The 70735-nt window shown below is 39.5% G+C and overlaps 7 protein-coding genes and 1 pseudogene across 8 annotated transcripts in view; 2 read left to right on the forward strand and 6 right to left on the reverse strand.

Annotated features, from left to right (window-relative positions):
• Window positions 1-2688: 2688 nt before the first annotated feature.
• Window positions 2689-4091, reverse strand: LOC104455644 (chaperone protein dnaJ 10-like). Its single transcript, XM_039318213.1, has 3 exons — window positions 3931-4091; window positions 3663-3792; window positions 2689-2879 (listed from the first exon to the last, which is right to left on the reverse strand). The coding sequence occupies exons 1-3, from the start codon at window positions 4087-4089 to the stop codon at window positions 2704-2706; spliced, it is 465 nt and encodes a 154-aa protein (XP_039174147.1). The 5' UTR covers window positions 4090-4091; the 3' UTR covers window positions 2689-2703.
• Window positions 4092-11818: 7727 nt separating this feature from the next.
• LOC104455646 (glycine--tRNA ligase, mitochondrial 1) lies at window positions 11819-17477 on the reverse strand. Its single transcript, XM_039317851.1, is given in 11 exon segments — window positions 11819-12347; window positions 13006-13423; window positions 13520-13600; window positions 13704-13781; window positions 14293-14414; window positions 14417-14470; window positions 14473-14518; window positions 14612-14809; window positions 15060-15213; window positions 15303-15655; window positions 15853-17477. Coding segments are annotated over 11 exon segments (2169 nt in total). The 5' UTR covers window positions 16243-17477; the 3' UTR covers window positions 11819-12072.
• Window positions 17478-26470: 8993 nt separating this feature from the next.
• On the reverse strand, window positions 26471-28008 carry LOC104455647 (protein PLANT CADMIUM RESISTANCE 2). Its single transcript, XM_018876933.2, has 4 exons — window positions 27747-28008; window positions 27581-27652; window positions 26945-27157; window positions 26471-26827 (listed from the first exon to the last, which is right to left on the reverse strand). The coding sequence occupies exons 1-4, from the start codon at window positions 27826-27828 to the stop codon at window positions 26754-26756; spliced, it is 441 nt and encodes a 146-aa protein (XP_018732478.2). The 5' UTR covers window positions 27829-28008; the 3' UTR covers window positions 26471-26753.
• Window positions 28009-32081: 4073 nt separating this feature from the next.
• LOC120296172 (methylsterol monooxygenase 1-1-like) lies at window positions 32082-33837 on the forward strand. The gene is made up of 2 exons (XM_039317852.1): window positions 32082-32254; window positions 33486-33837. Exons 1-2 carry the CDS (start codon window positions 32082-32084, stop codon window positions 33835-33837), a joined length of 525 nt encoding a protein of 174 aa, XP_039173786.1.
• A 1446-nt stretch (window positions 33838-35283) lies between these two features.
• LOC104455641 (protein PLANT CADMIUM RESISTANCE 2) lies at window positions 35284-36679 on the reverse strand. 2 transcript variants are annotated; one of them, XM_010070401.3, is made up of 4 exons: window positions 36470-36679; window positions 36292-36363; window positions 35658-35888; window positions 35284-35544 (listed from the first exon to the last, which is right to left on the reverse strand). In XM_010070401.3, the coding sequence occupies exons 1-4, from the start codon at window positions 36549-36551 to the stop codon at window positions 35471-35473; spliced, it is 459 nt and encodes a 152-aa protein (XP_010068703.2). In that variant the 5' UTR covers window positions 36552-36679; the 3' UTR covers window positions 35284-35470. The 2 variants fall into 2 exon arrangements, with proteins under 2 accessions (XP_010068703.2, XP_039172689.1); XM_039316755.1 differs by having other exon boundaries at window positions 36292-36679.
• A 6181-nt stretch (window positions 36680-42860) lies between these two features.
• LOC120295265 (cell number regulator 2-like) lies at window positions 42861-44122 on the reverse strand. Its single transcript, XM_039316264.1, has 4 exons — window positions 43988-44122; window positions 43817-43888; window positions 43306-43518; window positions 42861-43196 (listed from the first exon to the last, which is right to left on the reverse strand). The coding sequence occupies exons 1-4, from the start codon at window positions 44067-44069 to the stop codon at window positions 43123-43125; spliced, it is 441 nt and encodes a 146-aa protein (XP_039172198.1). The 5' UTR covers window positions 44070-44122; the 3' UTR covers window positions 42861-43122.
• Window positions 44123-59781: 15659 nt separating this feature from the next.
• On the forward strand, window positions 59782-60524 carry LOC120295492 (annotated as a pseudogene).
• A 5331-nt stretch (window positions 60525-65855) lies between these two features.
• Window positions 65856-70735, reverse strand: part of LOC120296350 (phosphoglucomutase, cytoplasmic-like) — a 12536-nt gene continuing 7656 nt past the window's right edge. Inside the window, 12 exon segments of the mRNA XM_039318225.1 lie at window positions 65856-66213; window positions 66295-66409; window positions 67535-67669; window positions 68039-68115; window positions 68188-68304; window positions 68307-68365; window positions 68465-68489; window positions 68491-68547; window positions 68632-68695; window positions 70254-70349; window positions 70422-70579; window positions 70668-70735. The exon segment at window positions 70668-70735 is cut by the window's right edge and continues 32 nt beyond it. Coding sequence (XP_039174159.1) covers window positions 66142-66213; window positions 66295-66409; window positions 67535-67669; window positions 68039-68115; window positions 68188-68304; window positions 68307-68365; window positions 68465-68489; window positions 68491-68547; window positions 68632-68695; window positions 70254-70349; window positions 70422-70579; window positions 70668-70735 — 1043 coding nt within the window. The 3' untranslated portion in view covers window positions 65856-66141.

Genomic DNA, 70735 nt, shown 5'->3' on the forward strand with positions numbered 1-70735 from the left:
ATCCATTTACCTTTAACTACTTGGTTAACGTCATGAGCAGGGGCTGTTTTTTGCTGGCTCCACAATGCATGTGATGAATGTCTGCTTCTTTCTCCATTTATTACTACTGATTTTTCCGTGGATAATAGTTATCGGATTATTCATTGTAGATCATGGACTGACTCCCCTGACAATAATAGTCGAGCAACGTCCATCTTTGATTACAAAAACTGATCTATATCTGGACTGAATATGATAATTAATTTTTGTGAATGATTTCTTGATTTTACCTCATTTCCTCTTCCTTAAACAATAAGAGTAATTGGAACAATCCCACTCCAAATATACATTTTATTGATAAATATACCAGAGCTACCTAAAGTGAAATTGATTTTCTTCAAGTAAATCTGATTTAGTCCAATGGAAAAAATTATTTCACCACATAGATGAACCCATCGTGTTTCATAATATATACTAAGGGAAGTTAATTAGGTTTATACGTAATAGTACCTAATATCAACTTCATTCGATTTGAATACGTATGTGTACGCAATAATTAATACATTATTTTAATTTTTTTTCCTTAAATAAAGTGATTTTAAATTAACAGCTTTAAATACTGATTGTATGGATTAAAATTCATATAATTTGATTAAAAAAAAAGTAGACAGATGCTTCTACCTTTTATCTCGTGTTTTGTTGTGGAGGTTGGATGTCCCTATTCCGGGTCAAGCAAATCTGTATGGAAGCAAAAGCAACGTGAGATTAGCACAAGGCGCGCTATAGTAAGTTTGTATATTTTAGGATTAACCTTAGAGCATAGAGAGCAAAGAATTGCTAAGGAGCGAGATTTGTAATATTAAATGTCTCATCTATAATCGAACTTGAATTTTATCTCACTAGCAAGGTAATATTTTCTTTACATTATCATGATTAGTTTGACGAAAATAAAGTTCCACGTGATTTTCTTTTTCTTCCATGTGAAATAGAAGCAATTTGCATTTGAGCCTATCCATCTTATTTAGAACATTACTTGAGAGTTTCGTTTTAGTCGAACCAGCTAGGAATATGAGTTTTAAATGGTTAAAATATAATCCTCAACTTGCTGACCAGAAACCATTCGGCGATAAGCTTCATAGAATATTTCGTGAAATGGCTCCTTTAGTTAAATCGGAAAAGTTGTGGTGCGGTTTGATGCGGTTGGTGCATATGTTTTTCCGTTGCACAGATGCCCTCGTCGCGGATTGAGTAGAGGCGAAAGGGGTCTTTCTATTTCGAATTACTCCGTCAGGCTTTTCACTTGGCTATTATCATGCACATTCAACCGTAAAGTCACAATCAAAAGAAAAAATGACAGACAGAGAATAGGCAAATTGAATCGTAGAATTGAACTTAATGAGTTACTTGGCCTTAGTTTAGACAGAAGACCCCTATCAAGTGGGACCCAGAACTGCTCCATGTGGTGGCATAAATAGCTAAATTTGTCTCCAACCATGTGGCCTTGTAAAGCTCCAATCGATGTAGCCATGCGAAAAAGAGTACGAATTGCAATAAACTATCTGTACGAATTGCAATCAACTATCTGCAATTTGACCTTGACATTAAGAGGAATTTAGGTAGGTGCACTTGAGCTTGATGAACTTGAAGTGTTGCCTGCTTTAACGTCACCCACCTGTTGCAGGCTGTTCTCTCTCCTGTAGGCGGACTTAGTACCCTGAGGACGAAGGGAGAAATTTAATTCTATATTGAAACCGAAAATTTCTTCTCGTAAAAGTACACAGTTTTTCTTGAAAGTAAATGACACTCACTTGAAAGATTGTCCCAAGCTTCTTCAAAGCTTTAGCACGAAGCTTGAGAACATCCCCGGAAATAGTAGTGTCTTTAAGAACCTGAAACAACAAAAAGAACAATTAGATTATTTTCCTATTAAATGACACTAGTTTGAGTCAGCTTATGTTGTCCTACTGTTTATCATACTGGAAAGTCATTAAAATTTCATGTCTGCTTTTGGCCAAGCATGCCCTAGAAAGCATGTGACATATCACCATCACAATACAAGCATTCTGAGCCAGAACCACAACTTGTAATAAACATTGCAACTGACGTCTAGCTCGATTAAAATATATCAGAAACAAAAATATGTAAACTATCGAGCATATAAAACAAATTGGCAGGAAATAGGAAGAAAACAATCTGAAATTTCAACAGTGGTCCCTCCTCCACTGATTCAGCGGTCACCGAGGTACTGAGTGATGATCCACCTAAGCATACTCTGACCTTTTGTCCATATGTCGACTTGAGGTTCTTAAAATTTAGTTGACTTCTTAAGCAATGCAAGTTTAAAGTAAAAAAGTTCCAGCTTTTCACATATTGTCAGTCATGATTAGCTGGCCGAGGATGGTGTCGCAAGCTTATATAGTTGAGCTATTGAAGATCTAGTACTCACCTCTTGGCAAACATGTGATAAAGTTGACTCTATGTCAACCATGTTGATTTGCCAGAATGAATTGAGCACGGTATCTTTCTTGTCTTCAAGAGTTTTAGGGTGAACCTCCTTTTTGTTTTCCTTTTCCTTCAACTGCTTCATTCCATCCAGTTCATTAATCAAAGACGCAGCACCTACACATTCAAGAAGATATGAGTTTATCGACTGCAGTAGAAGTTCCACAAGAAAGGAAGGACCTTAAGGCCTAGAGATCATGGCGGCATGCATCATTTCCTAAGTTATTGAGAGAAAATACCAGCAGCTGCCATCACTTGCGATCTTATCCAATGCCCCTTATGTCGAACCCACTCTACCGCAAAAGGCAACATCAAATATTTTATGTCCTTCCCAAGTTCTCTAAGAGCTTTTCGCCTGTAGATATAACCAACCGTATGAAGCATGGCTTCTCCAAAAGCTGCAGAAGACAAACAGTCAATGTCAATGCAAATATCATGAGTGAATTAAAAAAAAAAAAAAGCGAGCCTTCAATTGGGCCGAGGAGAGATGTATTCTGTCCTGTGAAAATAGATAAAGCAACATGCATCCTACAGGGAGCTGCATCAGGAAAAAAATACTATAGTGTGTTGCTGTTTGGAATCATATCATGTTCTTCCTCCAGCTTTTCACATGTGTAAAAGATACCATCCAGTAGGACCTTCAGGAGTCTTCACTTTATTTTGGACTTGTTCTAGTCCCGGTAACAGAAGAAAAAATTGCTGCTTCTCACAAGTTAAACCTCGAACTAATAATACATGACGAAATTCAAAGGACACCGAGCCTAATCATTCTCTGACCTTCTCAGTAAACAAGATAAATCTATAGTAGCCAGGTGTTTGCTAGAGAGAGAGGCGAAGGGATAGATATGATATTACAAAATCTTCCTAGAAAGTTAAATTCCAGTGCTTGACCTAGTCTGTTTTATTTGCCTCTGCTCTTTCTCAGGGTGGACGTTAGATCCTATGACAATGTATAAGAGATGATTTTGAATATGTAGACGGTATCCGATGTCTTAAATTTTGAAATGGCGTTTCAGTGTTGCCCAATGCATTGTGAAACTCTTCTGCATGCAATCATTATCAGCATTTGGTCTATGCGTTTTGTTCAAAAATTGTATAAAGTGACCCATGCACGTATGCAACCAAAACGTTCATGAGAGGTAATTCGATATATAAGCACACCCTAGAAGAAGAAGAGTTACCTGCTCTAGAGAGGCGCATTGCTTCAGAATTTGCCCACTTCATAAACTCTTCTCTTCGACCTTCAACAAAAGGTTGAAGGCGATCCTTCAAAATATTTTTAAGTTTCTCTTCCCTTGCATTTTGCAGCGCCTGCACCATAGAAATGGAGAAATAGGTCGAATAAGTTGCATACACTGACAAGTACAGCGGGTGGGTGGACTTTTGGGAGCATTAAAAAATATATAAATGCAGTTTATCAGAGGAGTGTTTATGTAGCAGAAATAGTACCTTCTTTTTTTCCTCGACTTTCCGCGAACGGACTACGGGATCCTGGGAATCTTCTTCAGCTTCAATCCTTGCTGAAGAAACCAACTCTAGCTGCCCAACATAATCCTGGAACAAATCGCTCCCAAAAAGCATGGCAAACACAGCTGATGGGTCCAACATGTTGTCTCTGACAAACACAGCATAATTAAGAAATCTAACATTTGTTTTTCCTTTTCCTTATTGATTCTCAAGAGAAACAAATGAGGAAGAAATCATGATTCCTATAATCTGGTATAAACGAACATGGAAATCAAATGAATGTAGAGAAAAATTCTAGATTAAAAGGAATGGAAACAACTTTGCTCATCAGAGTTTATACACACAAGCAACATTATTTAACTTTTTGTATAGGCTGTCAACTTTTAGAGGCTAGTACTCAAAACAGCTAGGAGGCAAGCAATTTCAGCACTTTTACACCCAAAAGAGCTAAGAAATACAACAAACCCATTTGTGACCGCTATGCATTTCATTGAATATATTTGTATATCCAAAGAAGATCACTATCTCTGAAAATGCTGAATAGAACAGTTGAGTTTAGATATTTGATGGACTTCGGAATGTACTTGTTGTCCAATAAGAAGCATGTGTTAGAAAACGAGGTGTCAAGAAAATTAAGTGACAGCACTTGTATGCATGGCGAAAAGGGTCTGTCTCAGAATTGGTCAGGAGAATAACTTACCAAGTAACTCCTGGCTTTCCCCCCTTGAGGTACGCCTCACGCTCCTCAGGATCACTCAAGACTTGATAACAAATTTTCTGGCGCGTTCATATGATTCTGTTCTTTTATTACTATATTCTGTTTGGTGAATTGTTTGCGAGCGTTATTTTTCTGGAATCGACGTGTGATTTCGTAACAACTGGTATCAGAGCCTGGGTTGGCTAATCGAGAACATCGAGGGTTTTTCGGTGATGTTCGATTGAAAGCAAACATGATAGCGAAAGATAAAATCAGAATCAATAAGTTCGATGGGGAGGATTTCGGATGGTGGAAACTACAAATAGAGGATTATCTTTATCAAAAAGTTCTCTATGCACCACTTGAGGGTTGGAAACCCGAGATGGCGGAAGTGGATCCAACAGCAGAAGCCGGATCGAAAATTCTTGATCGAAAAGCATTAGGAGCGATTCGTCTAGGGTTGACGAAAAAGACAGGGTATCACACCGTGAAAGCAAAAACTGCAAAAGAAGCCATGGATATTTTAACGAATATTTATGAGAAGCCGTCCACATCAAATCAGGTATTTTTGTTGAAGAAACTGGTTAATATGAAGTTATCTGATAGAGGTTCTATGGCAAAGCATATTAATAGTTTCACGCAGGTCACGAGTCAATTGGAATCCGCAGGCATAAATTTAGATATGAAGCTTCAAGCTTTATTATTTTTATGTTCTCTTCCAGAAAACTACAATACCGCAGTGTAGGGAATTTCGAGCACTATGAAGGATGATTTAACTCTTGATGATTCTGTGAGTAGTATCATGGATGAAGAGATGCGAAGGAAAGTCTCAGGTGGAGATAATTTTATGCATCTACATCTTCAACGGCACTTGCAGTGGAGAACCATGGAAGAAGTAAAAGTAGAGGAAATTTCAGCGGGCGTGGCAGATCACAATCAAGGGGTAAGAGACAGGTTGCAAAGATGAGTGTTGGTTTTGTCACAAAACCGGACATCGAAGTTTCGTGTGAAGCCTACAAAAAGAAGCAGCAAGATGAGAATCAAGGTGCTAATGTAGTTAGCGATAAATCTTTGCTAGATAACTTGTGTTCGCCTGCAGGGTTTGACTTGACAACAGATAAATGGTTTATTGATTCTGGCACTTCTTTTCATTGCACCTCGCAAAGAGACATATTTGATAATTATGTCAGTGGAGACTTTGGACATGTGGTTGTGGGAAACGGCCACATGTGTCCAATTGTTGGGAAAGGAACCGTGACTATGAACATCTCAGGTGGAGGACGTCTAGTTTTGCGTGAAACTAGGCATATTCCGGAATTAAAGAAAAATCCGATTTCAATCAGTAAACTTGACTAAGAAGGTTTGATAATAACCTTTGGATGCGGAGAGTGGAAGATAACCTCGGGGGTAAGAGTAATAGCAAAGGGAAAGCGTATGGGTACACTTTACCTTCTCCAAGGAGACAATATCAGTGATATGGTTACAACTACAATGGTTATAGATAATTTATCTACTCTTTGGCATTATCGTTTGGGACATCTTGGTGAAAAAGGTGTAAAGCAGTTACACTCCAGGAAATTGCTTTCGGGTTTACAAAAAGGTGTAAGGACACCCCCATCATAAGAGTAAGAAATGGCAGACATTGACGATCCAGCACATTGACGATCCAGCACAGTCTTCCCCCGCTGCAGATCCAATCCACAGGGAAGAGATTCCTCCAAACTGACGCCATTGATGAATAATTGACGGCTATACTATTTGAGGAAATCGAATGTATTTGACACCTTTACGCTTACAAAAGTAGAAAGTTTTCCTAGGCTGAAATGTATTATCATTCTACCTCCAAATAAACATTGACAGTTAAGAATGGGATAAAAAATTTTGAGTTCCATCTTATCGGCCATCATTTCTTCGTAGAATTGGATATGACATGTTTCGCCCATATGACCAAATTCAAACAGAAGCAGATCCCTCATTTTCAACTGCTTCGATGGGCAGAATCGTTTTCAAAATACTCTTTAGAGATCAAACACATAACTGGAAAAAAGAACGTGCTTACTGGTTTTCTATCTAGACCAAAGCACCCGCGGAGCTAAACATGTACATTATGAGGCATGCTTTTCATACTCTCCATTGACCAGGAGAAGTACAAGATTGAAAGAATGCGAAAATGACCAAGTCTAGATTACCTCAGGAGATCATCAAACAAATCCAAAATGATAGCCTCACCACAAATCTAGATAACCTCATGTGCCAATGCCACACAGATCTATTCAAACTTCATGAAAGTTCCATTCTCTATGCTTTTGGATTAAACTCCAGTTATCCATTCATACATCCTCTAATCTAACAAGAATATGACTTCCCTGACAAACTCAGATGATTATTATGGTACTTAACCAATAAGCACTTAACAACTATTGAGTAAAGTTCATTGCAAACCCGACTAGAAATTTTTCACTTGGTCCAAATGTCAAAAAGGAAAGCGATAGGAACCTCTAGCTGTACATAACTAGTTCTATCCTCCAACTTATTGGAATCACCTCTCCCAACAAGAATTAAGATCTGTCCAAGTAGACCCCGAGACGTATACTATTGCGTTCTTCCGATGATCGTGTACTTTTGTTCGAAATATTGGTACCCCCACCGATGCTCCAATCCCGGGAGGAACTATAACCTACAGTCCTCAATCACATCTTCGGCAAGCTCGTGTCTACAGATCACTCCCTGGCTACATTGGATCTATCGAATACAACTACAGGGAACTCAAAAGAGTCTTGTGTCAAGAAAATCATATCATTCTTGAAGAAGTATGGGAGTACTCAACACTTGTCCCATGGGACCACTGCGGCCTTGCACCTGAAGCTAGACAAGCACTCCAAGAATTCGATCAAGCACAAAACCAAGTAAGGACACCCCCATCATAAGAGTAAGAAATGGCAGACATTGACGATCCAGCACAGTCTTCCCAAGAATCCTATACTCAGGCATCCTATGTCGAATGGAGAGGCCCTCTTTCTCAAGACCCCTATGATCAAGGACTTTTATCCTTATCCCTTGAACAAGACCCCAGCTCGGTCTCCTATTATGCTCAAACTTCTAATTGGCCCCAGCCAGTAATGCTTGCCGAAACTCTAGGACCCTCCAGAACTATGAAGAAAGACCCCCCTCGGGCGAAATAAGCATGCGGAATGCTATCATGACATCACATAGAAGATCCACTCCAACTCACATCAGCAACACCCGCAGTCCTTCTAACGTTAGGCTTTCAGAGCTTGAATAACGCTACGAGGAAGAACATATTGGAAGGCATAGCTCTGATGATTCAGAATATGACTACAATTGCTAGGACGAGAGATAGACTTGTAGCAAATCACTGTAGTAATGTACTGTAGCATTAGGCTAAGAAAATCACTGTTCACGGTCACTGTTCATATCACCTAAAATAATTCCCGATCAAATTTTCCGGAACCATTGTCTATTTTAAGACCCGTGAATATGGTCTTTATTTCTTGTTACCTCTCAGCGCCTATAAATGGCGAGAATGATGTAATATGTTTGGTAGAATCTCTTGAAATGAAGTAGGTGTTCGTGAAAAATCCTCTCCATGCTCTTCTAAACACTTACTCTTCTTTAGCTTGGTAGGATCCTCTCTAAGGAATGCAGCTTGGCTGGTTAGAAATGTTACCATCTTGGGATCATTGAGTGTCTTTATACTTTGAACCAAATTCCTGGATAATTGCTGGCTAAAAGGCAGTCCCTAGAAGGCTTGAACAAAGGTTGGCCTGTTGTGGGATAGCATACTTGCTGCAATTGATCTGGTTATCCCTAATTCATATACTACCAGAACATCTTCGTGAGCGGTCTACGCTCGATAGACCTGACTCAGATCAAACCGCGATAGACCTTACTCCTCCTTCGGTCGAAGTCGGTGCCATGATACCCGATTTTTAGACGACGCATCGTAAAAGGTAAAACCTCAATATTAAGGTATCCGATCGCGACGGAACCCATTTCTCGAGAAAAAAAAAGTGTCATTTTATTTCTTTTTCATTGGCCCTTCATTTGTGATTAATTTTCTAGTCATTTTCATCAAAAACCCAAAAAGTGAGAGAGTTGATTTTTTACTCGACTTTTTGGTTAACCTATTGACCAAAAAACCAACCCCAGCAAAGGTTCCTAATTGGTCCCAATTTCACTTAGGCCATAACAAGTTTGCAAAAAAAAAAAAAAAAAAAAAAAAAGCAATGTTTTGATCATTAAATCAATCTTTTAATGATTAGTCGCCAAAGGGTTTGACCAAAACAATTGAAAATTATAAAAATCCACACGTCACCAGTTTTTTTGTCACTTAGGCCATAACGAGTTGTGCATAAATCAATTAAGAATCTCATTTTTTTTTTCAGTTTTATATTCAAAATCGGTCAAAAAAAATTACTTTCATATTTTTGTGCGGTTTCCTCTATAACATTTGATTTCACATGCACTCATTCGACCGATTTTGTGATTTAGTATGCCAAAGGGGTTCCAATCAATTATTCATGATTTAAGTGGTTTCACCCAAGATTAATTCATTTCCTTAATAATAATCTAAATTCGGGGTCAATTTTGGCAAATTGACATGGGAACTTTCCAATTTGATGAATATGGCAAACCCGAAGATGGCGAAATCAAGTTTACGTTTTCCAATCGAGCCGATTCGACTTGGCCCATTCTAGACTAGCATCCAATTGAAGTAATTAAGCTTCAATTTCACCAAACAATTTCAATTACAAATGTTAGCTTAGCTTGCGGCATCATTTTAATGGAAATTAACCCGATCAAGGCATTTTGCGCAAAATTATTCGCCCTAAGGTAATCCAATTGCATTCAACTTGATGCAATTCACATAAGAAAATTTCAATTTCATTTTAATTGGACAAATTCAGAAAATTAGAACAAAAATTAGGACTATGATTGAATTGGTTTAACTCGGGTCAACCTAATCCAACTAGGTCAAGCCGATTTTGACCGACGTTGACCAGCTGGTGGCCAAGTGTCATTTTCCAACCTTTTCATTAAGGACTTCATCTTGGCTATTGGATGTCACAACTCAACAGTCCATGCGACATAAATCCTAACCAATCACAATATTACCTAGCTTCTAAGCTTCTTTGATCTCATCTTGGGAGATCAAATCCTAGCCACTGATGAATTCAATGACTAGGATTCAACCTTGGCCCATGTATATAAGCTTTTCCCTCTAAAATTTGATAGGGCTCTCTCTCTCTCTCTCTCTCTCTCACGCACGCACGCACACACTTAGTGACAAAAGGGCCAAAGCCTACTTGGCTGCCCACCAGTTGATTGTCACCCCTTGCCACCCCACTCCAGGCGATCTCCGGTGTCCCCCTTCGCTGGTCGCATCCTTCGCCATTGGTGATCTTCGAAAGAAAGCCTTGGATCGGCGACCCAATTTTCTTCGGCTTCATCCCGTGCTCCGGATGATAGAGCAAACCACTAGCTTCCGATCCTCATCCAATGGTCGGTTGCGATTCCTTGGCGTTCCGGAGCTTGCGACGTCACTTGTTGACCTATCTTTGAGCTGTCCTTGGCCAAAGCTCATCCGATTCTAGCCGAATCATCATTGGCCACTCTCAACTTCTTTTGATCCTCATTCGTTGATTATTATAAGTTTGATTCGACTACCATCTCACTTTAGACATTGTGATTTGATCTGAATTGTTGCCGACCTATTCTAAGCAATCTCGAGTAGCTCATGGTGGCCGATTAAGTCAATCGAGCTTGGTGTTCGTCATAATCAATGTATAGTTCTCTAACACTCGAATTCGATGAAGCGAGATCACCTAAGGTGATCGAGGCTAGGATTCACTCTATAGATGATTATGCGTGCTTAGAAATAATTGTTAGATGAGTTGAATCGATTAAGGATTGATCGATTATTTGATGATGTATAATCATGTGTTTTGGAAATTCATAGGCATCTCTGGACTGTTCTGTTTCGAGTGATGATAGGAGCTCGAAAACGTCTTCATCTTCCAAAGATGTGCGCTAGACTTTTGAAGCATGCAAGTTGAGCTTCAAGTTGATATATTATGGCTCTAATGGGACATTGCTTTTTGAGTGGAACTTGCCTCGAAATATATGTCATGAATCTGAACAATTGTTGGCTTCCTCGTTTTTGAGCGACATTTGCAGATTCCCCATTTTTTTATAAATTTTTGTGACAAGAATTTAGAGTTGGTGCCTTCATGACTTTTACTCATCACATCTTGATCTATTTCGTGTAAAATTTTCAGAAAAAAATGAAAGTATTCCTGTAGGGAAAAAATGAAAGTATTCCTGTAGGTACGATTGACCTCAAAGTGAGTACTTTTGCTTGTGAAAATCGTTTTCCAGACCGACCTTCATGCGTTGCTCGATTTTTATAAAATCATACGTTTGAAATCTACAAACACATCCTTCATCAGATTTACTCATCATATCTCGATCTATTTGGTGTAGAATTTTTCGTAAAAAGGGGGGCGCGGGCGGCTCATTTGATCGGTACCATCGGTCTCACATTGTGTGTTTTTTTCCCCTGAAAATTGACTTTCTAGGTTGACCTTCACTAGTTGTCTGATTTCTATAAAATCGTGTGATATTTGTAGATTGTTTGTGGATCATTCAGATCTGCAAATCCGAATGAGCTTGGAGTGCCCTTCGCCATATCTATCAATTCACAAGATGAACATTGCAGAGACGGGGACAGCACAGATCGAGTTTGTATAAGCATGGCGAGATACTATCTGTTAACAAGTCCCTAATATTTTTCCTACTCCCGACGAGAATTTTCCCGGAAACAAACTCATAGGTCTCCTCCTCTGCATTGATCAAACTATGACCTGGTATGTTGCTAATTCTCCTATCTTTCGTCTAAATTTCAATCCGAGTTGTGCGGTTCCATTTACCAACTCCATCAATGTTACCCCATCAATGTTACCACGAGCACAAATAGATAGGCCGAGTTAAATGTTACGTGCGGCTTGATATCCAAGAGAGAAGGAGAGGAGGGGGCGAGAGGCTGAGAATTGGCAACCGACGGATAGCGTTTGGCGGAGCAACAGCCATGATGGTTGTAGCGATACGCACATCGGAGTACCTAGGGTTGTGATGTGGCAGATCTTGATGACAGGTAACTCGAAGCAGAGAAGTTCATAGATAAATATTTTCACCTTCTCAAGAGGCAGAATTTCCATGAAAAGTGTGCGATACGAAATCAGGGGAACAGCCCAACGTACATCCGCAACTTCCTGTTTGTTTTACCTACGACACCGTCTAAAATATCAACAGAAAAATAATATGAAGTACACCGTTTGTTTCCTACCTTGGATACCCCAAAATATGATAAACCGACAGCAAAGTAAGCAATGATATCCGTAACCCAATTACTCATTTTCTTCGGTAGATGCGGAAACTCCACCGTACATCATCCGTACATTGGACCAGGTCCTGTGCCCGTCAATCAATTCCTTCACAATTGAGACCACTTCCCCCACTCCAACTCGAACCTGATCTCTGCTGTCCCTCTCTCGTATGATCACATCAACTTGAGAATCGACAGTGATCGTGAAAGGCACACCATACTCATCGCATACCGCATATCTCTTCCCTATGGTGTTGCCTGTAACGAATCTCGCATCTCTCCTCCATGTGGGGATGCCTGTAAACATAGCCAGGTCAAAGTAGCAGAATATCCTCCAATGTAACTTTGGTGCTTGCACCAAGGACAGTAAATCTCGATCCAAATATGCAGCTCAATGACAAAACAAGTTCTTATCTGAGTCATTCGTGTAACATTCAGATCTGCAAAGCTGACTCCAGCATTAGCAGTTTCAACAAACCATAGCTCATATTTTAACAATAAAAAAGGGAACGTGGGAAGAGACGATGCCAACAAATGGAGCCGATCCTAGCATTAGGAAAATAAATAAATAAATAACACAATCTTCGAAAAACAAGCATTCAAACTCCTCTAGAAAATCCCCTAACATTGTGAATAGGACAAAATAGAGCGATCGACCCATAGTATTCATGTAGCCACATATGGAAAGGAAAAGCTTCAGAAATCATAGCTCTGTTTAAGAAAGAATAAGCAAAGAGGATAAGGTTGTCTGTCAAACTTTGCAGCTGAGCATGAGAATAAATGAAAAGAGCTTCAAGGATGCAGGCATTCGCATTCGCCCCCCTCGATAAAATCCCCCTTCTATGGTGAGCAAAGAAAACAGAGTGACCAAGATATGAGCTTCATGCAAATATGCACAAGAGAAACTCATTTTACACAAAAAATTAAGAACCTAAATTCTATACTGGATAAGTACCTATGTCAATCTTGTGCGGAACACGAGCATCAGTCCGGTATTTGCCTGTCAGTGATTCGCTAATCAGTTGAGCAACTGACTCATACTCTGGCTTCTGTATCAATGGCAAAATGGTACATTTGATAGGTGCTACGAATGGAGGGAAGCGCAACACATTTAGTTGTTCATCTCCCGCTTTGCTGGGCCTTGTATAGAAAGAATGCTCAAATAGGCAGTATATTATGCGTCCCATGCCAAAAGACGATTTAATAACAGACGGCGTAAAAACCCTCCAATCTTCCTTTATCTTCTGCTTCGAAATATTGACCATGTTATCCTTGATTATTACACTCTTCCCCATCGTGCTTACCAGAAATTCCGCCTCTCCTTTGGATTCTAAAGCAGCCTTCAACCGCAAAGCTTCCTCTTCACCCATTGCCTGGTGTTAACGGGACAAATGCAAGCATAGAGTAAATCAAGAGATTCCTAATATACTCAGCAAAAGAGCAAAAACCGAGGAACCTCCAGCGTATACCTCCAGAACTTCAACCACCATCTTTTGGTTTCCCCTAAAGGCAAGACCTAGTTCCTTCTTGTTTGGAACAATTACCAGTTTCTGCATTGATACTTCGATTAGTTGAGTCACGATAAGAAACTCGAGGATTCACAAATGAAGGGCAGAAACCTGCCCCATGAAGCTAACTAGCCTGAAGAATTACCTCCACTTCTCTAGGTTCAGCAACTTTTTTACGGGCAACAAAAGCCGCTCCACATTTCTTCTGTGCTCCACAGTTCTTCTGTCAAACGATAACAATCATCACTCCGACTAGATGCCTCTTTAATTAACAGAACATGTACATCTCCAAACTTTCTCTCATCCAGTTTTCAACCCCCTCAAAATGTGCCGGATAATGTTTTGCTTCAAACGGTATATTAGACAAAAGAATATGATTGTGCGACAACGGATAACACGTGTCATCCATCAAATCGTTGCCACACAGGACAGGTTAAAAAGAGAACCTGTGCAATGTAACAAAACCACACCTTGCTATACAGAGATCAAAAGAAGTTATTTGGATAAAATAAAAATAATTATGACTCACATTCCATAACCTCGCTTCTGCTACCTATAAATTAGAAACAGGATGAAGAGTTCTAGAAGGATTTCAAAAGACTCGAGAGGACCTCATGATAAATCATTTCAATTATCGAGATCACACGAGATGCAGCTGTTTCTTTCAGTATTCCGGAACGGGCCCCTTCTTGGGGAAAAAAAAAAATTTTAAAAGAAGGCAACATAACTCTTACCACCGTAAATGATTGGAACTCATATGTTGACCCATCTGAAGTAAGAACACACTCAATCCAACCATAGGAACACTCAATTTCAGCATCCCAACAATCTGCTCCACAGAGAGCCATTTCGTTAAAAGACGCTGCCTAAACCGCAAGCGATCCTTGTCTATCCCGAGGTGAGTTAAAAAAGATATACTCTCCCAATGAAGTAGCCGAGAGTCTCATTGTTAACAGTTCCCTGTAAATAAACATATTGAAATTTGTGAGACTCAAAGTGAAAGTGAACAAGTTAGGGAAGAAAAATCGAGTCCAAAAGATGATTCAAGCAAACCTTTGAAACTGCTTCGCCAAGCCGAGTTTTAATAGCTGCTTGGCCAGAAATTTGTTGTTCCCTGGAGAGCATAAACAATTCCAGATCTGCAACTCGAGAAAACTTTGGATGGGATTTATCTTCGGGATCGACAAAATGCTCGATCTCAGCAAGAATGAACTTACGAAATCTATAAAAACCTAGGCCATGGTGAGGAACCTGCACATGTGAAAAGCTTTAGAATCAATGGTGGATTAAATATAAGGACATGATGAAGATGATGACAATACGTCTACTATGGAGACCACGTCTTAAGCCCATTTTGAATACCATGACAAATCAAATCTTACATGTAAAGCAGTCTTAAGACAGGTTATGCTATGAAATAGTATCAAAGCAGAGATCGTGGATACAACCCAAGCATGCGAACATGCATAATTTAGAATGATCAGGGAGAACGATGCACAACCTCATGACACACACCATTCCCAAGCTGCTCAACAGCAAAGGGGAGTTTAAAGTTGTTACATCGAAGGAGGGCTTTGAAACATTTGGCAGAACGAAGAATGCCTAGTGCACTTTTAGGTGACTTGCGCCTGCAGTAGATTGAAGAAAAAATTAACCTAAGACATAAAAAAATAAAAAATAATAATAATAGTAATTCACAAAACATGCACTATTGGCATGACAGCGCCACATCTATTGGTGGTACTTACTTAAGGAGCAAAAAACCAGTGGACGGATGGGATCAGAGAGAGGATTTTTGGTGTGTGGAGCCGTGACACCATATTTTTTTATCTTGGCATGCACTTCAGGAACAGAGAGACGACGCAAAGTTGCAAGTACATGCTTGAGTTCGGCAGCCTTCTCTGCACTAATGCCCAAATCCTTTTGGAGCTCCTCATTACAAAAATCTTCAAGCACATGGTGAGCTCGATAGCAAGCCCCAGTTTTCACATCCTTCACCAGAAGATCGCCAAAACTCTCCACGACGTCCCACGCTTTAAGGGGATACTCCGTGAGGAAACAGACTTGAGGGAACATATCCTCCTCGAGACGAAAATGCTAATAATAAAAATAAAAAGATTAACATGCTTCTGTTCTTTCTTTTTGTCAGACCCAGAGAAACTTGATAGTGGAGCAAATAGATTTTCTTCGTCCAGATAATAGTCAAGCAATATTTAAAGATCATCATCTAATCTTCGCAGCAGAACCCTCTTTCAACTACGATCGCGACAATTCAACTCAAATCCACGACAAACCTCACGCCAGAAGGTGAAGACGTTGGAATTGACTCCGAAGTGGTCAAAGTCGGACGAGGGAAGGTAGAACCGGCGGCTCCCCGGCGTGTTGATGACCCGCACACGTTCCGCCTCCCTCGTGAGGGGGACGTCGCCGGCGCCGGACACGCCGTCTTGGACCTGCCTCTCGATGCTGGCCTCATCGATCTCGAGGTCGTTCAGAACCGCGTTGGCGGCGCCGATCTCCGGCTTCGGCGCCCTGCTGGCCTGCTTGTGGGCGAGGGCCTTCAGGAGCGCGTCCTCGGAGCGGTCCGACAAGGTAAAGGCCGGGGAAGGAGGGAGAGAGGAGGCGCGACATGGAGAGAAGGAGAACCAAGGGAAGTTCGACGAGGCGAGCTGGCGAGGAGCCATGACGGAGAAGTCGATGGTGCTGGTGTTAGGGTTTCTGGAAATCGTCGCCACCGACCCCTTATCTCTACCTTCCTTTTTCGTCCGGACCAGGGCCAATTTAACAAGCCCATCAAACTTGTCCAGAGCCCAAAACACTAAGCCCAAATTCTCCCATTTCCAAGGCCGGATCAAACCCAGAATCAAAGTCCAGACTAAACCCAAGCTCGTAAAACCTATTTCGCCCAAAAATAATTAAGCTTGACCCAGCCCATATCTTCCCCTCCCGCCTATTCCTCTTTCCTTCTAGTCCTCTTCCTCGCGTTGCCCTGGGACCAACCACGTCCACTAAACCCAAAACGACAAAACGCCAACCATCCTATATTAATAAATCAAGTTTCACCCGATCCTACTGGATACTCTATTCTTAGAATACCAGCACGCTTGTATTTGCACTGTCCAAACCATTCTAAATGCTGGGATGATCTTTGTAACTCTTGTCCCGAATTTCAATTTTGCTCTTTCACATACTCAGTTGCTCTCCTTTCTAAAGGTTCAGATTCATCTCATTAGAGCACATCCGACTGCTTACTCTGTTGCAGCAACATTCCACTACCAAATGGTTATCGTGTGCAAAAAACATGCCCTTGATCTTAATTTTCATAATGGGAACGAAGAAGTCAGGTTCATCTCTATGCAAAATGATCAAGCTTTCCCGCATTCATGTCTTCAAGAAAATTCCTAAAGAAAAGCTAGCCAAGCTGCTTCCAGAAACTTGGATCACTAGCCATGAAAAGCTACACCAGAACAACAAACCTCTCTAGTCCTTAGATTCTTAATTCGTGAGGAGAAAGGATGATACTATTGCCATCAAATTTTGCAAAGAAAAAGAAGAAAGCCCTTCCATCTTTCTAACGTTGTTCATGATGAAGCCTTGTGTCCTAGAGTCAATCTCCGAGCCAAATCCAAAAAAACTTGTCAAATACTTCCATAGCAATAGAAATCCTGTCCATTATTATAAAGACTGTTATGGTCATTTCTTTCGGAATCCTTTCTATCAATGTTCTCATTGCACAAATTCTCCTCATGAAGTAGACCCAGTTACAAGACCCAAGCGAAAAACCCGAAAGGCTACAGATGGCTTGTACCGAAGGTATTTGAACTCAGATTCTTCTGTTGATACCCTTGGTGAATGTGATAAGTTCCGGTTCATGATTTCTTATGCCCCATCACCACCGCCTGCTTACAAAGCATCCCCGCCATCAACTTCAGCTTTACCGCCTTCACCTCCTTCTTCACCACCCCATAAAAAGCCAGCCGTCTCCCCATTCTACAAACCAATCCTAAAATGGGCAAAGAAGAATTCATACCCACTCGAACTTCCAAGTGATGCACCACCTAGCCAAGACACTCAGAAAAATGCTAACCCTTCAATTTCCATGTTCCAAGACGCAAATTTTTTTTTTAGGGAAAGCTCTAAACTCTATTTTCCCACTACTGAAGAATTCATTGATTCTCAAGGGAGATATTGCCACATTCCAAAACTCACTGCTCCCACTAATGTGGACGAACATGGAAGGCAAAGGAGAACTCCTATTGCGGAGGCTGTTCTAAGTTGGCAATCAGAGACTCTTGCGACGCACGACAATACTTTCAGACAATTGATTCTAAAATTAGTGAAATATGGCAATGTCACACCCCAAAACTACAAAGAATGGGGATGGCACGGCCGTCCTTCCACACGAAGGACGCATCCTCAAAAACAACCAACAACCTGACATCAATTATATATATCTCAAACTATATATATACATATCAGATAAACCAGCAAATTGGTTCTATAATCCACCAAAAAGATGTATACATTTAGAACTCAGACAATCCAACCACTAGCAAGGATCTTGTGCACCACTTCCATAAGCCATACCAAAAAAAAAAAAAAAAAAAAAAAGAACTCCTTAAAAGTTTCCCACCGACGGCGCTCTCGCTCTATTCGCCGCTAACCGAGGAACCTAAAAAGATTAAAGGAGGAGTGGAATGAGCAACAACAGCTCAGTGAATAGTACATATCTTCCATTAAGGTGGGGAGATCGCAATACTCGATTCTTTCATGCCACTACTATCCAAAGAAGACAACGTAATCATATTTCCATATTGCGAGATAATTGTCGCGACCTGACTTTCGCCGCCCCCTCGAAATGTGTCCAAGGTGGGAAAAGTCGGGTTTAAGGGTACTTGATCTCGAGATCGCGAGCTCTCCCAAGCTCGTACCCCGCGTGACAGTAGGTTGTCGCGATCCATACCCACATAAGCGATACACCTAAAAAAGAGAGTCGAATGTGGATATCGAATTTAAGGGTACTTTTACCATGGTAGCCCTCTCGATAGTACGCTCCACCCATTAGGATGGCATCACTTCATCCTTTGGGCTACCCCTACATCGAGTATGCTAAACCATAGTGAGTTTCATCGAAACTCATACCCCGCGTGACAACGGATTTATTTATACGATCTACTTATTTATGACAACCTAAAAATAGACAGGAGTCGCCACTAGCCTCATCTTTGGGGGTTGGCTAGAAACCCAATCGAGGGTCGGGAGTGTTCCCTCGATTCCTACGCAACCAGATATCCAGGTTCGGGGACTTGGGTTACGCTAATATTGCTATTAACGCCCTTTCGGTACCTAAACAGTATGTTGTGTTTTTCCTAACATGTCCATGCATTTCTTTTTATATTTTCAGGATCATCAATTCCTATACTAAGTGATCATGCGTGGTTGATCATTTTCATTCAATTCTATTTCTAAAAAATGAAAAGAAAACAATCAATGAAATTGAAAGTACAAGATATGAAGTAAACAATCAAGAGAAATCAGTAAACCTAATCATGCAATTCTAAAGAATATAAAAGAGAAAACAATCGAGAAAGAAAGGAAACCCGCAACTCGTCGGGCTTTATACAATGCATAAAACCCGAGACATATGTCGGGAAAATGAGCATTACATGAAAATGGTCGGAATGGACATCGACCTTCACCCTCTTCATGCCTTCTCCATCTTCGAGATCTTAATCTAAATCTAATCTAAGAAAACCCATAACTAGGTGCGTACAAATAAAAGAAACAATCAAACACATCAAGCAACCAAAAAACAATACATCATATCAAAATCAATTGTTTAAAAGAAGTACAATACGGAATCAAGTTTCGAGTGATATCCTAAAGTTCAGCATTGATATGTGTCACACCAAAACCATTCATCAAATGATCACATGCAAGACACATAATATGACAGACATCCAAGTCATATAACCTTGGTTCTCAATTAATCAAGCAAATGAATTAGGTGACAAAAGATCATTCACAAAACAATATGCATCATTGAACGTGTTCATGCTACATGTATATCCATCTAATCAATGCTTAATCCTCAAATTTCAGCATGCAATTAGAATTGTAAAAGAGCACATGAGACTATAAATTGTGATTATTTGATGACAAATCGTCATGAATTGAAGCTATATCTTCTCACAAGCACGTATGAGTCTACTTGATCAAAATGGCATCAATACATAACCAAACTAGCCTCAAGTAAAGCCATTTGTATAAGTGGTCGAGATCAGATTATAACAAGCGGAACACATCAGCAGATTAGTGCTCTTTGCAAGAAGCATCAGGCAGGGCAAATGGTGGCCAAATCGCACGTATTATATGTCTATGAATCGCTTGAAAAGTCTATTGCAAATATCTAGAAGACATTAAACCCTAATAACATCATCTACCAGCTTAGTCCAGTTAAAACAGAAAATCACAGTAAGTCGAACAGCAAATCATTCTAAAACAATTACTGCAGAATCAACAGACTTTGTAAGTGTTTTTGAGCGACCAAATGACATCTGTTATGGGCATGCGACATATCAAATCGAAGCTTGAGAAGTCTATTCTATATGTCTAGAAGGGCTCGAGGTCAAAAAAACTCGTCTAACACCTAGTTTTAGTCAAAACAGTAAGTGACAGATCAGGTATACGAAATTCCATATCAGAGTAGAACATAACAATTTTCCAGAATTACTTCCTAACTTTTAAAGAAGATTTCACGTGGCTAATGATGTCGGATCATGGTGTATTATAGCTCGTTGGAAAGCTAGTCGAACCATCTTCAAATCTCATGAAGGCATCAAACACAGAAAACCACAGCAACCGGCTCGTATCGGGTCATTTGCAAAAAAAAATCATCCGAAACAGGGCACAAGTCAGAACGAATTTCCAGAAATTGGTGCTAAATGCCAATACATGCCAAGGAAAACTGACAGCCACATTACAATACAAAAAGCCAGGAAGGAAGGTTTTCATAAACCCACAAAGAATTCAGTACAAAAAAAATGAACTCAGCAAGAGTTAATTCAACGCTAGTCCATCAATAATTCGTACATTTCATTAATGGAAATGCAGTACACAACTCCAGCCACTATTCTTTTGCAAACAACGAATGAATGATTACTCTTATCTTTTGCGGACCATGGGAAAACTTATTTCATCAATGGTTCAGTTTCAGACATGAATCAATTACATCTACCGATCTAACTTGAGCATTTCATCGAGCAGAAAGTAGGCATCTTGGCCATGAGTCCAAAATGCAATAGCCAAACACGAAAGCACAACCAAACTATCACAACAACAATATTACAGGCTCAGATTACCCAACGAACTTCGATAATAGGTAAGTTTTTCATAAACAGAAATCAGAATCCTCAGTCACTGTTCAACACAATGAATATCCGGATATGGAAGATGAATTTATGTTCAACGTACCTTGAATGAAGCGGCGAAGGATCGTAAGTCGTCGCTGCCGTCGACGCTGTCTGAACTCTAAACTCCAAGCTCCTCGACCGGCCGTTCCAGCAAGTCAAATCCGGCGCGCAAGACAGAGCCGAGAGAAAATGTTCGAGTCAGAGGGAGAGACTGGGAGAGAGAAACCAGAGGCCAAAAATTTAACGGATCGAGAGAGAAAGAGGGCTCACCGTTTTGGTGAGTTCGATCCAGAGACTAACTCGGTTAAACATCATCGTCGCCGATCCGCCCAACCTCTGGCAAGCTTCTGCACTAGAGGACCGAGGGCCGAACGTTCGCTCGCTCCGAGGCGAGCAAGCGGTTGATAACGAACGGAAGAGGTCGAATCAAGCTCTACCGCTGCTCCCGTCGCTCCAATCGCACACCGACGGAGGAAAACCCTAGCCTTGATTGAACCAACCAAGAATCAACTTCCAGAGATGTCCGCTTTTCAACGATGATGAAGCCACTCTTCGATCCCGCTTCAGGAATCACCGGACGTTGAGAATATCAAGTTCGATTCCGGTACGAGAGTTGTTCAACGCCGATCTTCAGATTCTCTTTTGCTGGAACAGAACACCAGCAACCTCTAATGGCCGAACAACCACGTCTGATGGCTGAATCAATAAGCGGCCAATCCTCCATTCTCCTTCGGTGAGAAGAAGTCCATGCTCGAATGAAACAAAACCAGAAAAAGAAAGCCCCAATCGAGAGAATTGCAGAGAGGATTTTTTGAAAAAATTCTGCTCGAGAGAGAATGAGTGGGTGGAGAGGGAGAGTCCGTGTGAGGAGAGAGAGTCTTCCCTCCGAACTTTTTTGAGCCCAGAGCGTCCGTTCCTTTTATATTTTTTATTTTTTCTTATTTCTTATATTCTTTTTTTCTTTTGTTTTCTTTTCATTTTCATTATTTCTTATATTCTTTTTTTCTTTTTGTTTTCTTTTTCTTTCTTTTTTTCTTCTTCTCTGTTTTTTTCTTTTCTTTTCTTTTCTTTTATATTTTCTTTTTCTTGGCTCTTTATTTATTTTTTGTATTTTTGCAAAATGGATGATTAAAATGTCAAAAAATTTCGGGTGTCAACAATAATCATCAACAATGGATTCGAGATCCCGACCAGCTTCAACAAATGACTACAGATTACTTTTCACTCCTATATACAACCTCCTGATCCCGTTGTTATGAACAGATTCTACAAAGAATGTCCACAAATGGTTACCACAGAAATGAACAACATGCTTCTAGCACAGGTAACAATGGAAGAAGTAACCGAGGCCACTTTTCAATTAAGTGCTTCAAAAGCCCCGGGTCCCGATGGTTTGACTGGTATATTCTATCAATCTCATTGGGAGGTTCTTAAGGAAGACATTTATCGGGCGAGTTCAGTCTTTTTTCACTTACGATCATTGCGGTGGACTTAAATAGAACTGTTATAACGTTGATCCCCAAAACTCCCAACCCAGAATGCTTGGACCAATATCGACCTATTAGCTTGTGCAACTATGCTTATAAAAATTTTTCTAAAGTACTTGCTAACAGGTTAAAACCCTTACTGCCTGCTTTAATTTCCGAGGAACAAAGTGCTTTTGTTGCTTGGAAGAGAAAGATTCAAGATAATGTTCTTATCGTACAAGAGGTTATTCATCAGATCAAAACTAGGAAAAGAAAACGTCATTTTCAAGCGGTGCTCAAAGTTGATATGCAGAAGGCCTATGATCGCATCGAATGGGATTTTCTTCAAGATTATCTACTACGTCTAGGCTTTCAGTCTCATTGGGTACAGCTAATCATGCAGTGCATTTCAACTACAACCTTATGTGTTAAACTGAATGGTGATTATCTTCGAGCTTTCATCCTACCAAAGGGCTTAGGCAAGGTGATCCCTTATCCCCTTACTTATTCATTCTCATTGCTAATCTCCTATCACTTCTTATTCGGAATGCTATCGACACGGGCTTACTCAAAGGCATCAAATTGAATCAATGGTGTCCCACTTTATCTCATTTATTCTTCGCTGATGATGCTGTGTTTTTTCTCGATGGTACCTTGATGGAGTGCCAGAATCTATCTAACATCCTAAATCGTATTGTTCGGCCACCGGACAAGCTATAAATCGAAACAAATCTGAATTTTCTTTAGTCCATCTTGTCCTATGTCACTACAAGAGAATTTGGCAAGAGAATTAAGGGTGCCTATTTTGCAGCAATGTGGTAAATACCTAGGGATACCTACTGATTGGGGCAGCTCTAAAAGAGATATGTTTTCTTGGATTCTGACTAGAGTTCAATTGAAACTAGAGGGGTGGAAGGAGAAGCTTATATCTAAGGGTGGGAAGGAAGTTATGCTCAAAACAGTGATTCAATCTATTCCACAATATGCCATGTCTTTTTAAGATTCCTAGATCCTTATGTAAAATCATAGAACAAATGGATGGCTAAATTTTGGTGAAACAATGACACAAGTAAAGCTGGAATTCATTGGCAATGTTGGGAACGACTACAGAAATGGAAGGAGGAAGGGGGTTTAGGCTTCAGAGATTTAATCAGCTTTAATGAAGCCATGCTTGGTAAGCAAGCATGGCGTATTATTCACCAACCGTTCTCATTGTGGGCCAAGATCTTTAAAGGATTATATTTTCATGCATCCACCTTTATTAAAGCTGTCAAGGGCTCCCGCCCATCATGGGGCTGGCAGAGCCTCTTGAGTGGAAGAGCAACTATCTTACCCAACATCTGTTCGTCAGTAGGGGATGGTAAATGCATCAGTATCAGAGAAGATAGATGGCTACCCATGGGTATTCTAGGTGGACCAAAGGCCCAAGAAGAACCCCTCCTAGTAGCTGATCTTATTGATCAGTCTACCGGCTCATGGAAAATAGACTTATTACACAGATTCTTCGACCTGCCAATAATTCAAGAAATCACAGACATTCAGATTAGACCAACTTTTACCAAGGATGCACTCATTTGGACAGCTACAAAACAGGGTATGTATACTGTAAAATCAGCATACCATGCACTTACACAGACTAAATCAAGTGGACTAACAGCTAGTGCTTCTATTTCATACCACACTCCTACCTGGCTTTGGCGAAATCTCTGGAGGATGCCTGCAGCTCCTAAGATCCGTATATTCCTCTGGTCAATTTGCAACGACTCCATTGCTACGAGATATAACCTACATCAAAGGCACATTATAGACAGTCCTTGTTGCCCAATATGTAAAAAACAAATTCCAGAAACTTTAGAACATTTGTTTTTACTCTGTTCGTGGACAAATTAGGTCTGGTCGCACTCCCAGATTGGCATATCAATTGATCCTCATCACATACAGAGGCTGGACTTATGGCTTGTATCCACAGTACGGGATGGTAACCAATTACCTCGACTCGCGCTGATATCCCATGTCTTGTGGCAGATTTGGCGGGCTCGGAACGGATTCCTCTTCAGAGGTAAATCTCCTAATCCGACCCTTGTCGTTGAAGCAGCTCTAACTCAAACCCAAGTAGATTGATTGTCTTCGCCGTTTAGAGCACATCAGAAGCCCTCAATCACACAAATGGGGCATCTCTGGCGTCCCCCAGATCCTGGCACACTGAAGATTAATATAGACGGATCTCATCACCAAGGCGAATCAAGGCGTGTGCTAGTATCTCGGGGATAACCGTGGGCTGACTTACTGATATTTTCGCAGAAAGAGTAGCAGCATCCTCCGCTCTGCAGGTTGAGATCCAAGCCCTATCCTTAACACTTCAACATCTTTTGGATAAGGGTCTCCAACACGCAACACTCTTCGTCGAATCTGATAACCTATCCTTGGTGGAAGCACTGAATCGAAGAGCGCAGCCACCATGGCCGGATCGTGCTCTACTCTCAGAGGCAGCTTTTTTGTTATCTCTCTTCCCCAACCTTTCGCTAGGGTTTTGCCCTAGGGCGGCGAATACGGTTGCTGACTGGGCCTGTAAAGCCCATAATAGAAATCCTACGATTAGCTTAGTCCCTTTTCATCCGCCCCTTCCTCTATTGAACATGTTATGTGCGGATGCTATTGCAGCTAGTTGTACGGATTTCTCTTATTAATATATGTTGATGTTTTACCGTCAAAAAAAAAAAATCATCTAATCTAGTTATCAGTATGTTCCCTCTTACGTGAGGGCAATTATGAAGGTCTAGTAACAGTGTGGCCCTCAATATTGTGGAATATGTGCCCTCTCAATTATGAAAGATTTTACCGACAACAAAAAAAAAAATGAAAAATGAAAGATTTGTCTTTTCATCTATCTTTTAAATTATCAGTCTCCTTTTGATTGTGCAAATTAGAACGGACATTTTGGTTTTTCCTCCAATGGTGTTCGATTCCCAACGTATTTTATCACCTAGTTGATTGGCCCGACAAACATTAAAAATCTAAATTAGTTGCCAAATAGCCCAAAGACTACTCAAAAGCATCAAACTTCCTACTAAAGTTACAGTGGAAAATTCTAATCCACAAGATTGTGAATTGTAATGGGATGAGCATGAGCGACAATGATGGACCGAAGGAGTGGGTCGGTTTACCCAGTTGTAGAATAATATGCACACAATTTGCAAAGTTGCAGCTAACACATGTTGCGTGCAATGCAATGGCTAACCGAGAATTCGAGTTAACTATTGAGATGAAGATGTGATCATACTGCTTGTTGTCATCTTGAAAATCTTAGTCATAGAGATTCTCGAAAGTGATTAGCTAGATTGTTGAAAATTTGGGTTGTGTTGGTGATAACACAACCAGTTCCATGGACTCACTTAGAAATCGCACCGGATCAATAGTCCGATTCCTGGGTGGGTCTAGAAACTAGTGATTGGTTCCCAGTTCTCAATTTGTGGAACTAGCCTTTTGTGAGCGGTTTTCTGTTTTAGGGTGGAAATTGGCTCACATTAAAATTGATCACCCCTACTTTGTGCATAAAATGGTGAAAAGAGAATTTGATATAAGGAGGGAAGACACAAATTTTTCATTTGGATAACATATATAGACAATATGTCGTCCTTGGAGGGGCAGAGGCTACCACGAGTCTCCTGGGTCCGCCATGGGTCTGCCAATGAGTGCATGACCTGTATGTATCTAAATTTGAAATTATTACGTCTAGTTCCACATGGAGTAGGAAAATCTAATGAGCTTAAAAGTCACGTCCATTCACCTTAAACTCCCAGGTGTCTCGATTGATAATTCGTGTGAAGACTTGACCCATTTGCACTCTATCCAATCGATGGATGGGAGCAAGGAGTCATTTGTGTGGGTGTGAAAGGTTCGAGGTTGGATAAGAACTTGCGATAAATAAATAGAGAAATCAATCCTAAATGTTATGTAGTTTTGGTAAGATATGTTTCGTGGGGAGATCAACAACGACAAGTCTACAAAAATTCCCTTAACACAGAGACCGAATAAGCGAAAAGAATCACACATTGAACAAAGCTATCAAAAGATTTATAAGTTAACAACTCAATACTCACCCGAAAGGTCTTATACTTAATCAAACTCTTGGCACAGACCGCACCTATCAGATAAAATCAACAACAAAAGTAGGAGCTGAGCTCTGACTTTACTAATCATACAGAATGATACATGACATGTTATTCTGAGAAAGAAGTTCACTTGCAGGATCGAGCAAAGGAAAGAGAATTATATTCCTGGTCGAAGTAAGATGTTGCCCTTAAACAGCACAGAACTCTAGCGCCTCATGCCGCCTTCCACCTTTGGAGCCATTGCCACTTCTCTCTGTTGCCTGGCGTTTCCTGCCCATCCTATACACAATCCAACCATTTTAAGTCCGTACTTAATCAACACTTAAAGAAGACTAGTATGAACACTATTTTGGAAGCTAGCCGGCATGAAGTTGTTGGAGAGGAATGGGTTTTTACCCTTCTCCATGTTGAATCCGCGGCTCTTGAGCTCTCGATACTCTTGACAAAGCGCGCAGTACATGCAGCAGCAGTGGACTAAGCAGTCGTTGCACGGATCCTCCTTCAACCCGAATTCTCGTCTCAGTTTGGTTCGGTAGCAGCATGAATAGAGGCATGCGCACGAAGTCAGCCAGCAGATCAGCGTGTAGATTGCGCAGTTCATGACGCAAGCTGCAATCCAAGGTCGGATAAGTAAGCGCGAATACGTAATTAGACTTTGTTAGTTTTCCAGTTATTAATTAGCCTTTCCTAGAGGGAAAACTACTCTCCTATGTTTTCTGCATAGGTTGTCAAATCCAGAATCGGGATAAGTCCATAAAATTCGACATCACATGTCCACGGTTGAACTCTAATTAACTGGCTCTGCTTGCTCTGTGGACAGTAATTTAAGTTCTTCTTGCGCAGGCTTGATTTGTGACCCAATATTATTACAGTTTGTCCCGAACATTATCATTAGACGAAACTCCACCTATACCAAGGACTTATTCGATAAATAACCGTGTACCTGAAGTATAATCCGAGTGCAAAATGGCAATAGTATGAAGCGATCCTCAGACATATTTGCGGACACATATACAGAAGTTATATACTCACTTGTTTCCCCCTTGTCCAGAATCTCTGATATCTGTCCGAAGGTGATGCATGGGCACCAGAAGGTGATGCAGCCTGCAAGCAACACGGAGTTGCATGGATTTATTACTGGATACGTAAAAGAGAAAAAGAGAAGAAGAAGCTGAGGATATAAACAGATTTCTGTTACAGCTTTTGATGTCGTCGAAGCAGCCGCAGAGGCCAGTGCTCCAAGGGTGTTCTCCCACGTCGTGGGGTCTGGTTGAGCTCATGCTGGTGGGCCGCGGGTGGCGAAGAGATAATGCAGAGTTTCAGAGATCCGCTTCGTTTTAGGGATCAATGTGTAGGCACCCAGTGAAAAACGAAGGGTGAAGATGGACAGAGAAACGAAAAGAGCTAGTTGCACTCTAGATGAAGCTGGAATGACGAGGGGACGGACGTGATTTTGAAGACCATCGAGGACATGGTGCCTTTGCGAAAATTTTCTCTGTGATTATTTAAAAAACAAAATGTTCAAACGTCCTTCCTGTTTTACATTTTCATGAATTTCGAGTCTCTTGTTGACTTTTCAGAGCAGTAAGGACGTTTTGGTTATTCCCGTCCGATTCATAAAATGTTTTGTCACTCTTGTATTGGCCCAACATTTACAAAATATCTAAACGAGTTGCCAAACAGCCCAAAAAACTATGCATAAAAGTCTCAAACTTCCTTCTCAAGACATGGTGGAAAATGGCGTGAATTATTTGCCCTCGAACTCCTTTCGGGCATTAGGGTAACCATCGGAAAGGTCCACCGTTGTCGTGTTCGTCGAGCGAAGGGACTGCTGGCGCTGGCCTTCGCGGACTCCGTTGTCAACCGCAAGACTGTTGACCCGGCGAGAGGAACGGGTCGAAGAATTTCGTCCATTCTTCCAAGCTTTGTCCTCCGGTGAACGTGGACCGTTCCCCGCCAAGCACGCATCGTAGGAAAGCGATGTGAAACGACCTCATAAATGGTATCTAAATGACATAAATGGTATCTAAATTTTAACTTAATATATAATACAGCCTCCGTATTTTTAAATTGTTAAATAGGTATTTAAGCTTTTAGTTCATATTCAATTTAATCTCTGGAATATAAAGTTCAAAAACTATATTGAACAATTTATAAGTTATGAGGAAAATTCCAAAAAAATGACTTTTAAGACTCATTTTCTTAAATAAGGGCCCGAAGTGGACCTTATTTCAAATAAGGGCTTGAAGTAATTATACTTGTTTCAAATAAATGCCTGGGATTTGCCCTAGTAGCCATCTTTTCAACATTGAAGGGGGAGGTGAAGGGTTCAAATCCCCACATTCTCAGGGATTGGGGTGGGAACGAATTAGTTTCAGAAGAGGGTTTTGACTCCCACGCCCTGTAAGGAGGTAGGATAAAAGTCTAAAAGTGATAATTAGAATAAGAATAGAATAGATCGACAAAAAAAAAAAAAAAAAAAGCTAAAGGCCTGGTCAAGGACATTTTCATCATTTTCCTTCTCTTTTTTTTTTCTGGTTCTTCTTCCTTCTTCACTGGTGGCTGACCGGCCACCGGCGATGTCCATAAAGGGCTAAGTGGGGGCCACCCTCATGGTGTTAGTGAGGTCGGCCCTCGTTGGCCCCAAGTGAGGCTGACCCTTGCTAGATTTGGCGAGGGTGGCCTTGCCGGTGGCCGGCGAGGATGCCCACAACTAGTGAGGGCTCGACAACCCTCGCCGGCTGTGGGTGAAGGCTAACCTTGCCAACCGATGCTCGCTTAGCCTCACCGGCCTCGCAGGGGCGAGGGGGAGTTTAACATAGACGAGCCAAGAGCAAAGTCGGGGAAGCCATAACGAGGCTCTTGCTTTGGCATTTTTATAGGAGATAGTGTGTGACATCCCAATTTTCCAATTCTATTTTCAGTAAGACAGGCATTTCATCTGCGTGCGTATAGTTCTTTTCTCTAAGTTGGCCACTCACAAGAAGACTAGTCTATCAGGTGAAGCCGTTAAGGGATTCTAATGCATCAGACTCAAGAATTTGACCAGGAAGCGACCTTTCGACCGAGCTAATCTGCAAGTGTCATTATGGCACAGATTAAAAATCAATTAGAGACCGGAAATAGGTTGACTTGACAAAGGCATGTGATCAAGTGTGGGTGATTCCACCGTATCGCACAATTCTTGTTGATCGACATTGGACCGACTTTTCTATCGTTTTGGTACCCTATGTTCGTATTTGAAACCTTGAGATTACTCCAATGTGTCGAAAATGTACATTGTGGCTTGATCAACCCCAGATCAAATGCATGAAAATTTCCTAAAAACTACTCGATAACTGGACGTGCAAGATCGTCTTTGAGTGAAATTAACCGTGAAATTGAAAGTGAATTCAGAAATTGGAAGTCTTGGTGTCTCACAAATCATTTTAGAAATGTTGACTCGTCCTTAGAAGATTTTTCTTGCAAACCAAGTTTCTCGGCAAAATAATCAAAGTTGAAGGTACAAATTTATCGTTGTTGGTGATAAAAAAAATTACTTGAGGATAATTTTGTCACAGATTTATCAATTTGGGATTTTTGGTAGTCAAAAACTAATTTATAGTAAATTTATCATAAATGTACTAATTGGAGTTTTTAAAATTATTAATATGTGCCTTTTCCTCAAGGTTAACGTCGTTTTCTTATGGTCCACTCGCTTTTGTAATTCTTTTTCCATGCATGTGGTCTTTTTGTTTCCTAGTGAATTTCAGCCCCACACTGTTAATTTAAAATCATATCCAGAGGTGCAGCTGAAACTTTCCATTATTAGGGCATGATTTTTGTTTATAAGTAAAAAGCCTGGGATGGCATACCAGCTACAGCGACTCTCTCTGGCGTTGCCAGAGGTCCAGAGTAGCCCGTAATCCCCAATGGTTGCGAATTGAGGCGAGATATCTCCACTTTGTATATCCAGTACTCGAAGATCCGAGTTTTAGCGAGCATGTCACTTCTACCTTATCGAGATGCTAGCCAGTCGAGAAGTCATAAATCAAACCTTCGATTGTTGTTACTTATACTGCTCACGCAGTTTTCCATTTTGGCTGTTTGACTAATTTTTGGCACATGGTGGGTGAATTGTTTTGGTTTTTTTCCTCTAATTGTCCTATGGACAATACGTACGTCAATGCTCTGGTGTTGGTAATCCTGTAAGAGTTTTTCTAATGTGGACTAAATTAATTGATATTGTAATTTACTGTTTTTACTTCACCGTAACATAGGGTTGGTCTAAGGTGAGATAGAAGGTTTAATTAGTTACCTAATAATGCTTAATTAATAGTGAAGTTGAGGCCTCACCCGTAATGAGAGACTCACTTAAACTCTATAAATAGTCTTCATGTCTCTCCTCTAACCCTAATTCTCACATGTATCCTCACCTAAGGGCGTTTACCTAACGCTAAACGTGAGGCCGCCTCATTGAGCTAGTGATACGGAGGCGAATAGGGAGAATGAGTCATTGCGTGGATCCCCTGATAACATGTGGGTAATCCTTTTTGCTTCCGCTTTATGTTTGATGTTCGATGGATCCCAAATCAGGTGCGTTAATCTTTCTACTCAATTACGTTCTTGTTCTGGTTATGGAGATCTTGGGATTGCGCAATTTGTGTCTAACAAATCCATCACACTCGCACGTCACATAAGTTGCCAAATAGAAAAAGCCATCTCCAAGACTTCCAAACTTTGAACTCCACTACGTATTAATCGGACGTCCTTCCCGTTTTACTTTTTTTTTTTTTTAATTTTAAATTTCGAGTTCCCCTTTTGATTTTTCAGAGCAGAAAGGACATGTTGATTTTTTCCACCGATCTTGCCCGATGCACACAATATGTTTTGTCGTTCATTCTATTGGCTGGGCCATTCAAAATATCTGCATGAGCTGCCAAACAACCCGAGAAACCATGCCAAAAAGTCTTCAAACTTCGTAGTAAAGTCACGGGGGAAAGTTCCAGTGCATTGCGGTTGCGAATAGGAATGTGAGCACGACCTGTTGGAGAAGGTTACAATTTTATACTAGACTATGATTTTAATTGATTTAGTCGAAGATATTTGAAAATAAAGTAGGAAATTGTAATCGTGTTTATTCTTTCTTTGATTCTCTTTTTGTAACTATATATGTATACATGTACTCATATTATTGTCAAATCGGTATAAGTTCATAGAAGTTGACATCACATGTCCAATGTTGAACTCTAACTCTCTGCGTGCTTCGTGAACTGTCCCTTGAGTTATTCATGCGCAGGCTTGATTTGTGACCCAATATTATTAAAGCTCGTCCCGAACGTTCACGAATAAACAAAACTCGGCCTATATCAGGGATTTATTCTAAAAATAACCATGTACTTGAAGCATAATCTGAGTGCAAAATGACAATAATATGGAGCGATCCTCAGACATATTTGCGGACACGTATACAGAAATTATGTACTCACATGTCGCCCCTTTGTCCACGATCTCTGATTTCTGTCGAAAGGTGATGCATGGGCACCAATAGGTGATGCAGCCTGCAAGCAACACGGAACTGGAGTTGCATTCTTCTATTACTCGATACGTGGAAGAGAAAAGCAGAGGAAGAAGCTGGGAATATAGACAGATTTCTGTTACAGATTTTCATGTCGTCAAAGCAGCCGCAGAGGCCAGTGCTCCAAGGCTGTTCTTGCCCATCGTGGGGTCTGGTTGAGCTCGTGCTGGTGCGCTGCGGGTGGTGAAAAGATAATGCAGAGTTTCGGATATCCGTCCACTTTGGGGATTGATGTGCAGGCACCCGGTGAAAAACGAAGGGTGAAGAAGGACGAAAAAACAAAAGCTAGTTGCCCTCCAGATGGAAGCGTGAATGACTATGGGACAGACGTAATTCTTACGACCATTGAATTGAGGACGTGGTGCTTACGCGAAAATTTTTGAAGTGATTATTTCGAGTGAGTTCTTTACGAGATATTGTAAGATAAGACGAGACCGTTGACCCCGCGAGCGGGACTGGCCACGCAGTTTCCATCCTTTCTTCCAAGCAAGAAGATATACATCACACACTTGCACCTCACATACGATACCAAATAGGAAAATTCATCTACAAAACTTTGAAACGTAAAACTCTACCATGTTGTTATCAAACGCCCTTTTTTGCATGAATTTCGAGTCTCTTGTTGATTTTTTAGAGCAAAAAAGACATTTTGGTTTTTTTTCCTGTCCCATTCACAACATGTTTTGTCACTCTCGTAGCCTGACATATACAAAATATCCAGAAGAGTTGTTAAAGAGCCCAAAAAAACTATGCATAAAGGTCTCAAACTTCCTTCTCAAGTCATCGTGGAAAATTCTAATACATGAGGATGTGAATTGCCATGCGAGCACGAGCGACAATGATGGATCGAAGGAGAAAGCTAGTTGTGGCCGTCGACCGCTTAACCTTTTATGCGAGTCATGCAATTATAGAATCATATACACATGTTGCAAAAGTGTAGACATACTTTGTGCATAAAATGGCGAACCGATAATTTGAGATTAGACGGTAAGACATATATTTAATTTAAATAACATATAGAGCAAATATTTCATCCTAGAAGGAGCGGAGGCAAGAGGTGAGTGTGGTTCCTGAATAAAATTGGAAATTTGAAAATTGGATCGGAGGGAACTAATCCAGTTCCAAGTTCTAGGATATACCTAGGACCGCTTACCCTTAGCAAAGGCTACCACAAGCCTCCTAGGTCCGCCAATGCAACCATGCCCTATATGTATCGAAATTCGAAATTATTATGTCCGAGTTCCATATGAAATGGGGAAATTTTTATGAGTTTAGGGCTCAATTTGTTTGGCAGAAAAACAACTTCCATCAACGGAAAACCAAAAAACATTTTCCCTAGTTACTCTCTCTTATCTTGCACTCATCTTATCTCACACACAGCCCTAGCCCCCTTTGGTTCGAGTACTTCGCCGCCAAGTCCCATTACTTCCTCTACAGCCACAGTATTTTCTTCCACATCCTCATCTTGTCCCTCGTCCCACTCCCCATCGTGCTCTTGGAGCTTGCGCGCCCTGCCGGCTTCAACTGCTTCAAAATCCAGCCCAAGGTCTGGCTCTCCTCCAAGATTTTCAAGTGCTACAAGGACGTCATGAAGATGTTGTTCCTCATCGTCGGCCCGCAGCAGCTCCTCTCGTACCAGAGCGTGAAGGTGAGGTTCCGTCGGATGGATGGTGCGTGGGAGTGCATGCGTGCTTTCGAGTCATTTTCTAGGAATTGGATTTGTGTGGATTGAGCGTAATTTACATGACATTGTAGAAATCTGGGTTCCGATCATCACTCTAGAAGAAATTGTCACATTTTCGCCACATAGGCGATTGTCGTTTGTCCTGATTTTCGACTTTTTGACCTTTTTGACTGGGTGTCGCTTTGTCAGTATTTTTAAGAATTTTTATATTATGGTGTTGTCGTTCGATGGCCTTTATTGATGTGGGAAAAGTTGATAAAGGGGATGAAGATTAATGCAAGTTGATAGCGGCTGTCAATTATGTTGCTCTGATTTTTGCGAGGTATTGTTAGTCTAGCTTGTTTGTTGTACTTGGATGCTTCGTTCGATAAGGTTAGTGGCTTGAGTTGCTCGATGTCTAGGAGTGGAAGTCCGAGAGGTGGCCTTTTGTGGTCCGGTGCATGATTGTTGTTGCGATGGCAGATTTTCCTAAATAGAATTGGGTGTCCAAATTGTTATTTGTATATTCAATTTTGCTATGATTTCTCTCTATTTTGATTTCCTTTCCACTTTTGTATTGTGAATACTGATAATGGCTTTGGTCGTGTATGTGTGATGGTTGGCAATTGATGATGGAAATTTTGTGGTGGTCCAAGACACTCATGTGTGTCCAATGTTCTTAGTAGAAAGGGTACATATATAGTTCTAGCGTAGATGAGCTCTATCGTTTGATTCATGTAAATACGTACCAATATTTGATTGGTATAAAAATACGTGATAATGTTGATGGGGTATGGTTCATATTCCCCATCGATGGGATGGCATGAGGTCCTGCTCAAATTCTTTGCTAGATGTAGCCCTAGTTTAAGAATGAACCGAGATAAGCTTGTGTTTCGAACTCTCTTTCTCGCATTTACTCTCTATTTCCTTATGATTATACATTGAACCCAAACAAATATAAGTATTAAACTAATGATTACTGAGTTTTGGAGAGGAGTTTTGTTGAGTTTTGGTTTGGAGTGTTTCATTGTACATGGAAAACAATGGAATGAACAAAGGGAAATGTTTGCTAGTTCATTTTAAGGTATTAGCCAAATATTGAAAAATATTATTGTTTTGCTAGAAAATGGCTTCCCCAAAATAATTTTTTTTTAAATATCACATTTTTCACGAAACAAATGGAGCTATACTTTCGCATTTAACTCCCAGATGTTACAATTGATAATTCTTTTAAGAACTTGACCGTTTGCACTCGATTCATTTGACGGATGAGAGCAAAGAGTCATTTGTCGATGTGGAAGATTCAAAGCTGGGTAAGACGTTGCGATAAATAAATAGAGAAACTGACCCTATATGTTATGGAGTTTTGGTACTATTTATCTTTCACAAGGAGAGTGACAATGACAAGTCCATTATTATTCCCTCGACACAAAGACGGAACAAATGGAAAGAACCACACATTGAACCGTGCTATCAAAAGATTTATAAGTTAAAAACTCATACTCACCCTAAATGTCTTATTGTACATTCTTAATCAAACTCGATAATACAATCAGGAGCTGAGCTCCGACTTTACATATCACACAGAATAAGAATAATACATGACATATGAGAAACAAGTTCACTTGCATAACCTAGTAGAGGAAAGAGAATTATACTCTTGGTCGAAATAACATGTTGCCCTTAAATCAAGCACGGGATTCTAGCGCCTCATGCCGCCTTCCACCTTTGGAGCCATTGCCACTTCTCCATGTTGGCTCGCGTTTCCTGCCCATCCTACACACGAATCCAACCATTTTAAGTCAGTAGTTAATCAACGCTTAGACTAGTATGTACACTATTTTGGAAGCTAGCCGGCACGAAGTTGTTGGAGAGGAATGGGCTTTTACCCTTCTCCACGTTGAATCCGCGGCTCTTGAGCTCTCGGTACTCTTGACAAAGCGCGCAGGACATGCAACAGAAGTGGACTAAGCAGTCATTGCACGGATATTCCTTCAACTCGAACTCTCGTCTCAGTCTGGCTCGGTAGGGGTATGAATAGAAGCATGTGCATGGATAGGCGAATGCGACTGAAGTCAGCAAGTGGATCAGGGTGAAGGTTGCACAGTTCGCGCAGCAAGCTGCAATCCAAGCTCGGATAAGTGAGAAATATATAATTAGCCTTTGTCTGTTCTTTGGTAATCAATTAGCCTTTCTTACAGGGAAAATTAATATCCTATATTTTCCGAATGAGTTGTCAAATTGGGATAAGTTCATAAAATTTGACATCACATATCCAACGTTGAACTCTATTTAACTGGCTCTGCTCGCTGTGTACTGTGACTTGAGATATTCATGCGCAGGCTTGATTTGTGGTCTACAGTTCGTCCTGAACGTCCACTATTAGATGAAACTCGACCTATGTCAGGGACTTATTCAAAAAATAACCACGTACCTGAAGTATAATCTGAGTGCAAAAAAACAATAATATGGAGCGATCCTCAGACATAATTGCGGACACTTACACAGAAATTATATACTCACATGTCGCCCCTTTGTCCAGGATCTCCGATATTTGTCCGAAGGTAATGCATGGGCACCAGAAGGTGATGCAGCCTGCAAGCAACATGGAATGGAGTTGCCTGGATTTTTTCCTTGATTCGTGGAAGAGAAAGAAAGAGAAAGAAGAAGAAGCTGGCAATATAAACAGATTTCTTGTTACAGCTTTTGATGTCGCCGCAGCAGTCACAGAGACCGGTGCTCCATGGGTGTTCTTCGACATTGCCGGGATTGGTTAAGCTCATGCTGGTGGGCTGTGGGGGGTGAAGAGATGATGCAGAGTTTCCGATATCCGCTTGGCTTTGGGGATTGATATGCAGGCAGCCAGTGAAAAAACGAAGGGTGATAAGGACGGAGAAACGAAAGAACTAGTTCCAATCTTAGATGAAGCGTGAATGACAATGGGACGGACGTGATTTTAAAGACCATCGAGGACGCCGTCACTAGCGTGAAAGTTCCGCGTTATTTTCATTACACATAATTTGAGTCCTTGTAGTTTCTCATTGACTGCCATAGTAATATCTTCTTCTCATATACATCTTGCATCGCAAGATCCTTAATTTCCGCTTCATTTTCATTACACATAATCTGAGTGTCAAAGTTCAATTTCTTAGAAGAAAATGCTAACTTTAATGATTCATAATGAATTTTTTGACACCATTTCTCTCCATGAAATAGTTATTGACTTTTAAGCTAAATTACGTAAATTCCAGGTATCCTTATATTTTCTCGATGAGTGTAATAGTAACATTTTGTTCTCATATTTGTCTTGAATTGCGAGATCTCTTAACTTTCATGTTATTTTCATTAGACATAATTTTAGCTCATTCTTTTGGAAGAAAATGCTAATACTAGAAAAGTTTGGCCACAATTTGGTTAAACGCTTGATCTTGCGAAGTCTATAACCTTTTAATCATCTAATTTAGTTATCAATGTGTCCCTTCTTACAGGAGGGCAACTACGACAGTTTAATAACAGTGTGGCCCTCAATAAATGGAATATGTGCCCTCTCAATTCTGCAAGACTCGTCTTTTCGTTCGTCTTTCAAATTATTAGTCTCCTTTTGATTGTGCAAAGCAGAAGGGACATTTTGGTTTTTCCTCCAATGGTGTCCGATTCCCAACGGGTTTTGTCACTCAGTTGATTGGGCCGACACAAGCTAAAAATCTAAATGAAGTAGCTAAACAGCCCAAAAACTGCACAAAAGCATCAACCTTCCTACGAAAGTCAGGTGGGAAATTCTAATCCTCGAGGTTGTGAATTCTAATGGGACGAGCATGAGCGACAATGATGGACCGAAGAAGTGGGTCAATTTACGCAGTTGTAGAATAATATGCACACAATTTGCAAAGGTGCAGCTTACACATGCTGCGCACCATGCAATGGCGAATCGAGAATTCGAGGTAACAATCGAGATGAATTACCTATATGAGTTGCACTTTCAATCGAGGATAGGCAATCACCTATTCAGTTTTCACTAATCGCAAGCAAGCTGCTCCAGATTAGGACCTCCTGTACATGCCAAAAACTAGATTTAATTGGTTTACGAGGCTTGTCAAGTGCTTTGTGCGACTTCTATTTGTCAATTTTCTGGACTTGTGTCCTTTAGCTATAAAAGCTAGATCACAATCTCTTTTCCGTAAAGCTATGTCTCGATTTTGTCAGCCACTTTCAGTGGGTTTTCATGGACATCCTGGCCAAAATTATCAAACAAATTCTAAACTTATGGACTTGTGCCAATTCAATTCATAATTTTTTAATTTAACTAATTTAGTCATAAATCTCTTGTTGATTTACCAATATAGTCATTTATGATAATTTTTACTAGAAATCCCTAATCTTAATGTAGGTAGTGCCACATAGAATGGCCGATCCTAACATAGACAATTTTTGTAATTTAAAAAAAAAAATCAATTAATTATAAAAATTTTGTCCTTTTCTTTTTTTTTCTTTTCATTTACGTTTTATTCTTATAAGCCTGACGAGGCAACGCTCGCCAACTCCTGGGCCAACACTAAGACCCTCTATCAAGAAAAAGAAAATAAAAAGAAGAAAAAATTTAAAAATTTTTGAAAAGCTTTCAAAAAAATTATAAAAAGTGTCTACGTCGATGCCGCCATGCCATGTAGGACACTGGCATTGTCGGCATCTGCATCTGTGGATTTCTAGCCAAAATTATTTGAAAGAATCACGTTAGCAAATTATCAAAAAGTTTAAAATTAAATTAGCCAAACTAAAGTTTATACCTGAATTGGTATAAATATAATAAGTGGATGACTTTTTTTTCAAATTTCCCTCCTGAAATGTAGCGAGAATTCTTGTTCTATGCATCATTGATGGGTATCTTGATTTCCTCTGTGGTCTTATCATATGCCAATAGAAAATGCAGTGATCTCTGGAAATATGCAATCATATGTCCTTAAGTAAATCATAATCACCCACAAGACTGCCTATGCGAAACTTTGATATTTCCCTAATTCAAAACAGTAATTTTCGCCAAAACTATGGCTTAAATGTGAATTGGCTATACTTTCAGGTAGTCTAGACCTTTGATACCTTATGCGCAGTATAATGAGGATTTACGCTGTTGAGAATTCAGGTGGTATGGTCTTATTCAGTACGAATACCATTAGGAGAAATTAGACAAAATACACAAATTGGAGATTAAGATATGTAGGTTTGGAAATTAGAGGGTGCAAGGTGCAATCTAGAGAGAATGAGATTGGTTTGAACAGATTTTTCTCCCTTTCTTAAGTTTATGGAGACACAAGATTCGATTGAATTCATTGTTTCAATTATCCATTTCAAGTGGAAAATTTATCCAATCAATCATGAATCTATTATATATCAATTTAATTATAAATTTTTAAATTTTTTCAATTCAATTCTAAATTTTTACACTAAATTTCAGTATAATCTTTCCGATCTATTTTCATCCCAAAGAGGGTCCAATAACAGATGGCTGTCATATATGACATACCGTCGTATCAATAGTTTTCGAAATCTCAAAAATGGATTTCGTTCATACGTAACGTGAGTATTATGAAAGAAATCATGCAACACTTCGTTCATCGGAAGCTATACCTTCACCAAACAATAAATCGGCATCAATGCTGGCACTGTTGCTATGCCAGTGACATCTCAACCTCCACGTTAACCTGTCGGCCACTGTAAGTGTCCACGTAAGGTGGCCACATATCGTTGGGTCCATTTTTGGTTATTAATTTCGTTTTGCAACGAGAAATGTTTCAATATGAACTACAATGCATCCCTTCTGATACCCAAGTATTTCCAATAAAAGTAGTTGCATAGTTTAGCAAATGGAATCGGTTAAGTTCGGCCCGATAGGCAAAAATTTCGATTTTCTAAAGAATATGTAGAAGCAAATCAAGTCATGTCGATTTTAGCTCAATCATGCTTACACAGAGTCGAATTCGGATTGCTCTCGCTCAAAATATCTCTCTTGCATAGAGCCTGTGTGCATATGATTTATTAGAAGTTACCACTCCTAACACCACCTTTATTGATTATTTTCCATATAAATGGATCTTAGAAATACCAATTAGATTCAACCCATAAATGGGAAAAAAGTATCTCCCTTGAATTCCTCAAGACCGTGATTCCTTATGATTGGCTTTTGGAGACATGTATTTTTTCGCTCATCTCCTGTGTAAAGAAGGGTTAGTCGTGCATGAGGGGCGTTCCTTTTATGTTAACGTCGTACCTCCCTCATGTAGTCTTTGTACTCCTGTAGTTTTTGGAAAGTTGTCCAAAAATCTTAAATTTACTACATTTTTGCTAATCCAGTCCCTAGTCTTTAACTTTGTCAATTAAATTTTAAACAATTTCTCATTTTGTTAATTGAGTCAATCCGTCTAATTTTGACTAGAAATTACTAACATTGATGACTGCCATTCTACGTAATGCAATCAACGACGACGACGTGGATAATTTTTAATATTATTTTAACTTTTTTGAAAAAATTCCTTTCTTTTATTTTTCCTTCCCTTCTTCCTCCTGTGCAAGTGAGGTTGGTCTTGTCATGGCTAGGTGGGCAAGGTTGGCCATCGCTAGGCGGGCAAGGTTGGCGCCGGCTAGAGGAGGAAGAAGGAAGAAAGAAAAGAATAAATAAATAAAAATTTTGAGAAATATTAAAACATTATTAAAAATTATTTATGTTAGTACAAGCTGTGCTACAATTTCCGGTCAAAATTGGTTAAATTGACTTAATTGGCAATACACTAAAATGTTTAAGACTCAATTAACAAAATTAAAAGGTTTATGACTAAATTGGTAAAAATACAATTATATAGGTGATGCATTCATGAATGTAGAAATGTATCGGGCCATTGTGCATGTGAATGTGTAAGAGGTCATGTCGTTTTCACCTTTTGACACCTTCGCGATGGTCTGCAAATGTCGAATCCTTTTCTAGTGAAGGGATCCCTCAAGGTGAACAGGGATGGCTCATTCACGGAGCGCTTCCCATGAAGACTGATCTGATCCCTTCACCGCATGAACTAAACTTAAATTACTAGACTCCAGCACTATTCTCTGGCGTCTTCTATCATCCAGGAACTCTAGGGTTTCAAGCAGCGCTTTTGCCTCCGCGAGCTCAATCGAGTGTACTTTCACCGATCTGGCGAAACCATCGACCAAACGACCGTGACATCTCTGCATAGGACTGAGTCCAGATCACACGCTACTGGGTTTCGTCCACATTTCCTTGGCCCATAAGAGGCAAACCGAGTCGTGGACTGGTTGGCAAAGGCTCAACGCAATAAGTTATTAATCCAGGATTGACTTGCCAATCCTCTAATCCACTTTAGAACTTATTATGTTCTGAGTCTTCTATTTCGCTGTTGCATACTTCAAGTTAGCAATGAAATCTTATTTTGAACCAAAAAAGGAAAAATGTCGAATCGGGCGAAAATGGAATAGTTCTCTCTGAATGGTGTTGTCCAGCCCGTTCTTTACAGATGTTCTGAAGATCAGTAATTTTATACTGATTCTGGTCCATTATCTTTGGATCCAATAGATGAGAGTGCTCATTTGTTCATGTTTGTGATCCGAAACACTAGGTTTAGCTTCACTAGGTTTAGGTTTAGTGCCTATCCGCTGGCCATCTCATCTTTAACCTCTTTAAAGCCACGGAAGTTACAAAGAGATGTTACAAAAAAATCACTAGATGGTTACATCAACGGGTATATTGACTCTACTACCTTGACAGCATCTTCGATTCCACTATCTTAACAGTTGCTTTATTTCACCGCATTGACAGTTACATCCCAAATTGTCAATTCCACTTTTTGTTGATTCAACAAGTCATCAATTATTCAAATTATTAATAATTTATTAATAAATGACCAAATTCTGCTCTCAGTCTATCACATGTTGATAATAATCAAAAGTTAGTTATTTTTTTGTGCAAACACTAGATTTAGGTTTAGTGCCTATCATCCGGCCATCTCATCTGAAGTTTTTTTCCCCTCATGGCATATCCATTGATTAAACTGTGAGGAATGAAGCCTTGATCCCAAAGACATGGAAGAATATCTTCCTGAATTTATCAAGACCATATATTTATTTATACCATGATTGGCGATTGGAAACGTATATCTTCCGCGCATTTCTTCACAGCTCAATCTCGGCGCTCGCAGCCTTGCTCACTGAGAAATCTATTCTACACGAATGAGATGAAGAGGAAGAGCAGGCAATGGATGAAGTGGGTTTGAGCTGTGGTGGTGATCATACTGCTCGTGGGCCTTGTTTCCTTGTTGCCATCTTGCAAGTCTTAGTTGTTTAGATTCTCAAAAGTGATTAGCCAAATTCGTGAAATATGGATTGTGGTGATGATCACACGGCCAGTTCCATGGACTCACGTGGGATTCGCACCGGATTAGCGATCCAGTTCCTAGATAGGTTCAAAAACTAGTGGACGGTTCTTAGTTCTCAATTTATAGAACCAGCCCTTCATGGGCAATTCTCGATTCTAAGATGGCAACTAGTTCACTCTAAAACAGATCACCTTTACTTTGTGCATGTAATAACGAATCAAGAATTTGAGGTAAGGAGGTTGGACACAAATTTTTCATTTAAATAACATATATAGAATATATTTCGTCCTAAAAGGGGTGGAGGCTACCACGAGCCTCCTAGGTCCACACCAATGTGCGCATGACCTATATGAATCTAAATTTTAAATCATTACGTCCGAGTTCCAAGTGAGTGGGGAAACTCCTAAGAGCTTAAAAGCCAACGCCCATTTGCCTTTAACTCCCAGATGTGTCGATTGATAATTCTTTTGTAGATTTGACCCATTTGCACTCGATCCAATTGACGGATGAGAGCAAGGAGTCATTTGTGGGTGTAGAAGGTTCAAGGCTGGGTAAGAAGTTGCGATCAATAAATAGAGAAATCGATCCTAAATGTTATGTAGTTCTGGTATGATTTATATTTGGTGAGGAGAGAGACCATGACAAGTCCACTAAAATTCCCTTGACACAAGGACGGAACAAGCAGAAAGAATCACACATTGGACAATGCTATCAAAAGATTCATAAGTTAACAACTCAATACTCACTCGAAAGGTCTTACGGTACAAACTTAATCAAACTCCTAGCACGCACTGTGCCAACCACATGAAAATGACAATAAAATTAGGAGCTGAGCTCCGACTTTACTAATCACACAGAATAAGAATACCACATGACATATGTTATTCCGAGAAACAAGTTCACTTGCATAATCAAATAGAGTAAAGAGAACTACATTCTTAGTCGATATAAGATGTAGGCCTTAATCAGCCACAGGACTCTAGCGCTTCATGTCGCCTTCCACCTTTGGAGCCATTGCCACTTCTCTATGTTTGTTGGCGTTTCCTTCCCATCCTACACGCCAATCCAAACATTTTTAGTCAATACTTAATCAACCCTTAAAAAGACTAGTATGTACACTACTAGCCAGCACGAAGATGTTGGAAAGAAATAGGGTTCTCACCCTTCTCCATGTTGAATCCGCGGCTCTTGAGCTCTCGGTACTCTTGACAAAGGGCGCAGCGCATACAGAAGCAGTGGACTAAGCAGTCATGGCAAGGATCTTGCTTCAACCCGAGTTCTCGTCTGAGTCTGGTTCGGTAGGAGAATGAATAGAGGTATGCCCACGTATTCAGGTGGTAGATCAGCGCAAAGATTGCGCCATTCGAGACGCAAGCTGCAATACAAGCTCGGACAATTAAGTGAAAAATATATGATTAGCCTTTGAGAACTCTAATTAGCTGGCTCTGCTTGCTATGTGAACTGGCTTGAATTCTTCATACGCTGGCTTGATTTATGACCCGTTATTATTACTTTTCGTCCCGAGCGTTCACTATTAGACAAAACTCAGCCTATATTAATGACTTATTCGAAAAAACCATGTACTGGAAGTATAATCCGAATGCAAAACAACAATAATATGGAGCGATTCTCTAACATATTTGCGGACGCGGATACAGAAATTATATACTCACATGTTGCCCCTTTGTCCACAATCTCTGATATCCGTCCGAACGTGACGCATGGGCACCAGCAGGTGAGGCAGCCTGCGAGCAACATGGAATGGAGTTGCATGGGTTTATTCCTTAATAACTGGAAGAGAAAAGGGAAAGAAGAAGCTGGCAATATGAACAGATATCCGTTACAGCTTTTGATGTCGTCGAAGCAGCCACAGAGGCCAGTGCTCCAAGGTTGTTCTTCCACATCGTAGGATCTGTTTGAGCTCATGCTGCCGGGCTCGGGGAGAAGGAAGCGAAGGGGGGGAGATGAACAAAGACACGAAAGCTAGTTGCACTCTAGATGAGGCGTGAATGACAATGGGACGGACGTGATTTTAAAGACCATTGAGGATGCGGTCCCTACCATGAAAATTTGTCCGTGTGAGTATTTCGAGCGAGTTCTTTACAAGATGTCGTGAGAAATCCTTCCTGGATTTGCGTTGCCTGTAATTAAGGATCGGGAAATACGATTGAACTACTATAAATTTTGTACTCTCTCTTGACATCGTCTCTCTTTGTGGAGTAGGTATCAATATTCGACCCATACCACATAAATCTCTTGTTTTGAGTACTATGGTAATATCTTCTTCTCATATTTGTCTTGAATTGCAAGACTTTTTAGCTTCCGCATCATTTTCGTTGCACATAATTTGAGTGTCATAGCTCATCCTATAGGAAGAAAATGCCAATTCTAAGAAATTTTGGCTATAATTTGGTTAAAAGCTTGATCTTGAGAAGTTTATAACTTTTTTATCATCTAATTTAGTTATCAATGTGTGCCTTCTTACGTGAGGGTAATTATGATAGATTTTGCTAGGATAACAGTTTTCTTAATACTATGATAATAACATTATGTTGTGAGCCACAAACATGTTGTAGATCACTTTTAAGGAGTAGATTCCACAATAATTTTACATTATTTATTATTTATTTTTTTGTGGTCCAAAACATGTTATTCTTATAATAAATTAAAGATAATTACATAAGCATTTCTCTTTAGTAATAATGTGGCCCTCAATACATGGAAGATGTGCCCGCAATTATGAACTTCCCAAGAATGGTTATATAATAATATTGTACATGGGCAATCAACTCCAAATTTTGACATTCTAACGGCATCCAAATTACTCAATTCGAATCACAACTTGAATTCATCAAGCGCCGACTTGATTTGTGACCTGATATCATTTCAATTGGTCCCGAATGTTCACTCATTAGACAAAATTTGACCTATATCAAGGACTTATTCAAAAAAATGACTACGAAAAGCAATGCACACTATCAAGTATAGTCCACGTGCAAAATAATAATAATATGGAGCGATGTTAAGACATATTAGCAGATGTATATAGATATTATATACTCACACGATGTCCTTTTGTCCATAATCTCCGTTATCTATTGAAATACACGTGCGAATTGTGTTAGAGAAATCCCACGTTAGAAAATTGATATGGTGTGAAATAGTTAATATATCATTAAGTTTTTGAATGAAGATAGGTCTAACCGAATATATTGATAGGCTCATATCTGGGCTCTCTCTTTGCGACCTCCTGCATGAAGGTATTAGGCTTTTTGTTATGCGCTTCAAACAAATGTTATCATGGTTGATTGGTGGCCACTCCCAATGTATATTGGTGTTTGGTCAATATCTAAAGAAGGGATTTGGTGACCAACTCGGTTTCTAGACAGGTTGGTGTTGTGTTGGTCACACAAGGGAGAGATTGTTGAGATGTACAGTGTGGGGAAAATTGTTGAGATACTCATGCGAGTTATGTTAAAGTTATATTAGAAAAGTCCAACATCAAAGAACTGACGTGGTGTAGAGCATTTAATATATTCTTGTAGACCCATAACTTTTTGACTTAACATGCTCGAAGTTGGCTCCCTCTTGGCAATCTCCCGAATAAAAGTATCGGACTTCTACTACCTGCTCCCGATAATCCTGTTGGAAGGCGATGCATGGGCACCAGAAGGGGTCTCGATCCCTTTAAAGAGTATTGATACGGAGTTGCATGGATTTACTTTAAGAAAAAAAAGAAGCTGAGAATATAAACAAGTCTTATATAACAGCTTCGGGTGTCGGCGAAGCAATAGCAGTGGGCAGAACCCAAGGGTGTCCCTTCGACATCATAGGGTTTCGTCGAGCTCATGCCGGTGGGTTGCGGGTGGTGAAGAGAAATGCCAGAGTTTCTGATATCAGCTTGACTTAGGGGATTGTTATATTGATCTCGTACACATTTGGTTGCACGATAATGCTGCATATGTAAGTGAAGGAACCAGATCTAAATCGTAGCTCGATGAACTATGAAAACCACGATGATCTGGTGTATTGCGAATTAGGTCAAATGTGAACAAGAAAACAACCTATTCCAAGTGCATGACCGTGTTGGAAATTTGTGTGGTCCAATAGCTCGAGCTAGCAAATGGAATGTTTACAAGTTTGATGCCCTTTTTCTACTTTTTGGTTTCTCTCTTTCTTGTATGGTCAGAGTCACTTTTTCTACTTGTTGGTTTCTCTTTTTCTTGAATGGTCAGAGTCACTTCGATGTCTCTCTCTCTCTCTCTCGCACGCATTCCTAATGGGGGAAAATGGACCACTTTGAGCCTGTTCATCTTGAAGGGATGTGAAATATGGAATATAATTTGGTGCTGCCACCATCGTTTTCCGATTGCCATATGACCTTCTCGTAGAAACCTTCAGCGACGTCAGATGAATTACTCGAATGACAATTAAATAGAGGTATATATATGCATGTGCATATGCACAATCGGCCATGAACCGTAACTTATCTATTCGAATCTCACCAATTGCGTACACAATACTCTAATTAGAGCCACATGCACAAGTCAAAAGAATCGGACTAAATTAGATTATAAAGTTTGCAAAGTGTTTCATTGACCTTCACGAACTCAAGTCTTAGTGCCCATGCCCTTAAATTTTCAAAAAATAATGGGCAGTTCTATTGTTAATAAAGCCATGTCTCTGGTTTTTCAGCCCACTTTGGGTAGGTTTTAATGGACATCCTGAAATATAGTCAGGGTTTTTATTCTATGCATCATTGATGGATATCCTGATTTCCTCAGCGGTATAATCATACGCCAACAAATAGACGATAATCTCTAGATATATGCAATCATATGTACCTAGCAAATCTTGATCACCCGCAAGAGCATTGTCTATGCGACGATTGATGCTTTGAGTAACAGTATATACGTACCAAGAAAATCCAATTAGTAATAATGATAACTTACTATCTTGATAATTCGGGTAGTTTAGTCTAATTCATTGCGAATGAACTTCCTTTACTGATGTTCTAATCCCCCCATCTGGATGCAAAACTCACTCTCCACAACTTAATTTTTTTTTGTCTTAAAATAAAAATTACCCTTGAAACCTAACACCATTAGGAGAACTTAGACAAAAATTACAGATATTGAAGGGTCAAATATGTAGGTTTAGAAATCAGGGGGTGTTACGGCATCATTTTTTACAATAATATATTGTAAATGGATGGAGCATAGCCATATATGTTTTCAAAACAAGTCAAATGATTCCACATTATTTTATCTATGGTGCATAAAATCATTAAAGTAGAGCTTCGCTTTACAATATTAAACCCAGGCTTTGTATTGGCTATTATGTGGAGACTTTCTATCTCCATCTCCTCGCATTATTAGTCTTATGTATAATTCTTGGGTTACCCCTAAACTTTTGTACTTCATCTAATAACAAGTACTTACATTTTACATCAAAAATAAAAATAAATTAGAGGGTGCAAAGTGCAATCAAGAGAAAATGAGAATATTTTTTACAGAATTTTCCTTCTTTTAATTAATGAAAAACATGAATAAATGTTCTTAAGCTTACCGAGAGGCATGATTGGACTTAATTTATCTTTTGCCTCCAAGCAGGTAAATTACCTAATCAGTCCCGAACTTATTGTATGGATGTCAATTCAGTTTAAACTTTTCAATTTTACCAATTTAATCATAAATCTTTACACAAAATTCTAATATTATCATTCCAATCTCTTTTTGCTAGAAATCGCCAGTGTAGTTGTCCAATTATCGTCAATCATCTTATGTAATAAACTTTCACATCAGTAATTTCCGATAAAAATCTCTTGAAGTGGCTTTCTTTTATACGTCACGTGAAAAAGGAATATGGATCTTACCTAAAATAAAAATGAAAGAACTTTCGAAATTTTGTTCATTAGAAATTATACTTTCAGCAAGCTAATGAATCGCCATAAATGCCGACGCTATTGGTGGTGTCTGTGACATCTCCATCTCCATGATAACCTGTCCGCCACTCAAGTGTCCCCGGAAGATGACTACTGTCGCTCTGTGCTCATTTTGGTTGTTTTGCATCGATAAATGTTTCAATATAAGCTAGAATATGCATCCCTGCTATTACCTAAAAAATTTCAACGAAATAGTTGCATAGTTTAGCAAATATATGAGACCATTTGGGAGTTTATAAAGTCTTGTCAAATTTAACTCTCTTTTTTTCAAAAGAAAAGTATAATTATTGCTCAAAAGGATACATGAAAATAATATAGATCTCATGCCAAAGCAAATTGAAACAAACAAAACTCAGAATATTGCAAAACAAAGCCAATTCCAGAAAATAAGAAAGGTCAATAGAGTATCGAAGGGCCAAGCTACTCATTCCACAAGAATAAAAACAAAATAATCAGCAACAAATCAATGGATCGCTATCTTTATCAATGATGAGCACACATCGAAAATTTCTTTTCCAATAACCATGACATTGTCAGTTAGTAGTGCGTCCTTAAGTTCAGCCTCCTATGCACTATCATCATAACAAGACAATCAAAAAAGGTTGAACAAAAATAGAATTAACCTTTGGAAGAGCAAATTTTTGTGGTTCGGTGAGACGCTAGAACTCATGTGATTATCATTGAAGTTGGAGGTAGAGAACTTATACATGAACAAAGCAATAAATTCCAAATCTAAAAATAGATTTGGAGAGTTCAAACTCATTGATTTAGAACTAGACTAGGAGAATGATAGCTCCTGAATCTAAATCAGGAGAGAAAAAAAAAGAAAAAATAAATAAAACACGAAAATAAATATGAGAGGGAAGGGAGGGTGAGGCTATCTCAAACCCTCCTCCCATGGCTACAGGTCGAAAAAGATGATGGAGAAAGAAGAAAGAGTAAAATACTTTTTGGTTCCTTAAAGTGCTCAAACAGAGTCGAATTCCAATTGCTCTCATTCAAAACATTTCTCCTCTTGCTTAGTGTCATGTTCTTATGATGTATTAAAAGTTTTCACTCTTAACAACACCTCTATCGATTATTTATCGCATAGAGGGATCTTTGAAACGGAGAAGGCCTCTCTATCGACGTGTGTCGTCTTGTGCCACATGCAATCAGTAAAGTGGTTCGTCCCATGAATGGGAAAATATCTCCCTTAAATTCCCAAGACTATGATTCTTTATGGTTGACTTTTCGAGACATGTATATCATTCATCTCCACTATGTTAAAAAAAAAAAAAAAAAGTGTGTCGTGAATGAGAAGTGGTCCTTTTATGCTAGCGTGGTACCTCCCTGTGTAGTCTTGTACTCTTGGTACCCTAGGTGATGCACACACGAACTCTCCTTCCCTTGAAAAAGAGAGTGACCGGAATTTCTTTATTTCATTTCATGGTCCGCACATGTCGAATAGTTTCTTGGGCGAATGTTGAGTAGTTCCCTCTCAAATGATGTTGTCCAGCTCGTGCTTTACTGATGTGCTGAATAGCAAGAGTTTTATACTGATTCTGGTTCACTATCTTCGGATCCGAATAGATGATAGTGCTCATTCGTTCATCCTTATGGTTCGAAACACTAGATTTAGGTTTAGTGCCTATCATCCTATCATCTCAACTTTTCTAAAGCCACAATTGATGGTTATCAACAGAGGTTATAAAGGGAGGTTACTAACAGTTACATTAACTCCACTACCTTAACGGTTTTCTTGACTCCACTATCTTGATGGTCATTTTAATCCACTATGTTGACGGTTACATTCGAGATTGTCAACTCCACTTTTTGTTGATTCCTTCAAATTGTCGATTTATCAAGTTGGCGATTCTTCAATTATAAATTATGTTCATAAGTTATCAGACTTTACTATCATCGACTGACTTTATCACATGTTGATAATAACTAAAATTTGGTTTTTTTTGGTGCAAACACTAAATTTAGGCTTAGTGCCTATCTTCTGCCCATCTCATCTTAACTTTTTTTTCCCCTCATGGCATATCCAATGATTAAAACTGTGACTAAACGTGTGTGGATGGAATTTGGCGATTGGAAACGTGGCCACCTCATCTTAACTCTTTCCCCCCATATGGCATATCCAACGATTACAACTGTGACTCTGTGTGTGTGGAATTTGGCGATTGGAAACATACACCTTCCACTCATCTCCATTACAAGTTCTGTGCATGAGTAAGTGGTCCTCTCTCACGTTCACCTCGTACTTCCTACGTAATTTTGTACTTTTGCTAAGTAGAATCCGTGGCTCCCGTAGGTACATGCATGCACGTAGTTACAAATGATAGTGGGGAGCAACATCATTTCATCTGCAACTTTTCCATCGTGCGACGGCGACCTGCACTTGCAAAGATCTCTTTCTGAGTGAATCCCCTTGTGATGTGTAGAGAAAGCGACCAATCCATGAGAGAGTTCATCAGTTCCTCAAAAGTAGCGGCGATCTCTCTGAATTCTGTTCACACGGCGAAATTACTAGACCGTTCTCTGAGCGCTGTCTACGTTCGCTTTCCCACTACGATGAGAAGCTTAATAAATTGCAGTTTCGGAAAATGTCGCATTTTGGTAAAAGAAAAAGCATATACTTAGTTAAACAAAAAATTACAGATCAAATGAAAATCCCGGCGGTAGAAGCTCCCATTGTGACAGGCGTCGGTAAGACATTGCGTGATGGTTAACTTCAACGACAAAATTACAACTCTTGTTTCTAAAATTTGTGCCTGGCAACAAAATTTTGCCCCATGTATCGAATCATCGGTAACAAGATTTAAGGCGTGATTGGATTGACTTTTATCTTTTACTTTTTTTTTAATTGAAATCTTGTGGTGCCTGCAATTTAATTTTGCTTCATCCGAAACATTTAAAGCTCTTATAACATATGAATGTGGACATGTAAATTTACATCTATTTTCTTATAATATTTGGACAATATTTTAACCTTAGAGGTGTAGTCATTTTGACGAATTGTCCCGATTAGGAAAGACATCATCTCTGGGACCGGATTATGGTTTTGTCCCTGATCGTTCGAAGGATCATATTTTCTTCCATCTTTATTGGAAAAGACTTCTTTTGATCAGATTCTTGGTTGCAATTATATTACGTATTTACACACACGCATATATATATATATATATATATATATATATATATATATATATATATATATGTCAGCATTAATATTTAGTAAGTGTTTGCACCAAAAATTGGTTAGGTCGTCAATTTGGATTAGCATGCGAGCCATTGTTTATGACCGCAAGAATTATTATCGATATTAATGCACATTGATGACCATTACTGACCAGTTATTGTTGAACAATGACAAATGGTTAACAATAGTCGACAAAGGTATCAAACAATAAAGTCACCAGATTATCGATTAAAGCCTAAGAAAAAAATTGAACACATAAAGGGCATCAAGATATAGTTACAAGATTGAACCCACTAGAGAATAGAGTTATGGAGGTCGTGGAGCAACTAACACTCGATTTTAAAGGAACAACCATTTGAAGACAAAATCATGGCATTCTGAGAATATGGACACAAAATTTAAGAGAAGAGGAAACATGGCTACAACCACAGGAGAATTGCTCAGAGATAGTTATGACACAATTACTATAAATACCATCGTTGGTCTACTCGAAAGCCTCCTGCACACAAACCGAGAAATCTACAATCTTCCAGTTATCTTTACTCTCCCCTATTGTACTTTCAATTTCTTGACTCGCATTGTCTATTAAATTCATGTGTATAACTTTATCTTAGGTGCCACATCATTGATAAATTCCGGCATAACTTTTTGTGTTCTCAAGTTTTGTTGTTAATTAAATTTCAGTATAGTTTGTTTATGTTCAGTTTTGTTGAAGTGGCTGTATTTTCCAAGCTTTGTCATCGACTAAATTCTTGCCTAATTTATGTTTGCACAATTCTATTTGAAGAGAAGTTACCGTTATTTTTTATCCAAATGTGATATTTCCCGTTCCGAATCGCCATCAATTTTGGAAAAACAGTAAGTTTGCATGCAGATAATATCCATAACTTGCAATTCACCAATCATAATCCAGATTGAAAGAAAGGAACTTCATGTTTGCCCTCACAAGGAACTTCATCGTGTGGCTTTTCCTAAGTAAATAGGAATTGCATTCTGGGATTCTTTTGATTAGAATGTAGTTTTCCTTGCAAGAGACGATGGATTTCATCACGTAAAGGTCCAGAGCACAAGAAATTAATATATGAGCATATTATACGAATTGTATTGAATAGGAAGTATAGAAAACGACGGATCAATTTATAGAATCCATGTGAGTCCTATTTTAATACTACAGTTTAGATTCATTTTTGTGTACCTATGTCCTTCGAAATATCTTCCTATATAGTGTAGAGACAAACTCCTTTTGTGTAAATTATACACGACGCGTCCGCTGAATTTGGCTTATATGATTAACACAAGCAATGTAAAGATTATGAGCGAGTCTTTAAACAAATCAAATAGTGTGGTGGGCAATATTCAATAAAAGGCGATCATATCATTTAATATACCAGTTTTCAAAAATTGTTGCTAGTATATCTTTCTATATATATATATATATATTTAATATCATCAGACACTTTCGTAATACAAAATTACAAATTTTCGGAAACTCGAATGATGCCTTTTTGGTCAGATCAAGCATATAAATGACGTTATAGTCGCATGTTACATATTCGGGCTTGGTTTCTCATTTTCCTAGGTTGAAATCTATATGGGCCTAACTCTCAAGTTAAGCAGGGCAGGCCACTGACCCAAAAAAAAAAAAGCAGGACAGGCCTTTTGGGCTGCCATTGATATAGGTTGTAAGAGTGGATCAAGAGTAAGCGATTCGTGTGAAAAGAAAAAATAGCTCTGAAATTTATTACTAAATGGATTAATGATTGAAATTCATCGGGATACTAAAGAGAGTAAGGGTGTCTTTATTTTGCACAAAAATGAATGATTTGGAAAATATTTTGAAAAAAATTAATGCTTGCATCATTTAAAATAATTAGTTAATGGAAAATGTTTCATTATCAACAACAATTTATGTCTAAAAAATTTTGTAAATAATGAAATTATTTTTCATTTGTTCAATTTTGTAAGCAATATAAGCTAACATTTTTAGGAAAATAATTTTTTAATAACTGCATTTTTTAGGAAACAAACGAAACCTAAGGACGGAAAACCTTCCTATTTTTATGTAATTGCTAAAAGACAAAGAATGAAGCAAAGCATGATTCTATTACAGTTGAAGAGATTTTAAGAAAAATGGCGGGACTTGTTTTGCTAAGCTCTCAATTACCTAGTTATAATTAATGCCCATGTTCTAAGCTCTCTTTGGGCTTCCGTTACATCAAAGCATCGGCATGCAAAGAAGAAAAAGGCCTTTACTTCAAGGTGATGATTTGCCCATTCCTGCGGGTCTCTTGAAGAAAATAAGGTGTTTAATCTTCTTTCCCTTCAAATACGTTGAGAAACCTCACTTCACTTGAAGAACTTCACCTTCAATTACGCTCCCACATCCAATCAAATTCAAGAGCTCCTTCGTTCTAGCACATGCCCCACGCCTATAAAACGTCCTCGTCGCTTCGTCGTGCACTTGGACCCCCTCCGCTTACGTTCCCTTTGGATAAGATTACACCTGTTAGAATATTTAAATAATAAATCATGCATTCATCTATCAACTTAAGCTTTTAAAATAGTTGGTAATGGTCCACAAAATCTCACATGGTATCAAAGCTAAGAGATCCTACGTTCGAATCTTCCAGGCCCTATTTGTCTCTCCAATTAAATTTCCACGCTTAGTACTAGGCAAAAAGACCAAATTAAGCGTGAGGGGGAGTGTTAGAATATTTAAATAATAAACCACGCCTTCATCTATCAGCTTAAGTTTTTAGAATAGTTTGTAGTGGTCCACAAAATCTCACAACACCCATAGGCTGACGGGGGCGAGGCCGCAAAATTAGTGAACGGAAGACAGCGTGATTTTAGATGTAAGGTCTGCTGCGTCCAAACCGAACCTTTCGATCATTCGACCAATCTCTTAGCGGTTGGATCCTCAGCCTTTTTGTCTTTGCTTTTCGATGTGTCTGGGCCAGCGTCTTTCTTTAAAGACGCATGAATAATGGCCTCTTTAGGTATGAAAGCATGAAAGCATGAATAATGGCCTCTTTGACCACCAACTGACGTTACTTCCCAGTAAGCAAATTAGATAGCCAAAGAAAGAGGACCGATTTCCCTCATTCACGGAGTAAAATTAGCCAGCTTCTTTTTCTTGACAATGATGTGTCGAGGCCCGAACGACCACGTCTGCGTGGAGAAACAATGGACAGCTTTTCGAGGTATCATCATTCCCCACTAATATTTTACTTCGTTTCTTTGCTAATTCATAATTATTTGATAAATTCATCGAAAACCTTGAACTTTTTTCTCGTGAGAACATCAATGGACAATCTTTTTCCTCCTAGCCTATACTTCAAACTTGTACTTATAACCCAAAAGCACTTTTCGTCAAACTTCCATCCATAATGGCCGTGAAAAATCCGAATTGACAGCAATATTCACGGACAAAATCATACACAAACAAATCTGACATAGCACTGGACATGTGCTGCCGCATCGACCAAGAGCATAATCACATCAGATTTTAATGGCCATGCAAATTATCGGGTCGAATACCAAATGATTATATGGCCAGTATGCGGAGTTTTGAGTACGAGTGAAACGGAAGAAAATTCGAAGCATTGATGTCAAACAGGGAAAAGTTGAGGATTTTTAACGGGATCACAGTCCATAGTTGCTCAAATAGTTTCCTCTAGGGTCTAGAAGAGATAATGATCAAAGGAGACAAACAAAATTTGGGGTAGTGTTCCTTAATCGACACTTTCTTCCTTATCTCCAGATGAAGATGATGATGTTAGCATGTCCATCACATATATTCAAAGGTTAAAGTCAAAGGTTAGGATCATTTCGTGGAGTCAATTACGGCGATGCGTCCGTTAAATCCGTTGAGGATACGTCAGAAGGGCCCAAGTAAAACGAGAATCCAACAGCCTCGAAATTCACCCCAGAAATATTATAACATAAGGAGAGCAAAACCCTAATGAAAGGAAACAAGCGGACAAGATCATGTCTCTTTATCTCCTTCACGTTCGTTGCCTCACCTTTTCTTTCCTTTTTGGCAATTTAATCGTTTTTCTAGTTGCCCAACTTCAATCATGTGTTCTTAGATCGAGAATCCACTAACATTGTCTTGTCTCGACCTCATTAAGTGACTGTTTCTGGCGTTTAATAATGATACTTATACTTAATGCGTCACGGGATGAATACAACGACAAATAATAAATTAAAACCCAATTTTAGATAACATAATTTAATTTTTTTCTATCTTTGCTTCTTTTCTCTTCTTCTTCTTTTTTTTTTTTTTTTTGGGAGGGGGGAGGATAAGCCTAGAGATGCAAAGTCATGGATATTCGATTCTAGCATATATTTTGGCCAAAAGAATAGATCTTGTTTCGAGGTAATAAAGACAAAATGTCAACTTTTTAGTTTTCTACAGTCAATCTCGATCCGGAGCTTCACTTATTTGCTGTTCATGCAATGTCAAGCTAGGTTTCCATTTGCGCTTTACATGTCAAAGGACGATTTCTTCCTGTCGCCCAGGTATAAGTCAACTCGATGACAAATTGGACAAAGCCGAAATCGATGCACGAGCCTGGATTAGTTTCCGGTTGGTTATCAGCAGTGTACCGAACGAATATAATGTATCTTAGGGAAAACTTTTAAGTTGGAATATTGAAATTTGTGCACGAAATCCACTTTTTAAGTCCTAGGGGACTATGACTAGTTAAAAATAGCTTAATCAAGTTCCTACTTGTTAACCCCCGTCGTTTAATTTGCTGGAGAAATTGAAATAATGTTGAAAGCACCTTCCTTCTTCATTTAAATCCATATGCATGTGCATATCGATTTGCTGCACTTTCATGTTTATTTATCATCTTTTTTTGTTTTCTCGAGACTCATAGATGAAATTCACAAAAGTATATAAAGTATAGAAACGGAAGTCGTTGGGTTCAGGGTTTTGATCATTGAGCTTGATTCGAGACTATAAGACTTGATTTAACCCAAATCGATTAATTAAGTTAGGTTCTTAGATAGTGTGATGTCACCTATCATATATTAAATGAAGATATTCTCATATATTACATAACTGATTGAAGAAATTTGAGGATCGGATTGACATTTTTGGTGATAATGTTGTAAGAACTCCTTCGATTTGGTTACGAACTTAAAAGAATGATGTTATAAATGATCCTAAACAAAAGTTAGAAAGATTCGGACTGTTAGCAAATTTCCTCACTCAAAACAGGCTTACCGAGATGCTTACCAGATTTTGAGCAGGTCGCAAGCCTTCTTTGGGAAATCTGGAAGGCGCGGAACAACTTCATCTTTCGCCATTTTCGGATGTCCCCAGATCAGATTATCGATTCTGCTTTTGCCCTGGCTTCTCTCCAAAAACGAGTCCATCAAAAGGATTCCAAAGGCCATTCCTCTTGGTCGAGCCCTAATCGGTCTTGGCAACCCAAGCAGGCACGTGAAGATCAATGGGACGGCTCCTTTCCCACGGCGTCTAACGGAGGATCGATTGCTAGTATGACCCGCGACCACTCGGACTAGGCCGGTGGAATCACTCGCTCTGTCTCGCCTCCTCTCGCTCTCGAGACGAGATCCGGGCGTTAATTTTGTCTCTTAACGATCTAATTCAGCACGAGTTAACAGATTCTAACTCGCTTGTGGAGTCCGACATCGTCCTCGTTGAAACCCTAAATCGGGTCGCCCGCCGACGTGGGGAGTGCCGCGCCCTCTTCGCCGAGTGCTTTGATCTCCTTCGCCGATTCTCTCATATCCGTGTACAAAGATCACCGTCGGGAGGCTAATACCCTAGCAGATTGGGCAGCGAAGGCCCATGGCCGCGGATCCCTCTCTTCCGCTTGGTTTGTCTCCCCTCCCCAAGTCATGCTCGATATCCTCTATAACGATGCCCTTGCTCAGGGTTTCTTTGTATTTCCCTCGTGACTCTTTATCAATATATATTATCTTTTCTGCTCAAAAAAAAAAAAATGGGTGAGAATTGAGAAAGCCCCTTTTATTTGTGTTTGAGAAAATCCACCAGCGGGTGGGGATGAGATAAAATATTTAAGTAAAATTTTTGTGAATAATGAAAATAATTTTTCTTAAGTAATTATTACAAGCAATATAAATGATTAATTTGAGGAAAATATTTTACAAATCATTCATTTTTCACCAAGAGTAACTTTATGTGACATGTCTATCACTCCAGTAATGGAACCCTATCAAATGCAAAGGAAATAATCTCCTCATCCATCGATCTATATTATGTAAAAGTAGACTATGAAATTAATGTTTGCACAAAAATAAGTCCGAATTACCTTGAAAACTAGACTAACCTCTCAACAATAGACGAACATGAAATGATGAATTATTTATTACTCTATAAGGGAACATTTGATAGGCTTCCTTTTATAATTTCTATTTTAACGGTCTTCCGCTCTTAGGGTGTACCGAATTTCAATATGAATAGTAATGTTCTTGGCAATAGTCTTAGAAAATGAAGAATTCATTAAATAATGCGACAAGCTAAGTATCTAAACGAGCGTGCCATATTCGAATACCTAATACTAATATGCCACGACACTTGCTAACTCAGATTTCATGAACCGTACTTAATACCTCGAACATTTTCTCTTCCTAACAATTTCGTTAGACCGTAACATGGTAAGGCACAACATCTAGGCAAGTAGAACCAAACTATAACCAGAAGTGTATTTATTAAGGTTCAAGACACCCAAAAGTCGCGTATGATTATGGAAAGGCTATCATGCTCAAAAAGTAAACATATAAAAGTGGCACGCTCGTAGCAATTGGCGATAGTGGGATTCCGCCCGAACAAGCTTTCTTCTCCATACTAACCGCCCTCGCTTGAGGATCGTGGTCGGCAAAACCGGAAAGCATGGCCACGATACTCCCCCCTTACCCACCCACCACTAATCGAGTGGAGGGAGTGCGAAATCATCACGCTCTCGGACCTCGTCATTCCACACGCCGCTTCATTTTTGGAATTATTAGGTGTTCTTGAGGTACTTATAATTATTAAGATCCACGCGGGAGAAACCTTATATATTGGTATAATGTAAAACAATTAAAATATCATAATTAGCACGTAATGAATTGGCTTAAGTTTTTAATGAATGTGAGTCCAATTGGATATGTCAACGGGCTTAAACTTGGGCTTTCTTTAGCGATCTTCCCAGGTAAAATGTATCAAGCTTCTACTTCTACTTCGTGCTCCCCATAAATGATATTAGAGCCAATGGTAGATTGATGGGCTTATAGTCTACGCTTCCGATGTTTAGTGAATATCTCAATGAATGAATCTAATTATCAACCCACTTTCCAAGTAAGTAGGCACTGTGGCATAGTAACGTGGTTCAATGGTAGACTCCAAGATTCAAGTTAAAATATCAAACTTTGGGATGAAGTCCTTGATGGAGATTCAAGTTGAGATATATATAGGAGATTGTTAGGTCGGAGTGTAATTTCCACGGAAGTGGGCGTTGTGGCATAACAACGCGGGCCCAACGGCAAACTTTGGGATGAAGTTGGGCGTTGATGGAAAATCAAGTTTACATGTCATGATGTAGAAATATACTTGGATTAAGGAAGGCAAGACCTAATCCTAAATTCACATATGGTTGGTTATTTTTGAATGATGAATATGTATCTTAGCATCCAAGAAATTTGTTCCACTCTACTCAACCCTGTATACGCGCTTGGCGAAAGAGAAATCAGGTGGTTTAAACCACGAAATGCTCAGATTCAATCATCGATACCATCTTTCTAGAGAAAAAAAAACGAAGTTTGTAAATGCAAAGTCTCTTGGACCATCTAGTTCCTTGGAATTGACTTGGTCGAAAAATGGAAACGTGAGAATTGGGTGCCCGACACAGATCATACGAGCGAGTGCTCTCACTGTCGAGGGAAGGGTCAATGGTTCCGGTGCGCGGTCGACGCAGCATTAGGCCAGCCGAAAATTAAGGCACAAGAAAATGGCACTAATTCTAAATTATCAATTTGTTCTCAATCGTTAATGCATGTGCATCAGATAAGGAATAACGGACGAGATATATCGCAATATTTATGAGTGCACATTAGCAGGTTATATAATTTGTTCCCTGGTCATTAGCAAATGTATCGAAATCATATAAATCCATAACTTGATCTGGGTAAACTAAATTCAAAAGTCGTGATAATTAAAACCGCTCAAAAGTATGGCGCACATCGACAAAGACAAGGAAATGATGGAAGAACTTACTTTGAGCTATAATTACTTTCATACCCGATTGGAGAAAATTTCCTCAATCTTCCGTTTGATTGATGGATTGCAATTTGAGGACATAACCCAAATGTAAACTTAACTAGATTTTAGTGGGATTAAGCCTTGGAAACACGGCCCTTCTTGTCAAATACGCAACCATAAAGGGGATGGCAATTTCGTTATAAGGCTCATATGCGAGGTCTATCTGTCATCGCGCCACCAAACGGAGAACCTTATAAACCTTCACGAGCTCAATCGCCCCACCGCACTTCGCTCCAAAAGAAGAAGGCCGAAAATTCCCAACAAAAATCCAAGACCAACACCCGCCCAACCATGCAATCCCAACCGTCCCTCCGCCTCCTCCTCCTCCTCCTCCTCCTCGCGACGGTCTTCCTCCTCCTCCTACAGCCAGCCCCGGCCGCCGGATCCCCCGCCCCCGCCCCCGCCGACGGCTCGGACTTCATCCGCGCCAGCTGCAACGTCACCCTGTACCCGGACGTCTGCTACGCCACCCTCGCCCGCTACGCCCCTCCGTGGGGAGCGACCCCGCCCGCCTCGCCCACGCCGCCATCGCCGTGAGCCTCGTGAAGGCCCAGCGCGCGGCCGAGTACGTGTCCAACCTCTCCCGGGAGGCCGACTACGGGGCCGACCGGCGGGCGGCGGCAGCGCTGCACGACTGCTTGGAGAACTTCGGGGACGCCGCCGACGAGATGCGGGGCTCCCTGAAGCAGATGCGGCAGCTCGGGGCCGCGGGGAGCGGGGAGCAGTCGTTCCGGTTCCAGATGAGCAACGTGCAGACGTGGATGAGCGCCGCCCTGACGGACGAGGACACGTGCACGGACGGGTTCCAGGACGTGGCCGACGGCCCGGTGAAGGCCGGGGTGAGCCGCCGGGCCGGGGCGGTGAAGAAGGTGACGAGCAACGCCTTGGCCCTGGTCAACAGCTACGTGAACCAGCACGCTGGACCTTGATGCCTCGGACATGGAGAAAGAGCTGTGTGAAACTGAGTCTTTTTTTCTTTTTCTTTTCTTTTCTCTTTCTCTTTCTCTGTCCTTCTTCTTTTTAGGGTTTGAAAAAGAAGGAGCTACTCTTTGTAAAGGACTGAGAGAATTAGGTTGAAGTGGTTAGCTAGTGTTGCACGTATTTCCCACCAAAGAATATGTAATCCGATACTGACGGAGATTTGTACTTTATAACTTGAGTGAGATAGTTCATTTTGTAAATTCTTGGCATGAGCTCGGTTTGTGCTGTTTTTTTTTTTTTTTTTTTTGGGGGTCTCAACGGTTCGGGTGTCCGGGATTTTCGATTGCCCGGTTAATCCTAATTGGATCCGGCAGTTCCCCCATCTTGCACGAATCAGGGTAGTGATGAGAAGTTATTACACATACTTGGCCAATGGGTGCGACGGTATTTGGTCTATGTGAACCGAGTCTAATGTGATATTCTTTTCGGCATTGACTGATGGGTAAAGCACATGTGGGACGTACTTCAGGGCGCATAGATGTGATAATTCGAACACTAATTGGAAATAATTAGAAGGCTGGTTACTTTTTTTTTGGTAAACAGAAGGCTGGTTACTTTAAGTCGCCTCGGACAGGGTACTCTTTTTTTACCTGTCCTCGTGGAAACGGAAGGAAAGCAAAGGAAGGTCGATTTATAATTCGGGCCCACAGATTCCGCAATCTCGAATTTCCTCCTATCATTATTCTGATCGGTGGTTTACTATTACGCCGCTTGAGCTCAAATTAAATTTGCATGGGAGTGTCGTATTTACAGCTTGTACCCCACCAATCAAAGATACTAATTATGAATATTGGAACATAATCATACTTGACGGGCCATCATTATGTTGAAATGTGGGAGAATGCTTTGTTCTTCTTCTTTTACTATTCCCCCTTCCTTCTCCCCGCCCCAAAAAAAAAAAAAAAAAAAGAAGAGTGCTTTGCTATGCAAGAAGAAACGATCTACATTTCCTATATATAGTGGTTCGACTTGCATATTAAATTTAGGGCTTTTTCAACCACCCGTTAAGCATGTAAATTAAAAAAATTATAATTTCCAATGTATTATTTTTCTCGTGTGTCATATGCAACTGATGTATTATAAATGCAAATATTTTGGTACTAGATATGATTGATGATACCCAAAGCACTTATTAACAAAATCCTTAATTTTAGGGAAAATTGTACACACAAAAACCTCTTCCTCTGAATTTTCATAATGCTACGATGGTCTGCCCACCATCTATTTTTCTATTCGCACTTGCCCGACATGTCGGCTGCGCGTGCGTGTCCTATTGCGATTTAAGGTTGGGGAACTCATCAGGTGACTTGAGATTGAAGGACGAGGAAAAAGACTTAAATCCGTACTTCGCCTTCAAGAATGCGTCCCTGCGATGCAACAGGGTCTGCATTTTCATATAGATTGCTTTCCAAATCAAAACCATCGTAGCTTCAAAGTATAACTAATACACCGGTTTCTTGAACACTGACCCATAGTTTATATATTAAACTTAATTTATACCGTCATATTTGATGGATTCACATGAAACCCATCATGTTCAATAATCCATGTTCAGTTTCACATATATAATAAGCATGCGTATTGATTTCTAGACATCCAAACACAGATATATCCGCGAAACACTTGATACTTGTGTTCATGAAAAGTTACAAAAGCATATATATAATTTCACATTTATAACTGTATTTAATTTTCACTTTAAAGTTTAAGATCGCATGATATGAGTGAATTATATATATTTTGAATTTCAAGAAAAGTAAACCTAGAAGTCCCAAACATTTTGAACCGGACTCGATTACACCTTGAGCCAAATTACACTTGGACTTTTTCCTATTATAACCCAGGGGGAACGGTCATAATCAGACTTTAATCACTGCGCCACCTGTAGGGAAACCAGCAGAGCAACCCTGTACTTAGGACTTCTGGTGCAATCTTCCCTTATTCGATTAATCTCTCACCGATTAGGATGCGGGGTTCTTTGTCCGTGAATTGCTCACATGCTGCTTCTAAGGATTGGCCGAGTGGTCTTGATTGGAATCCAGCAAATGACATGTCCAAATCCCAAAATCTCCCCTCATTAAGTTTGACGATCACACCCGCCATCGAGTAGTTAGAGTTTCATCCGATGCGTGTGAATGGAACAATTTACAATTCATAATCGTATATGACCAAAACACTCTCGCACATGCATCTCAATGTACATTTATTCCTCCATTGAAAACGACATGGATTTCTGCATAAAGTAAAAAAGACACGTTGGGTCCAAAGTCCCGTCCAATTCAAAAAGCTTCGTTGGGTCCGAAGTTCTGTCAATCCAAGGTAAAAAAACGAATACAAATGAAGATAGAAGGAGCACTTTTTCGGGTCGCTATTGTATGATGTCTAGTCCTAAGAGATTTACCTATCACTAATATAGATACAAACTGTTAAAGAATCACGAGTGACCACTACTAATCGATTTGAATTAAGATGGAGGTTACAGCATGTACATAGACGAAAAGAATCCACTTCGATAGACTATGGAGAATATGTGTCCTTTGTGAAAAGTGGATTTGATTATTTAATACAGGGATTTTTGCAATCAAGATAGCAAGAACAGTACAAATTTTAGGTGAAGTACAATTATTCAAAAAAAGTAGTCGAGACAGAAAGGAGGGTCTAGGCCCTACGTTAATAATAAGAACGTGGTTAATTATCTTCCAAATGTGTAGGTACAATTTCTTTTAATCATATCATTTCATTAGCTAGCTGTTTAAAAGAATCATGGTGGTTGGTATGGTATAGTTGTGCGCTCTTTTTTATTTTTGGCACAACGCAAACGGGACCAATTAGAAAGATATGTATCCTAACCCGATTCAATGTGGTATGGAGATCATGTGTCCTGCAAGATGCGGGCAGATGTTTAATCGGGGATTTTCGCAATGAAAAGGGCAAGAACAATAAAAATTATAATGCGATTTCATTCGTTTGGCGAATTATTGAGACAGGACAGGAGGGTCCAGGCGTGACTTTATTAGAGAATGCGTTATCATTGTACTTCACGGCTCCTTTTCTTAAACGAACTTAGGGCAATAATGTGACTTGCTTTTTCTTTAGTTTTTGCCACCTAAAAGAACGAGGATATTCGGTGGGAATTTACGTTAATTAATTACCACGTGCCTGAGTGGAGACTATTCAACTGGAGAAAAGAAAAGGGGAAACTCAAGATAACAATTTCGTAAGGAATCATGATATATATTGAAAGAAATTATATTGATGCAGATCTGTCACGATCTTTGATTTATCTTGGCAACGAACAAATCTCATGTGAGCTGTGGAAGAGAATAAAAATAAGGTGAAGATTTTTTTTCTTTTTTCCCTTGTATTGACGGATTAATTCCAACTATATTGCTTTTGAAAAATATTTTGCTAAAAATGATTATTTATATCATGAAGAAAAATTAGTCGATGAAATTTTCTTTTTCATTATTGACAATAATTTATGTTTTGTTAATGATGAAAAAGAAATTTTGTTCGTTAATTTTTCTAAACAATAGAAACAATCATCTTTTTAAAAAAATGGTTCTCCATATCATTACTATTCCAAGAAATAAACGCCCCTCTAAATGAAGTACTCACGATAGAGAATGTGAAAAGGAATCTTTGACTATCCTGCCCCCGATCTAGAAAGGGTTTCGAAATAACATTATCTAAGACTTCGAGCATTCCTCAATAGTTTATGAACCAGGTTCAAGTAACATCCACAAAATATGTAATTTCCTTCTATCTAAGGACTAAAATTTTCGGAGCAAGCTCCTTCAGCGTGATATGGGAACCACATCTTCTTCTGAGCAGAAGATTTGTTCGCCCACCACGACCATATGAAGAGCTAGATCTTTTGCGCAAACCACGACAACACGAACAAACGAGAAACGAACGAGTCGGTGGCGTCAGAAAGAGATCGCGTCATTTCGTGTTGCTGCGAACGCCATAATAAGCCACCTAAAAAAAAAAAAAACGGAACGAGAGCTGCCCAAGATTCAATATGCACGGCATGGACGATCGATTTTGTAATTTTTATTTTTTTATTTTTTTGGCTTTTATGAAGAGACAAAGAGCAGCACGTGAACATGGAGAGTGACAGGGTTTTGCTGCAGATGGCAGAGGGAAGAAGAAACCAAGTTGAGCTTGTACGAGACAACAGGAGAGTCGTTGTCAATGTCTGCGCTAGGAAACATGCAACAGAATATGAAATCACGAGATCTCGAATTATTGGTGCCCTTCTCCTGAATTTGTTTAGGTGGCCGATGACGGCACGTCCCGACCCGGCAAATAGGCAGTATGTCGCTGTTTTCAGGAAGTAATCCGAGATTTTCTTCTAAGGAACATCGTCCACAAAAATCCAAAACCTATTCAACGATGACCAATTCAGCTCAAATTTTTTCGATTATGCCATAATTTTACATATTTTAACGACTTGATAATTGAACTCTAAACATTTGTCAATTTAATCAAAAACATTTGAATAATATGTCAATTTAGTAGTAAATCTTTTTACGATTTGCAAATTTAGTAATTCTAACAGCCGGAATAACTAAATTGGCAAATCGATCAAAGGTTTAAGATTAAAGTGACAAATAATCAAAAGATTTAGGATTAATTTGACAAAATTGAAAATTTTAGAACTAAATTGATTAATTAAAATGTTTAAGACTGAATTAGCCATCGAACGATAGATTTAAGACTTTTTAAATAATTTCCCTGAAATTTTCTTATTGCATGATGATTGGGGCAAAATTGTTTGTCGTGTGAAGACGCACATATTACGTATATTCAAACACATACAAGGACACACGTTTAGCCATTAGGACGATGACTAGGAGTTCATCATGTTATTGCTATGAAAATTTGTTCTTAATTGCCGGCACTATCCATGTATGCCCGCTGAAAATTACGGGATATTCTTGCAAGTCCATTTGGTTAACCGGTTTTACACTTCGTACACCATAGCGAAAAAATGTTCCCGGCACGCTACAAACTCTTCCGGCCATTCAAGTTCGAGGTCTTTTACGATGTTATTATCTAATTCTAGCCTGCAACGGCGATTCCCTATCACAATTAGAGCATGAACCCCATGCAATCTATACGATATTAAACACAGAGAACTTATGGCCGTATCGCCTTTCCTTCGTGAAGAGTACATTCACGAATTCACTGCAATGCAGCGTTGACATCTTGTCGTATCCAACGCTAACTTTGTTTTGCAAAGTGAAGTAACCGTGAGTTTAGGAAGCAAATACTAGGGACAACAGAACCCTCAAAAGCACGATGAAAACCAGATCAGGACGTTAATAGAAGTAAGCACATATTGAAGCAATCCACATCTTGATTTTACATACCGATCAGGTTGCGTCAGCTGGATTATTGCCAGTCATTTTATTCTGACACCAGAATTATGTCGCATTTCATAGCCGGACAATGCCGCAGGCCAAATAGGCAAGTGCAAAAAGACTCGTGAATGAAAAACCATACACTCTGAAGGTGCACCATGCTCGCAAAACTGTTTACATGAGGGGTCGGTAAAATCTTACTGTGGCGAAAGCGGGATCTATGTGATCACGGTTGGGGCAGATCGCCCAGTAAATTCCTGCATTTTTGAAAGCTTGAGAGCAACTTCCACCTACAATTGAATATATCAACATCGGCACGAGGAAAATGGCTTGATTATGGCCAGTAAAACGCTATACTAAGAGTGTCTTACAAGAGGAGCCAATGCTTCCTGAGAATCTCTCCCAGTTTTTGCTGGATCCTTCTCATACTGCTCTATGTAAAGACGAATGGTTGCACCTTCCGAGCCTGTTCCCGAGAGGCGAAAACCTGTGGCATTTTGTAGGACCAAAGGAATATGGACAAGTTAGTTGTATCCCTGTCAGTTTCACATTCTACAAAAAAAGATAGAAAATGCAAGCGATAAAGAGGGACATGAATCCAGATAAAACCAGCATTCGCCGTTAAAAAGTAATCCATGTAACCGAAACAACACAGTGAATATTGGTGGTAACCCCTGCACGCAACTCAATCCAGTTTTTATTCAAATCCACACAAGATACTCATGGTCCAATTTGTAACTAGGACGCAGCATATTTGTTCTGCAAATTTCCTTTTTAACGGTTCTTTTGGAATAAGACACAGTCATGCGCCTCTGGAATGGTGGTGTGATACTATATGAGATTCACTGAATTTCAAGTTACGTGGAGTTTAAATGCACATATATAACTCCTATTCCACCGCAAAAATATACCTCATCAAGCAACATATAGCAAAGGTCATGTGCTGATTAAAGACAATAGCATTTCCTAATCTATGCAATGCATAGATTTCATGCAAGAATTAAAAGGTTAAAATTGTGATCATTTATAGATGTAAGTAAACATTGTCACATTATAACAGCATATTTTACTCTAAAAATGACCTCTTCTAGAAAGTGGGCACTTTCTAGACCTATTGAGGCAGCTTTTATTTTCTTTATTGGTTCACAATTACTAATCATCTTTGATTCTGTATCTTTCCAGAATGTACAAACTCTGTTTTACTCAAAAGGATATGTGCATTTATTTCAAAGAGGTGAAATATCCTGATTTTGGCAATTATAATGAACCCATTGACAGCTATTGGAAAGCAATATGAACTCAAAAGGTACGTTCTAAAACCTTTGACGCAACTTCACATTTCCTATATTAGTTTATAAAGTAGATGTTTTCAAATTTAGGCATCCTTCTTGGCCCACTGAAAGGACCTTTTTTCTCTTCTTTACTTCAGTTATTCCAATATGCATTATGGGAACACTGTCACAAGAACTAGGTTATTTCTCATTCGTGAGCTAACTAAATAGATGACTAGCATATGCATAGCTAAATCCACTCTAGCATCCAGCAGCCAGCCCAGTTATGAATGTGGTTGATAGCAATAAAGCAGAAAGGCAGCATAGGAAGGGAGCACTTACAAGTCGTGACCCATCTTCGAATAAATATCGAATACCCTGGTGCTTAGAAATGGAACCATCAACAGGATCCTTATATTCAAATTCATCAGCATGAACAACATTTGATGCATCAGGACAAACCCCCTTGACAATCCTGCAGATTCCAACAAGCAATGCAGTCATGCTGCTTATCCACGTGATGTTGGAACTGCTGAGAAAACTTTACCATTTTGAAGACATCAATACTGATCTTCCTTGGTACAAATGCTTCATCAGTTAAAATGGAGTACCAAAAAGAGACCCAACACATGAATCCCAAAAAAAAATAAATAAATAAATCCAAATTCGTATATAGGAAAAGCACTGTACTTCCTCATTAGCTTATAATCTACTTATGTCAATTGAATATGAGCCTACCAAGCCCAACAACGACTGATACTTCAGATGAAGCATTGACTCATGGAGATATTAAATGACTCACAAAAATTGAGTGAATTAGAAGAATATAGAATAAAGAGCTCACTGGTTGACTTCAGAGAGAGAAGATTGCAGTTGGACCAAGTATCCCATCAGTTCCTTTGCTGCTCCTGAATCAACATTCTAAAGAACACCTCGGAATGGTCAACCAAAACTCTCCAGGACTCTTATAAAGAAGAATAGAAAACTCTTTACCTCATAATCATATCTGGTATAATAATGACGACCATATGTCACCCAATGCTGACGGACAATGTCCTCAACAGATACAAGCTTTTCTCCACTTAAGTTCTCCTTATTTTTGTAAGTTTGTGAATAGATAACCAAGCAAGCACAGCCCATATCCCATCTTTCTCACGAATATGATCAGAGCCTGTTCAGAAGCAAATGGCCAAATGAACCAGATGCTGCAACTGCTAATGATTCTGAGTCAAAATGCTTTACTAACTGTGACAAAATGCAATATACCGACCAGTTCCAAAACTTTCCTCTCCACAAAACCGAGCATAATCCAGCATCCATCAAGTTACCAAAGAATTTCCACCCTGTAGGCACCTAAAGTTTTACATAAGAAAGGTAAGTAACTATTTGGCACATCAACAGCACTAATACTATCAGGATTTCTTCCATAAGAATTACCTCAAAAAACTTCAGATTTAGATGTTGAGCAACCACATCAAGGGCAGCTGATGTAGGCATGCTCCTACAAACATTTACTTATAGGTTAATGTAGTTGTCAGCTTGACACAAAATCAAGATGATTGCTATTAATGTATACACATGTTTTACATAACGAAAGCCCTCAGCAGCAGCACTTGCTCATATCAACGATGCACAAGGAAGCAAGGCAGAACCAATACACACATTCTCTCTGCCAGTTATTAATTTTTGTCAGTAAAAATATGCTCGCCCATATGTAACATTCCACCTATCAAGAATAGTCTCATTTTTTATTCTTGTTTTTACACAAAAATCCTCCATGCTGCTCTGCCTGGTAAGGTTCCGTGTGCATAATGATACTCCTCTTATAGTAGAAAACCACATAATGTTCGTGTTCGAGTATTACTCAAGAGTAGGGACATCTCTTCTTTCTCTTTATCTAGAGAGTCTGCAAGTCCAACATAAATTATCAAAGATATGTAAAAGATACAGTGCATAACTAGTCATCCCGTGCTTCATAGAAGAGCAAAGATCAAAAGCAGTGTGAAGATCTTAGGCCAGGGTAGCAATTTCTTGACTGACATGAAAACATGACTTCAACACAACATGAATTTACTGAGAGAAACCCAGACGCAACAAGATTCAATGCGATCAACTCTAAGCTGACACGAAGTAAACAATTTCACACAATTTTCAGAAGAAAACTTTTATCATATGATGATAACTTTTAGTATAGCATGAAATCACACGAATAGATGATACAACAACAATTGTCAACTCTAAAATTTAGGCATCCGAATTTACACTGTCAGAAAGTATCTAGCCATTAAGATAGTGAGAGCCTAGCATAAATGCATATCCAAACTCAATGCAACAAAATAAGAGCACGAAAGTGAGCATTTGTTGGTCATATCACTCGCGTCAAATCATGATGCCGACACTGTAAACGTATTGAGTGAATCCTTTTTAAAAATGTAAAGTACAAGGAATAAGAAATAAAGAAAAAGTGGAAATTTCAGAGAAGCTGCAGTTCTCTATGTGTTTTGTGTGTGTGAGTGTAAGAGAGAGAGAGAGAGAGAGAGAGAGAGAGAGAGAGAAAGAGAGAGAGCTTCTTTATTTAAACTCATATACCAGAGAAAAAAATTGCAGTGTTTCAGTCTAAATCTGATCATGGGCTCGGAAGCTCACCAGCCCACTCGGACTGGCCAGAGCAACATGGGTTCGAAGGGCATTTTGGGCAGGGTTAGTAAAGCTATTAGTAATAGAAAACAGTCTAATTGGGCCCATGGTGGACTGGCCTGGCATGAAAATTTTCTACGTAATTTTTTGCTTAGGGCAGGTTTGGGCAACAAGTCAGGCCCCGCCTAAGAACCCGCCCATTGATGAGCTCTATGTTTCATTCGTATTTGTGAAACTTACACTTCTTTTTGGCTTGGGGATCACTTTTTCCAAAGAAGAAAGGTGACTGAATATCAACTGTAAATTAATAAGCACAACAATTCAACAATTGGCTTGGAATGGCACCATCTGTTGGTCAACTAAGATACACTCACATGTATTAATGCATGCTAGAAAGAGTATCTACAAATAACGACCCTTACCTGGCAACTCCCTTGAGACCGCCAGAAAAGTAGGGTATGGCTTCAACAGCATTTGCTGCAATGATAGCAACAGAATCTGATGGAGTAACAAAGAACCTACAGTACAAGGGAAACTATGATAACCATGCTAAAATCTCTAGGGAAAAAGTAAATGTAATTTAGTGTTACCTTTTACCAAGGATCATATTGCGATCTGCATCTCCATCAGCAGCAGCACCAAACTCAGGTGGTTCATTTTCAGGAGCTGACTTTCCCAAACCCATCCGTGCTACCAACTCCTTTGCATAGGTTAAATTAGGATCTGGATGCCCTCCTCCGAAGTCCTCCTGCACACAATAAGCATCAATCTCTGACTCTAAAATATCTATAAGAACCGAAGGAAGACCTTTCAGCATTTATCTGTGCATGCAAGACCTTAGGTGTGCAGTTAAGCAGAAAGCCCTCATTAGCACCAAGCTCTTCCACAAATATACGCTTAGCAT

Source organism: Eucalyptus grandis, chromosome 7, assembly GCF_016545825.1.
Source record: "Eucalyptus grandis isolate ANBG69807.140 chromosome 7, ASM1654582v1, whole genome shotgun sequence".
Taxonomy (NCBI): domain Eukaryota; kingdom Viridiplantae; phylum Streptophyta; class Magnoliopsida; order Myrtales; family Myrtaceae; genus Eucalyptus; species Eucalyptus grandis.

What these genes read in the sequence shown, in the direction of transcription:
- LOC104455644 (XM_039318213.1), bottom strand. Translation starts at nt 4,089, where the DNA reads ATGTTGGACCCATCAGCTGTGTTTGCCATGCTTTTTGGGAGCGATTTG. An exon ending in AAGTCGAGGAAAAAAAGAAG is followed by an intron (nt 3,793 to 3,930) that starts GTACTATTTCTG and finishes TCTATGGTGCAG; the next exon opens with GCGCTGCAAAATGCAAGGGA. An exon ending in AATGCGCCTCTCTAGAGCAG is followed by an intron (nt 2,880 to 3,662) that starts GTAACTCTTCTT and finishes TGTCTTCTGCAG; the next exon opens with CTTTTGGAGAAGCCATGCTT.
- LOC104455647 (XM_018876933.2), bottom strand. Translation starts at nt 27,828, where the DNA reads ATGAGCTCAACCAGACCCCACGACGTGGGAGAACACCCTTGGAGCACT. An exon ending in TCTGGACAAGGGGGAAACAA is followed by an intron (nt 27,158 to 27,580) that starts GTGAGTATATAA and finishes CTTGGATTGCAG; the next exon opens with CTTGCGTCATGAACTGCGCA. An exon ending in CGGATTCAACATGGAGAAGG is followed by an intron (nt 26,828 to 26,944) that starts GTAAAAACCCAT and finishes GATTGTGTATAG; the next exon opens with GATGGGCAGGAAACGCCAGG.
- LOC120296172 (XM_039317852.1), top strand. Translation starts at nt 32,082, where the DNA reads ATGCAGCCTGCAAGCAACACGGAACTGGAGTTGCATTCTTCTATTACT. An exon ending in CTGTTCTTGCCCATCGTGGG is followed by an intron (nt 32,255 to 33,485) that starts GTCTGGTTGAGC and finishes TCTCACACACAG; the next exon opens with CCCTAGCCCCCTTTGGTTCG.
- LOC104455641 (XM_039316755.1), bottom strand. Translation starts at nt 36,529, where the DNA reads ATGTCGAAGAACACCCATGGAGCACCGGTCTCTGTGACTGCTGCGGCG. An exon ending in CCTGGACAAAGGGGCGACAT is followed by an intron (nt 35,889 to 36,291) that starts GTGAGTATATAA and finishes CTTGGATTGCAG; the next exon opens with CTTGCTGCGCGAACTGTGCA. An exon ending in CGGATTCAACGTGGAGAAGG is followed by an intron (nt 35,545 to 35,657) that starts GTAAAAGCCCAT and finishes ATTCGTGTGTAG; the next exon opens with GATGGGCAGGAAACGCGAGC.
- LOC120295265 (XM_039316264.1), bottom strand. Translation starts at nt 44,069, where the DNA reads ATGAGCTCAAACAGATCCTACGATGTGGAAGAACAACCTTGGAGCACT. An exon ending in CTTCGACGACATCAAAAGCT is followed by an intron (nt 43,889 to 43,987) that starts GTAACGGATATC and finishes TGTTGCTCGCAG; the next exon opens with GCTGCCTCACCTGCTGGTGC. An exon ending in CGGATTCAACATGGAGAAGG is followed by an intron (nt 43,197 to 43,305) that starts GTGAGAACCCTA and finishes ATTGGCGTGTAG; the next exon opens with GATGGGAAGGAAACGCCAAC.